The following is a 60948-nucleotide window of genomic DNA, read 5'->3' as shown; positions in this document are numbered from 1 at the left end:
GAATATTAAGCTACAGGCCTCTTAATTTCCCAGGTCTTGGATTAGCACTCCTAAACCCATCCCTTGTTTCTCATGCATGAACAAATCTAATGGCTTTCTTATGTCTGGGAGTCCCAAGGCTGGAACTGTTAACAATCTTCGTTTAATGGTTTGAAAGCCTTTTTGACATTCTCCAGTCTTTTCTAGAGGCTCAGTGTCTATTCCTTTTAAAGCTTCATATAGAGTTTTGGCCGTAAGTCCAAGATTAAGAATCCAGATGTGGCAAAACCCAGCCATACACAAAGAACCTCATAGCTGCCACCATGTGATGGGTCTGGCCTCCCTGGCAAGAGCTTCCCTCTAGTCTGGGAGCAGATTTTTCTGCCCCTGGGAAAGTTCAAACACAAGATATTTGACCATGGGCTGTGAGATCTGTACCTTTTCCTTGGATACCTGGTCTGCCTATTCTGCCAGGAAATTTAAAGTCAGTATAGTGTTCTGTTCAGAGTCTGTCTTAATAGTGCTGGCTATTAACATATCATTTACATATTGTAACAAAGTCCCATCTTTTAATTGGAGATACTGGAGGTCCTTGGCAAGTATTTCCCCAAAGGTTGTTGAAGAGTTTTTGAACTTTTAGAAAGCACTGTCCAACAGTACATGCTGTCAGACTTTAGAATCTGGATCTTCCTATTCAAAGGCAAACAGCTCTTGGGACTATGGATCCAGAAGAATACAGAAAAAGGCATCTTTTAGGTCTAAGTCTGAAAACCAGAAAAATTCATCAGAATTTTGCCTCAACAGAAACTGAATATCCAATCGTGCCTATTCTCTCAGAGAGTACCATTTTAGATTTGGCAGTGTTAATTCTGAACAAACATTGACTCACACTGGGGGTGCAGTTTTCATCTTGCCTGGCCTCCTATCCACCCAGGCTTCCAGACTCACCTTTTGGAGTATCTCCTCAGAGATGGAGGTGTTTTCAGGAACTTCTAGTTGTAACAAAACAGCCTACAGAGTTGTTCCAGAGGCACCTAGATGTTCAGCTGTCCCAGGGAAAAGATAACATTAGCATTTAATTTGGTCAGGTCTTACCCCAACAAAGGGATCAGGCATTCAAGCATATATAGGAAACTGTGTTTTAATTGAGCTTGTCCTAGTTGAAAGTCCAATGGTTGGAGGAATGATCTTGTCAGTATCTTTCCCAAGACCTCAGTCACTTTCATAGTCCGTGAAGAAAGTTTGGACAACCAGGTGTTCAATATTGAATAAGAGGCACCAGAATCTACTAAGAAGTCCAAAAGCTGATTTCCCACCATCATTGCAACCCAGGGCTCCATGTGGGAAATATAGGAGGGTGTGGTCTGGGTTGAGTGGAACCCCTGGGCCCTGTAATTCCTGATCTGCCTCAAGCGCTTCAGCCATCCTGGGCATTAGGTTGACTGAAGGCTGACTTTTCCCAGCATTGGGCTTTTTGAAGCATGGGCAATGGTTGTTTTTTGGTTTCCAGTGAACTTCCTGTTTGCAATAGGCATACTGTTTGGGACCTGCAGTGGGATGTCTCTTTTTATTGACAGTTTGGGGCCTGGGTGCTCCTACCTTGGATGGTAAGCCTGCTGGGGCCCCCCATCATGGCCCAGAGACTCCTTGAGTTAAAGCTGCAGCCAGTAAATCAGCCTGCTTCTTCATTTTCTGCTTTTTTTTCCATTTCTTCATCTTGATCAGTAAATACTTTCTCCACCAATCATGACAAAGACATTCCTAAAGTTTCATCCAGCTTTTGCAGCTTTTTCTGAATATCTGGGGCACTTTGGTTAATAAACATCATGTCTACCATTTTTTAATTGTCTGCGACTTCTGGGTCAGTATGTTTGTACTGTCTGAAGGCCTTGAAAACCCACTCTAAGGCCTCTAGGGGCTCTCAGGTTTCTGTCTAACTTCCTGTACCTTACTGAGGCTTCTTTGCTTGGGCACTCCCTGGCAGAGACCAGCCAAAATGCAATCCTGGTAGTCTATAAGCTTGTGTGTATGTGTTTACATTACATTACATTATGGAATGTGTTTATGTTCCATCTTGGGTCAATGGTGGGCACTTCTTTGGGCAGCTGCTCTTACCAGATTGCCAGGAGAGTCGGTATGCATTCAATCAGCTTCCTCCCAAGCTTTATCTAAAACCATTCTCCCATCCTCTGAGGTTAGTATGTTAAATAAATTTTGGATGTCTGCCCAGGTGGGGTTATGAGTAGCAAATATGGAGGAAAACATCTTCTCCATCTGCTTTGGATCCTCCTGATAAGTGAGCTTGTTGTTTTTCCAATTAAACAAGTCAGTGGTGGAAAATGGATAGTAGACCCAGATAGATCCCATAGGTTGGCCTGTGCCAGCATCAACACCTCCTTTGGGTAGTTGTCATAAGGGAAATTGCCCTCCCAGAGCACAAGTGGTACCCTGACCAAATTGAGTTCCCTTATATTTTATGTGTTATTAGAAAAAAAAACCACGTAAAATTAACACATCAAGGAGGGGTGAAGGTAGCTAAAGCCCAAGCTTGTATGCTGTGGCAGATCACCTGGAGGCACCACCATCTCAGTAATGTGGGCAATCTCAGAGCTCCAGGTCTTATGAACAGAATGGTGCCCTAAAGCCTGCAGATCAGAAGAACCCTACTGTCACGGGACCCTACTGTCAGGAAGATAACCCAAGCTGACACATCCCTCCTGGGCACTGGAGCCTTGTCAGTCCCTAAGGCTGCAGATCACTTGGAAGTTGCCATCATGAGGACAATATGATTAGGAGCCCTACAACTACAGCCCTACTGGTCATGGCAGCACCATGGACTTTTAAACTCTGAGGTCAAGTGATCTTTCTGGTCATGTTGCCAGTATGATCATGTTGTGGCTCCAGCTGTTCTAGTCACTAGAGTCCTGAAACCTGCCGTTCACTTGAATGCTGTCAGGTGGTCATCACTAACTACCAGCATGTGGAAGTCTCAGCCCCCAAAGTCCTATATATGGCCTACTATTTAGGGTCATGTAAATGCTATGGTCAAGTACATCCCTCCCCATAACAAACACAGTGTCAGGCTCAGCTCTCTCACGTGAAGATTGTGAGCAGCTGAACTCTGCAGATCCATGTGTCGGCAGCCATATGGCTCCTACCATCACGCAGCAGGCAAAGCCCTTGCAGTCATGTGAGCACCAGAGCTATACTATGGCTATTGTACATGTGAATCCTATGGTCACGTGCCACACTATCACCATGTGGCTCAACCCTTTTAGTCACATAAAAATTGAAGACTCCTGAACCCTGAGGTCACTTGATTCTTACAATCATGTAGCTCCTGCCAGGCAAGCACCTAGCAGCCAGGTAGGGCCCCACACTTACGCGTTACACGGATCCTGGAGTCATGTGACCTTCCCTGTGGTCATGCACCAGACCCTGCCGATTAAGTATTGTAGCCATGTTTGGCCTTCTGAAGAGTCTGAGCTACAGGTGCAGAAGATCTTTAGAATTATGATCAGAGCTCTCGCTAAGGCTGATAGTTGATCAGACTCTGGCTGCAATCCCAACTTTTCCACCAACTCCTATATTCTGCCACACTAGGTGGTATTTTGGTATTCTGGCTAGTACTAGATGATTACTCATAGAATTGAACTTTAAGGGGTGGCCAAGTGGCCTCCAAATAGCAGAGAGCCTGAGAGGGGGTTAAGTGGAGACAGAGGGCTTTCTGAATCTGGCCAAACTTTTGTATGCCTGGCAGTGTGTGTGTGTGTGTGTGTGTGTGTATCTGTCTTGATCCTGAACTCATAGGAGCTATTGTTGGTAGAAAGTGAAGTGGAGGAGTAGAAAGCACTGGGGCAGAAGGTGCGGCTAAGGGAGTTGGCGGTGAGGTGGGTTAGGGAAGACAGCATGGATTCATGGACTTCTTTTTTTTTTTTTTTTTTTTTATTATACTCTAAGTTTTAGGGTACATGTGCACATTGTGCAGGTTAGTTACATATGTATACATGTGCCATGCTGGTGCGCTGCACCCACTAACGTGTCATCTAGCATTAGGTATATCTCCCAATGCTATCCCTCCCCCCTCCCCCGACCCCACCACAGTCCCCAGAGTGTGATATTCCCCTTCCTGTGTCCATGTGATCTCATTGTTCAATTCCCACCTATGAGTGAGAATATGCGGTGTTTGGTTTTTTGTTCTTGCGATAGTTTACTGAGAGGATGTGGAGAAATAGGAACACTTTTACACTGTTGGTGGGACTGTAAACTAGTTCAACCATTGTGGATTCATGGACTTCTAAGTCATCTCAGCCACAGGGCTGTAGAGCCTAGGTGGGAAACCCCCTCCCGCAACACACACTAAAGGCCTTCCTGATTCAATGCTGGATGAATCAGCATGATGTCCTTTGCTCTTCCTCTGACCATGCTGTTATTAAGGACACTTGAGACTCCCTAGACGCCAGTTTGTATAGATGATTCCCAATACAATATTAATTTCTATGTCTTATTTGATTTTGTAAAGAGGGAGGGAGAAAGACTTTTAAAAAAGAATTTGATATATTGATAAAAATGTGAAAGTAGCCATCAGGTGAAGACTCGAAATTTGTTCTTATGTTTACTTGGAAGTCCGTTTGTTTTCAAAGTACATATGGAATAGGATGCCATAATCTTGTTGTGCTTGGGATCTCTAAATAGCTTAAACTAGTCCAGCCAGACACTATTTTCTTCTGCACCACAACCCCTCGCTCCAATTTTTCTAACAATTGCTTTTTAGACTCCTTCTTGAAAACTCTCACTTTTCCTCCATGTGGAAAAAAATAGTGAATCATTTTAAAAAAAGATTTAAGCAAAATTATAGGCGATATTCTCATTTTTAAAAATTCATGAAGATGGTACTAAATGAATAAAGTTCTTCAAATAAAGGATTGCGTTTACATTTATGGTAGATTTAACTGTTGTTTGAAATAAGGTTAAACTTGAGATATTTTATATTACATGTAGCTTAAATAATCCATTTTATTTTTCTCTCATTTCAGCATTTCCAGGTTTGTTCTGGAAAACACTAGGTCTGAGAGACAGCAACAACAAAAGTATACTCTACCATTAAAGAAATGTAAGACACACAAAACTGAGGGTAAAAGGATTTCCATATAATAGCAATTTTTTAGATAATATGCTGATATGAAACATGAATTTCAAAAGGAGGGGTAGTTTCCCCAACTTATATGGAAATTGAGTATTTTTCCAATGAGTAGTTGAGGTACTAGTGTTAGTCACAAAACACTGTGGGAAATCCTGTTCAAACTAAGTATCTTCTGCCACATTAATATCTTATACCTTTGTTTACAAAGAACAATGGAATGTATGTTTACTAGTAATTATATTATAAAAATAATAATTATAATCTATTCTTCTCAGTAAGGAGTTACTTATTGCTCTTTAGCTCATTTTATTTCATTAGCCAATCTCTCTCTTGCTTGACTCTTTCCAATTTTCATTCTTTATAAGTACCCCTAACTTATAAGCATATTTCTAATATCATGATGGCAAGAAATAAGTGCATAAGTACTTCAAGAAATAAGAGCCTAACATTTCATTAGGAAGTGTTGTCTATACCAATAAATAAAGTACCTCACCCTTGAAAGCAGGTTACAACTTACCTGTCAGGATGAACAGATGCAAATTTGTTCATTTTATACAAATTTTCTACATTTTCTAAAAATAATGTTATTATTTAATAATCATAGCTGCCATTTTTGAGTCCCTGTTGTGTGTCAAGCACTATGATAACCTCATCATGAAAGTTATTGCATTTAACTCACAGAAAAATCCAAAGAGGGTGTCATTTAAATTTACAGATGAGATATATAAGTCAGGAGAGGCTAGGTAATGCTGTGCTTATCAGCAACCCCTAAACCTCAGTGGCTGATATTCCAGTAATGGAATTAAATAGACATGATGGAATTGGTTAAAAATCTCAAGGATTGGTAAGCCACAAGTCTTTTCCAAGTAAATAAATGTATTGAATATTGGTATGTCTATTCACAGATAATCATTATAAGGTAAAACCTAATGGTAGATGAAAAGACTGTTCATTTATGATATGTCTAATAAAACTATCTCATCTTTCCATTATTGTCAAGGAACAAATAATGTAAATAACAACAAATTTAATGAAAATAATAAGATATATGAAAGAGTTAAATAAAAATGGTAGATGTCAATGCTTTCAAAAGATAAGGTAATAAAAAATCTTCTGGCAATATGAATCAAGAAAATTAGAGCTATGGCACAAATAAACCACTTTTGGAATGAAAAGCTGTCACACTTGCAGCTACAGCAGAGAGTTAATTCAACATAGTGTTGGAAGTTCTGGCCAGGGCAATCAGGCAGGAGAAGGAAATAAAGGGTATTCAATTAGGAAAAGAGAAGGTCAAATTGTCCCTGTTTGCAGATGACATGATTGTATATCTAGAAAACCCCATCATCTCAGCCCAAAATCTCCTTAAGCTGATAAGCAACTTCAGCAAAGTCTCAGGATACAAAATCAATGTGCAAAAATCACAAGCATTCTTATGCACCAATAACAGACAAACAGAGAGCCAAATCATGAGTGAACTCCCATTCACAATTGCTTCAAAGAGAATAAAATACCTAGGAATCCAACTTACAAGGGACGTGAAGGACCTCTTCAAGGAGAACTACAAACCACTGCTCAATGAAATAAAAGAGGATACAAACAAATGGAAGAACATTCCATGTTCATGGGTAGGAAGAATCAATATCATGAAAATGGCCATACTGCCCAAGGTAATTTATAGATTCAATGCCATCCCCATCAAGCTACCAATGACTTTCTTCACAGAATTGGAAAAAACTACTTTAAAGTTCATATGGAACCAAAAAAGAGCCCTCATTGCCAAGACAATCCTAAGCCAAAAGAACAAAGCTGGAGGCATCACACTACCTGACTTCAAGCTATACTACAAGGCTACAGTAACCAAAACAGCATGGTACTGGTACCAAAAAAGGGATATAGACGAATGGAACCGAACAGAGCCCTCAGAAATAATGCCACATATCTACAACCATCTGATGTTTGACAAACCTGACAAAAACAAGAAATGGGGAAAGGATTCCCTATTTAATAAATGGTGCTGGGAAAACTGGCTAGCCATATGTAGAAAGCTGAAACTGGATCTCTTCCTTACACCTTATACAAAAATTAATTCAAGATGGATTAAAGACTTAAATGTTAGACCTAAAACCATAAAAACCCTAGAAGAAAACCTAGGCAATACCATTCAGGACATAGGCATGGGCATGGACTTCATGTCTAAAACACCAAAAGCAATGGCAACAAAAGCCAACATTGACAAATGGGATCTAATTAAACTAAAGAGCTTCTGCACAGCAAAAGAAACTACCATCAGAGTGAACAGGCAACCTACAGAATGGGAGAACATTTTTGCAATCTACTCATCTGACAAAGGGCTAATATCCAGAATCTACAATGAACTCAAACAAATTTACAAGAAAAATACAAACAACCCCATCAACACGTGGGTGAAGGATATGAACACACTTCTCAAAAGAAGACATTTATGCAGCCAAAAGACACATGAAAAAATGCTCATCATCACTGGCCATCAGAGAAATGAACATCAAAACCACAATGAGATACCATCGCACACCAGTTAGAATGGTGATCATTTAAAAGTCAGGAAACAACAGGTGCTGGAGAGGATGTGGAGAAATAGGAACACTTTTACACTGTTGGTGGGACTGTAAACTAGTTCAACCATTGTGGAAGTCAGTGTGGCGATTCCTCAGGGATCTAGAACTAGAAATACCATTTTACCCAGCCATCCCATTACTGGGTATATACCCAAAGGATTATAAATCGTGCTGTTATAAAGACACATGCACATGTATGTTTATTGCAGCACTATTCACAATAGCAAAGACTTGGGACCAAGCCAAATGTCCAACAATAATAGATTGGATTAAGAAAATGTGGCACATATAAACCATGGAATACTATGCAGCCATAAAAAAGGATGAGTTCATGTCCTTTGCAGGGACATGGATGAAGCTGGAAACCATCATTCTGAGCAAACTATCGCAAGGACAAAAAACCAAACACCGCATGTTCTCACTCATAGGTGGGAATTGAACAATGAGAACACACGGACACAGGAAGGGGAATATCACACACCAGGGCCTGTTGTGGGGTGGGGGTAGGGGGGAGGGATAGCATTAGGAGATATACCTAATGTTAAATGACGAGTTAATGGGTGCAGCACACCAACATGGCGCATGTATACATATGTAACAAACCTGCACGTTGTGCACATGTACCCTAAAACTTAAAGTATAATAAAAAATAAAAATAAAAGTAAAGGTGGCTAGAGAAAAAAAAGATAATGTTATTAAAAAGATATGCTGATAATTTGAAAATTTAGATTAATTTCCAGAAAAAAATATATAATTTTTATGTTAAAGAAATAGAAAATATTAAATGTTTTCTTGACATGGAATTCAAAATTACTACTCCATCTCAATTAATTATGTAAATGTAAATATAGAAATAAGATGACAGCAAACTAAATTCTGTAGTGGCTAAAAGAGATAATACAGCATGAGAAAATTGTGTTTAACCTAAGCTTGGAATATTGGCCTAACATAAGGAGATCCATAATATAATTCAACACTTCAATAGAATAAAGGAGGGAGAAAAGGACAATTATCACAAAAGATCCAGAAAAAAAGTATACAATGCAATTCAACAACCAATCAAGACTAAACAGCAACAATAGCAATCACTCCCAGCTAACCAGGAATAGAAATACATTTCTTTAAATTGATAATGGGTATTTTTTAAAAAGCAGCAAATACCATACATAATAGTGAAACATTAATGGCTTTCCATTTTTAAATCAGAAAAGAGACAAGTATGACTCATATAACCACTTCTGTTCAGATTCTTACTGTTTTCCAGGCAGTAAAGTAAGCCAATATAAATACATGCACACACACACACACACACACACACACACACACACACACACATATATAAATGTATAAAAGGGATAAAAAAGAAAACAAGTCTTAATATAATCATCTTTATATAAAACTATGGAATCTATAGAAAATTATAATTAATAATAGAAATTAAACTTACTGGGTATAAGAATAATATAAAATACTTGCAAAATAGAGAAAACACCATTTTCATTGGGAATATACCAATTACAATAGAAAAAAAGATTTTGTAAAATATACTATGAATTGGCTCACTTGGCAACTATTCCAGCACTCACACTCTTATGTGCTATGCTTTCCTTTACTATAGAGACTAAAAAGGTAAAAACAAAAAAGGATGGCCATGTGAGTGTGTCTGTGTGTATACGTATGTGTGTGTGCATGTGTGTGTGTCTTTCAATCTTTCACAATTGAGTATAATGTTAGCTGTGGGCTTTTCATAAATAGCCTTTATTATGTTGAGGTAGTTTCTTTTTAGTCTTAGTTTGGTGAGTATTTTTCTCATGAAATGATATTGAATCTTATTCAATGCTTTTTCTGCATCAGTTGTGATGATCATGTGGTTTCTATACTTCATCTTGTTAATGTTTTATGTTACATTGATTTTCATATGTTGAACCATCCTTGCATCCCAGGAATAAATCCCACTTGGTCATGGTGAATAAACCTTTTTTTTTTTTGAGACAGGGTCTCACTCTGTCACTCCAGCTGGAGTGCAGTGGCACAATCACGGCTCTCCATAACCTCAAACTCCTGGACTCGAGCAATCCTCCTGCTTCAGCTTTCTGAGTAGCTGGGCTGGTTTTGAACACCTGGCCTAAAGTGATCCTCCTGCTTAGCCTCCCAAAGTGCTGGGATTACAGGTGTGAGCCACCACACCTGGCCTATAATCTTTTCAATGTGTTGCTGAATTCAGTTTGCAAGTATTTTGTTGAGGACCTTTGTATCAATATTCATTAGGGATATTGTGTAGTTTTCTTTTCTTTTAGTGTCTTTGTCTGGCTTTGGTATCAGGGCAATACTTTCCTCATAGAAAGAGCTTGGAAGTATTCCCTCTTCTTCAATTTTTTGGAAGTGTTTAAGGAGAATTGGTGTTAATTCTTAAGTTTTGGTATAATTCTCCAGTGAAGCCATCTGGCCCCAGCTTTTCTTTATTGGGAAGTTTTTGATTACTGAATCAACCTCTTCATTTGTTATTGGTCTGTTCAAATTTTCTGTTTCTTTATGATTCAGTCTTGGTAGGTTGCGTGTTTTTAGGAATTTATCCCTTTCTTTCAGGTTTTCCAAATTTGTTCCTGCAAAATTGTTCATAGTATTCTATCATAATCCTTTTTATTTCTGTATCATTGGTTGCAGTGTGCCCTCTTTTAATTTTATTTGAGTCTTCCATCTTTTTTATTAGATTATCAAGCTGAGGTTTTGTCAATTTTGTTTATCTTCTCAACAGACCAACTCTTCATTTTGTTGATTTTTTTCTGAGATTTTTTAATTCTCTAATTAATGGATTTTTGCTCTTATCTTCATTATTTTCTTCCTTCTGCTATCTGTGGGTTTGGTTTGTTTGTTCCTTGAACTAAAAATTTCCTTGAGGTATAAAGATAGATTGTTGATTGAGATCTTTCTTCTTTTTTTTTTTTTTTTGAGATGGAGTCTCGCTCTTTCACCCAGGCCAGAGTGCAGTGGCGCTATTTCGGCCCACTGCAAGCTCCGCCTCCTGAGTTCACGCCATTCTCCTGCCTCAGCCTCCCGAGTAGCTGGGACTACAGGCGCCTACCACCGCGCGTGGCTAATTTTTTGTATTTTTAGTAGAGACGGGGTTTCACCGTGTTAGCCAGGATGGTCTCGATCTCCTGACCTCGTGATCCGCCCGCCTTGGCCTCCCAAAGTGCTGGAATTACAGGCGTGAGCCACCGCGCCCGGCCTCTTCTTTTTAATATACACATTTACACCCATGCATTTACCTCTTAGCATTGCTTTTGCTCTATCCCATAATTTTTCGTATGTTGTGTTTTCATTTTCATTCGTCTCAAAGTATTTTCTAGTTTCCTCTGTGACTTCTTCTTTGGCCAATTTATTGGAGTATGTAGTTTAATTTCCACATATTTGTAGACTTTTAGTTTTCCTTATACTATTGATTTCTAGTTTTATTCCATTGTGATAGGAAAAGATACTTTGTTTGACTGCAATCTTCTTGAATTTGTTAAGACTTGTTTTGTGGCCTAATATCATCTATCCTATAGAATGTTCCATGTGCACTTGATAAGTGTGTATATTCTGCTGTTGTTGGGTGCAGTGTTTTGTATACATATGTTAGGTGCAGTTAAACTAGTGTTGTTCAATCCTCTGATTTCTTATTGATCTTCTATCTGGTTGTTTTGTCTATTGTTGAAAGTTAGGTATCTAAGTATCCTGCTATTATGTGGCTATCTTTTTCTCACTTTAATTCTTTCAAAATTTGATTCATGTACTTAATAGCTCTGAGGTTTGGTGCCTAAATACTTATACTTATTATATCTTCTTGGTGAATCAACCGTTTATCATTATATAATGTCCTTTTTGTCTCTTGTAACAGTCTTTTCTTAATTTAAAATTTGTCTGTTTCACATGGAGCCAACCCAAATGCCCATCAATGATAGACTGGACAAAGAAAATATGGTACATATACACCATGGAATACTATGCAGCCATAAAAAGGAGTGAGATCATGTCCTATGCAGGGACATGAATGAAGCTGGAAGCCATCATCCTCAGCAAACTAACACAGAAACAGAAAACCAAACACAACATGTTCTCACTCATAAGTGGGAGTTGAACAATGAGAACACATGGACACGGAGAGGGAAACAACACACACTGGGGCCTGTTGGGGAGTGGGGTGCGAGGGGAGGGAACCTAGATGAAGGGTCAATCAATAGGTGCAGCAAGCCAAGGTGGCACACATATACCTATGTAACAAACCTGCATGTTCTGCCCATGTATCCCGGAACTTAAAATAAAATTTTTTTTTAATTAATTGTCTTTTTTTTTAACCCACTCAGCATATCTAGGTATTTTGATTGGGGAGTTTAATCCAATTCCATTTAAAGTACTTACTGATAGTAATTATCATTTTGTTAATTGTTTTCTATATGTCTTGCAGCTTTTTTGTGCCTCTTTTCCTCTCTTACTGACTTCCTTTGTGTTTCATCAATTTTTTTTTGTAATGGTATGCTTTGATTCCCTTCTTGTTTGCTCTTATGTGTATCCTGTAGATATTTTCTCTGTGGTTTACCACTGCAATTACATAAAACATATTAAATTAAAGGTATAGCATTATATTTTAAATTGATAACAACTTAACTGCAAATTGCATACAAAATTCTCCTTTACAACTCCACACTTCCCATTTTATGTTATTGATGTGGCAAATTACATCTTCATATATTATGTACTCATTAAAATAGGTTTATATTTTTAAAAAATGTTTTTGTCATTTAAATTCTGTGCATAAAATTACAATAGTGCCAGTTATTTTATTCATCCATTTGTGTACCTTTACTGATGAACCTTATATTTTTGTACAGCTTTGTGTCTACTGTCCTACTTCAATTTGAAGGACTCTTTTTAGCATGTCTTTAGAGCAGGTCTGGCAGTAATGAACTTCCTCAGCTTTTGTTTATCTGGGAAAGTCTTGTTTCCCCTTCAATTTTGAAGTATAGCTTTTCTTAATACATTATTCTTGATTGACAGTTATTTTTCTTAAAGCAGTTTGAATGTGTCATCCCACTGTCTTCTTGCCTGCAAATTTTCTGCTGAGAAATACACTGATAATCTTATGGAAGCTCCATTGCAACAAATCACTTTTCTCTTGCTGCTTTTAAGATTCTATTTTTGACTTCAGACAGTTTCATTATAATGTGTCTCATTTTATTTTTATTTTCCGAGTTGAAGATATTTGAGCTTTTAAAATCTATATATCCATTTCCTTTTCCAGATTTGGAAAGTTTTTGGCCATTATTTCTTCAAATAAGCTATTTGCTTCTTTCTATCTCTCTTTTCCTTCTGGAATTTCCATAATGCATGTCTTGCCTGCTTGATCATGTCCCAAGTGTTCTCTTTACTTTTCTTCATTGCTTTTTCTTTTTCCTTCTCTAACTTGGTTTTTCAAATGACCTATATTTACGTTTGCTGATTATTTCTTCTGCCAGATCAGTTGTGCTGTTAAATCCCTTTAATAAATATTAGTTTCATTATTGTATTTTTTAGCTCTAAAATTTCTTTTTTAATAGTTTCTGTTTTTCATTGATATTCTCATTTTGTTAATCCATTCTTTTATTCATGTTACTTATCTGTATATCTATGTTCTCTTTTAGTTCACTGAGTATCTTTATGGCAGTTATTTTAAATTCTTTGTCAGGCAGCTCATAGATCTGTGTTTCTTTAGGTTGGTTTCTAGAGTTTAATTTCTTCTTTTGATTGGGCCATGTTCCTCTGTATGCCTTCCTATTTTTTGTTAGAATTTGAGTATTTGAAAAACAAGCCACCTCACGCAGTCTTTGTATACTAGCATCGTGCAAGAGAAGACTATCAATAATCAGTCCAGGCCGGGTGTGGTGGCTCACGCCTGTAATCTCAGCACTTTGGGAAGCCGAGGCGGGCGGATCACGAAGTCAGGAGATCAAGACCATCTTGGCTAACATGGTGAAACCCCATCTCTACTAAAAATACAAAAACTTAGCCAGGCGCAGTGGCGGACGCCTGTAGTCCCAGCTACTCGGGAGGCTGAGGCAGGAGAATGGCGTGAACCCGGGAGGCAGAGCTTGCAGTGAGCAGAGATAGCACCACTGCAGTCCGCCCTGGGTGAAAGAGTGAGACTCCATCTCAAAAAAATAAAAAATAAAAAACCAGTCCAGCTGGAGATTCTAGGATCTCTCAAGCATTTTCTAATCTATTGTTCCCCCTGACATCTGCCTGTGGAATGGAAACTCTAACATGCTTCTTACTTCTGTTTTCAGCAGTGTCCAAAATATTGCATGGGTCCCATCAGCTCTTGAGTCAGGCAAGACAGAAACTAGCCCCTTGGGAAGCTTTCAGATGAACCAGAACGTTGGACATATAGCCCACTATTTTTTCCATTATGAGGAAGGAGCCTGTGTACAGAAGTTTCTCATGGTCATTCCGTGCTATGCCACATAGGAGAAACATTAATGGATGCCCTAAATACCACAAATTTTCCTACCCCGTTTGCAGTATTCCTCTGGGTTTTACAATAGCCTAAGTGCTATAGCTTCCCAACTTGTCTCTAGAATTGTCAGAGGTATTCTGATCCATGTATTGTTAACTCAAGATGTATATGGAAGGACAACTTGTAGCTTTCTAGCTTGAGATCATGCTGATGTCAGTCTAGAATATTCAATTTTATATCCTGGACTTTTTTCCACATTGTGTCATGTAGTATGAGGAATACTCTAGCTTTATTTTCCAAGTCTACCACTTAAACCAGAACAATTTCTTGAATAATGAAGTTGGAAATTAGAAACTTAAATCCCCCCCACCACCATTGAAGCTTTCCATATACATATTTCAGTCTCTGAGCTTCTTATTTTGATTTCCTTAATCAGTATGTCAGATTATTTTCCAACATGGTTTTCTTGTTTTAATATTGCCACTTAATAAAACACATTAGTAGCCAACACAGCAATTTGTCCCTATACACTCATCTGTATTCCTCCTCATTTCCAGGAGGATTAATAACAACAAATGCAACTAAGACATATTTCTTCCTCAATAAATGCCAGATGTTGTACTAAGTTCTTGACATAGCAATAGAAAACTTATTTATAGTGCTTGTTAGGTCACAGGCATTTCTTCAGGTGCTTTTTATGTATTTCCATGTGTTAACTCATTTAATTTTTACACTAACCCAGGAGGTAGAAACTGTTACTATCTTTGAGTTAGGGGGAAAACAAACAAGAACTTGAGTCACAATGAGGTCAATTATTTGCCTTGGATCACAGAATTTAGCACCAGGATTGAAATCCTGGTGGATCTGACCTCAAATCCTAGGCCCATAACCAATAATGTGCGACTCTGTGTCAAGGCTGAAATGAGCGGTGCGACAGAGCCCACTCAAAGTCTGGTGGCCAACGATGGGTGTTGTGTCTGAAACCAATGACCCCTGACTCCAGCCTTCTGTGCAAGAGACTTATCAATGCACACTGTTGCCCGGTACCATCTCTCCTTTTTGAGACTGTGTGGGAACTGTTTCTCTGGTGTTCAACTGGAAGTGAAGTAACAGGGACAGATAAGACATACATGGAAAGGAAGGAAGGAAGGTTTCCAGAGGGGGATGTATCACCAGGATGAATTCATTTCCCTGGAGGCTTTTTCAATGTGTGTTTTGTTGTCTTCTCTGTACTCACCCTCTTCTTTCTGACCCACACATCCATTCCTTGGCCTTTTTAGTCTGTATGTCAGGTACTCATGCCCTTTCCTTGCCATGCCTACTTGATTCCAAGGACAATCATTTCTACTTCTCCCTTAACAATATTAGCCACTCTCTGGTCCCGTCATCCTTCTGTCCCAAACAACCTGTAAAGCACAGCCATATAAACATATGTATATATTTAGGCAGAGAGTGATTTATGTAATAAATTCAAAAAGTGAAATATCCAGATCATTGTAAGAATGACTTCTGAATGGTTAGGCATATTGCAGAAAATTAGACTCACACATGGTTAGTGCAAGTGTATATTGGTGTAAATATCACTGAAAATCCTTAGGAAAATATCACTTTATGCTTAAAAGTATTCATGTGCTTTTCCTGGGAAAGTGTAGAGCAGGGACTCAAAATCTTAGCCCCACTTCAAAGCCCAAGCTGTGTTCCACTGGGTTTTTTGGCCTCCCCCACTGGGGGTGCTCTGTAACCCTGGTCAACTCATGGATATTGTTCCATTACATTATTGTACAGAGAACTGTACTACTTTCTTATTTTAAAACAATCAACTCAAATATTAAAACACCAAGAGGTAAAGAAAAAAAAACCACTAAAAAGCATATTCTGAACAAGAAACAAAATTTGGCCATATATAATACATAACACAGTAAACGAAATGTGTAGTGGGATCCAGTGTTGTCTGGCAATGTGTTTACCAACATGATTTGGAGTACATGTATCAGTAACCTAATTCTAAAAGTATGTAATACAAAACACTAATCTTGCTTGCATGGGCAACGCGGACACACAGACACACACTCTTTCCTTTCTCTGAGACAGGGATGGTACTTCCTGTCTGTCACAAGGCTGAGTGAACACAGCATGCCTGTAGGTCCAAAACATTCTTCCTACGGAGACCAGATGTCCAGAAAGCTCTATCTACTGGATTCAGGGAATGCCTCTCCTCATTTTTGTCACCACTATTTGCAAAAGTCCCCTTCTCTGAGATCCTCAAAGCTGCAGTTCTAGCCTTAGTCTACAGGGAGGTACTTAGTCTACAGGGAGGTACTTATTTCTAATGATACATCAATGAAAAAAATATTAATTTTGCAGAAGAAAAATGTAATTCATTTTAGTTTTGCAAGCAGGTTATGAAATAGTTCTGCAGCATGAATAGGTCTGGAATAAATAAATAGAGGTTGGTAGAAATGGTTCAGATGGATGTATTCTCAAAAGTGCTTTTGTCGATGATCCCAAAACTACATCACGTGCATTCTTTTCACAAATATTAATTAGGCCCTTATTCTATGCCAGACCACTACCAGCCTAAAGTGACTCCAAATCTGAAAACCCGTGGCCCAAAGAGATTTCACCCATCTGGTCCAAGACAGAGATCTCCACTTTATCCAAGAAACCTGGTTCCCACCCCAACAGGAGTGACTAGCATAAAACATCATCCCTGGCCTGCTCGGAAAAATCTGTCCATGAGACCGGAAAGCTTTCCATTTAAGGGAGAACCAGTGCAGTCTCTGGAGGAGCACTCAGGGTGTAGAGGCAGACCAATATACGTGAGGACATAATTCCTGTTCTGCCACTTACTTGACTGGGAAATGTACATGACATCTGTGAGCCTAATATTCACGATCTGAAAAGGGACTGTGGATAGAATTCTCATGGGATTTCTGTGAGGAGGTCAAGAGAAACCTAGTGAGTCTGCCCAACACTGAGCAGATGTTGGTTGCCACTGGGCAAGGGTTGGTTTTCTTCTTATCCCATTCTTTCCCTGCCGTAGCAGGGATGCTGATGCCATGCACTCAGTGGCATGGCAGTGATGTAGGCAGAATTCCAAAATGACACAGGAAGTTCCAGTAGGAACGCACATGATGTCATAAACGATACTCACTACTATGTCTGTGTGGGAGGACCAACCAACATATGGTGGGGCCTGATGGGAAACCCAGGTGGTCTGGGTGAGAAGCACAAGCTGCTTTATGTTGAGAACACCTGTAATTCTGGCAGCACAACTGCAAGACAGGGATTGTGCAGAGATGCCAGAGTTCAGTAAGTAGATGTGCACCTGTGTGTGTCTTATCTTCAGCATCTCTCTCTGTCGGGTCCCTCTGTGGCTTTTTATTACATGTGCTCTCTTCAAACACAAGGCCTTGCCTGAGGATGTAGCTGTACCTGTTGGCTAGCTAACTTTTACACCTTCTGCCCCTCAGTGACATTATTTCTGAAGTAATGCTGGTTCTCAAAAATAACATTGACTCTTCCTATGCTCCATATATTGACCATGTGCCCTTAACCCTCACTTTAATCTTTGATTTTTGTCCCTTTCATTTATGGACTTTCATGAAAATGAGTTGGTTCCTGGACATCCTCCAAATGTCACCAATATGGACCTTTGTTGTTGTTGTTGAGTATTGTTATGGACTCATAGCTTTTTAACATACCAGTTAAAGGATTTTGAGTAGAGGAATGACAAGATTTGACTTATGCTTTAAAAAATCACTCTGCCTGCTGTGTTGAAAATAGATGGTAAGGGAGCCAAGGGCAAAAGCAGAAGGACAAGTTGGAAAGCAGCATAATCCAGGAGATAGATGTTGGTGACCTGGCCAGGGTAGGTAGCAATGGAGGGGGTGAGAAGTTGCCAGACTCTGGATATATTTTAAAGGTAGAGACAAGAGAAGATACATCCATTCTGATCGGTTGGATGTAGAGTGTGAGAGAAAGAGAGCATTCCAGGCCCACTTCCAAGTTGTGGGGACCAAGCATCAGGAATGTCTAGGTCAGATGCTCTGCCCACATTTAATTTCACTTCTAATGGCACACAGGGAAAGTCCCAACACTCGAGAGTAGCAGGACTGTCCTGACAGTGGGTCACACACAGTGAAAGCAACGACCCCCCCCCCCCGCAACAGAAGTTAATCTGAGGCCTGGCCATAATCAGTACATTGCAGAGAGGTCAGCAGTGACTGAAATTTTATTCATAAGGGTGCCCTGAGACAAGGTGTACATTTTGAAATTGGTTGAGGTCTGTTTGATGGCCCAGGAGATGGTCTACCTTCGTGAATGCTGCAAGACAGTAGGGGGGGAGTGGAAAAAGCATGCCCTGCTTTCGTTGTTGGGTACAGTGTTTTATTCATGTCATTTAGATCCTGTTACTGTAGTGGTTTTTAATATCCTTGCCGATTTTCTTTCTTTCTAGTAATTCTGTCACTTGCTTAGGAAGAGTTGTCTCTTGGGCTGAAAGCATTTCGGGCTGGGCAAAAAGAAAGCTTGCTCTGGATATTTCAAACTGAGTATTGTTGAGGGCAAGGCTGTAGACAGGAGGGCAGCTTGGGAAGCTGTTACATCAGTCCCACCTGTCATTAAAGCTTGTACTACACCGGCAAAGAAGTACAGCTTGCTGATTGTTCACAGAATGCATTTGGGGACTGGAGGTGCGATTTCGGAGGTGCGAGAGAGGTTGTCTCCCAAGTGTTGGTGCTGTTGTTTGATTAGAGAAGCCTGAGAGAAGGCAAGATTAGGACCCTTTCCAGGTGTGTAGCTGGTGTCTAGTCTAACCCATGGACACATGCACCTCTGTTCTTTATAATTCCTGCTCCATTTTTTAAGAGGTTCAACACAGTTGCTTCCTCTTCCAGGATTTCTCCCCTGATTGTGCCACCTGTGAGATAAGGCTCTTGTATCTGGACAGGCAGAGGAGTTTGTTTTCTGGGGCTTGTGTGATCGGTCCCTTGGGGCAGGTTGACACTTTGCTTGTCCTACCATGGAGTTAGCCCACAACATGAGACATGGTAAGTGGACCATTGATGTGTCTTCAAACTTGTGTTTTGTTCCCAATTGCAGAATGCCGTATATGTAGTAGCACTTTTCAAAGAAGGAAGAAAGGTGGGAGTCATTTCCAGGGTAATTTTGACAAGAGGAACTGTCATTATGAACATGGTGGGTATGAACTTCTGCCTTCACGCTGCCAGGAGAATGATGGAAGCATGGAGATGAGGGATGTCCACAAGGACCGCCAACTAAGACAGTAAGTGACCAGGCAGCCTGGTTTGCACGTAGCAGCCTCCGGGACTGTGCAACCCTTTCATTCTCTGTGGTCTTCCTTTTCTTCTCTCATTAGAGAACTGAAGAATGCTGGAAGTGGAATAATGGCTGAGCAATCCCAATTGAAGCCTTGGTGTCAGTGAGGGGAGTGTGTATAGAAGACTTTCTTAGCTTTAATGAATATCCACCTTCTCTCCCTTTCCCCACAGCACTCCTTATAGAATCCAATGCAACAGGAAGCTAGTGAAATGACATAGTGAAGATCAAATCCATATTACCATTTGGAGAAATAGAAAACCTCCAGAGAGAAAAATGAGGCGGAACACACAAGATGAAAACATGAGGAAATGGTTCAAGGTCACAGTGAGTATCTCGTTGAGGTCTGCATTAGGTAGAATATTCTGGGCCAGGCACGGTGGCTCACACCTGTAATCCCAACACTTTGGGAGGCCGAGGCAAGCAGATCACTTGAGGTTAGAAATTTGAGACGAGCCTGAGCAACATGGTGAAACCCCACGTCTACTAAAAATACACTAACTAGCCGGGCATGGTGGCAGTCACCTGTAAATCCAGCTACTCGGAAGGCTGAGGCAGGAGAATCGCTTGAACCTGGGAGGCGGAGGTTGCTGTGAGCTGGGATCATGCCACTGCACTCCAGCTTGGGCAACAGAGCAAGACTCTGTCTCCAAAAAGAAAGAAAGAGAGAGAGAAAGAAGGAAGGAAGGAAGGAGGGAGGGAGGGAGGGAGGGAGGGAAGGAAGGAAGAAAGGGAGGGAGGGAGGAAGGAAGGAAGGAAGGAAGGAAAGAGAGAGACAGAAGGAAGGAAGGAGAAGAAAGAAATGGAAGAAAGAAAGAAAGAAAGAGAGAGAGAGAATATTCTGGAACCTGATAGAAAGAAGACCACATAAAACACCCTAAGTTGATTATTTGAAAGAGAGCTTCAGAATGGAGAGAAAGGTAGCTTAGGGAATCCATATTTGGCACAAAAATAAGAAATCATGTCAGTGGTCCCTTCTTTAGAAGTCCAAGCTAAGTAGAAAGCTGGAAAAATAAACAGCTGGTTGTTTCTGTTCTCCAAACTTAGTTCCATGTTGTCTCTCCCTTCTCTGCTATTTCTTCTTTTTATGCTTAGATTCCTTATGGGATAAAGTATGACAAGGCATGGCTAATGAATTCAATCCAGAGCAATTGCAGTGTCCCCTTCACTCCGGTTGATGTAAGAGAGGATGGTGAAGCCAGATGAGTGGACACAGGGGATGGAGAGAGACCTGGCTCAGCAGGGGCCATTGGCCTCTGACGCTGTTGCTCTTGCCTTCACTCCCTGTAGTTCCACTACATCCGAAATCGGGCATGCTTCTTTGTCCAGGTTGCTAGTGCTGCCTCTGCATTGAAGGATGTCAGTTATAAGATTTATGATGATGAGAACCAAAAGGTGTGTGCTGAGGGCATTCCCTGTACTTAGTCTTTGGGCAGGAGGACAGGCCAGGGGACTGGTCATTGTCTTTGGGATTGGAGGTCCTGGTACTTACCACCCTGCCTTCCTGCAGATATGTATATTTGTCAGTCATTTTACTGCGCCCTACTCTGTGAAGAATAAGTTGAAGCCAGGCCAAATGGAGATGCTAAAGGTAATACAGACTCAAGGATCATTGTATGTCCACTTCCTGGACCCACCTCTTCTTCCCCTGGCCCCCTCTTTCCCTGTCACCACCACCACCACCACCACCACCATCACCAGAGCCCCAGAGCCTCTGTCTTCATCTCTATCTCTGCAGCTGACCATGAACAAACGGTACAATGTCTCCCAGCAAGCTCTTGATCTCCAGAATCTCCGCTTTGACCCAGGTAAGGCTGACAGCAGCAATTCTAAGACAAGCGGGGGCAGAGAGGTCTGCCTGGGAGGGAGACTTAGGAATGGCAATTTACAGAGGGGTTGGGGCTGGCTCTGGTCCAGCCAGGGCCCTCCCAGCCTTCCGATTCCCTTCTCTTGGCTTCTTCAAGACTTGATGGGCCGTGACATTGATATAATCCTGAATCGAAGAAACTGCATGGCTGCCACCCTGAAGATCACTGAAAGAAATTTCCCTGAGGTGAAGCCTTAGGCTCAGTGCTGGTATTTAGTTAGAGGGGTGGAAGGGATAAGGTGGAGGGCAGATTTGTCTCTGAGGCCCAAGATAGTAGCCGCCACTCTAACTCTTCTTGACCCAAAGCTGTTGTCTTTGAACTTGTGCAACAACAAACTGTACCAGCTGGATGGCCTTTCTGACATTACAGAGAAGGCTCCCAAAGTCAAGACCCTGAATCTCTCCAAAAATAAGGTGAGAAGGGGGAGCCAGATCAACTTTGGGTGGAGGGCAGGACACATCAGGATAATGGCAACAGCCAGGCAGTGGCACCTGTGGGTGACTATGAGGGCCGGGGGAATTCAGGGCCCAGGGTCCTGGGTGTCTCTCTTTCCCTGGCCCTCCTTCTCCAGTTTCCTCCCCATCTTTCTTAGCTGGAGTCGGCGTGGGAGTTGGGCAAGGTGAAAGGGCTGAAGCTCGAAGAGCTATGGCTAGAAGGGAACCCGTTGTGCAGCACCTTCTCGGACCAGTCTGCCTATGTAAGGTCAGTGGCAACCCCTGTCACCCTTCCTGGGCACCTTTGCTCCCTGGGTGACTGAGCTGTGTCTGAAGGTGCCCTTCTGCAGGAAGAAGCAGCCTTGGTCCTCTGGGAGGACCACAGACCTCCCTTCCTACTCTCTCTCTCTCTCTCTCCTCTCTCTCTGTCACTCACTCATCTGTGCTTAGAGGTCTCCTTTCCTTCCTCTGACATGGTCCCCTTTTCACCTGCTCTGGGGTGTGTTTCCCGCCTGTCTCCACCAAGCCTCCTCCAGTGTGCCCTCTGTGAGTGTGCTCCAGGAAGTGGGGCTCCCCCACCTCCCCAGGACCAGCAGTATTCAGATGCTGGTGCCCTGGACCGAGAAGAGTCCTTTAGTCCGGGGCTTCATGCTGAGACAGGCCTTCCTGCCTCCATGCTGAGATGGGGCTTCCCTCCCCTGTCCCGAGAGGGGTTCTCCTTCTCTTGCTCCAAAAAGGTCCCCCCACCTGTCCTGGGCTGGCATGGGGGCTTCCCTGCCCCATACTGAGGGCTGGGGCCCCGGGTGGCTGCTGTCATGCCATCTCTTCCTCTGGCCCAATGCCAGGAGCTGGGCCCTCCTTGGGGAGAAACCTGGGTTTCCTACGTCAAGGGTCCAGAAGCGGGCCACGTTCCTGAGGCAGGAGTGGAAGGCAGAGGGCAGAGGAGGTTGAGAAGACAGAAGGACAGGCCTCTCAGGGCACTGCCCCACCTTCCCTCCTTCTCCACCTCACATCGTCCTGCCTGGGCCCTCAGAGGAGCCCTGGGTAGCCCGAGATGGGTAGCATTCCTCGGTCAAGGCGTCAGCACAGAGGGGCACAGGAGTCAGGGACCATCAGAAGAGAATGCAGTGGTCTGGAGAGGGGGTCCCCAGACTCTGAACCCCATGCTGAGCTGGGGCCTGACTCTTCACTCCTCCCGGGAGAAGGTCTCCTGTCCCCGTGGCTGCTCTGTTTCCCATGCCCAGCTCAGACTGAGCTCACACAGGTGAGGAAGGCTCCAGCTGCAACCAGTGGGCCCCAGCCCAACAGGCGCATGTTTTCCTTTCCTGCCTCGGTCCCCGGGGCCAGCCAGGGAGCAGTGAGGGAAAGGGCTGCAGCAGGGGAGCCCTTTTCTCCTCTTCTCCTCCCTGAACTCCACCTCCGCAGTAGAGAGTCTTTCCCTTCCCTTTGCATTGCATCCTGTTTCTCCCTTGTCTCTCCTCTCCTATGTCTCACCCATCCGTCCCTCCCCTACCTTCACCCCGTTTCTGTTGTTGTCCCCCCTGCCTTCCGCTTCCTGCCTCCTGAGTCCGGCCTCACTCACCTCCGTGTCCCAGCATCCTGGGCCATCCCTAAGGGCTGACCTGGTCTTGGCCAGGGCCTGGTCAGGCAGGTTGATGGACAGCCAGTGAGGTGGCAGAGCCCTGGGCTCCCACCCCATTTCCTGCTCCCTGCAGAGCCTTCCATGGTGACTTGGGCAAAGGGGAGGGAGGGAGAGGAAGAAAGCCCTGGAGCCTGGGCTCCCAGTGCTGCTTCTTGTGGCACTGGAGAAAAGGGAGTCAGGACAGTCTAGATGGAAGCTAACCAGGAGGAAGGAGAGGGAGGAGTGTGAGAGGGAGTGGGAGAGAGACTGTGCAACCCTGAACTGTCAGTCACTTCATTCAATTTTTGGTTTTGGACAGTGCCATCCGGGATTGTTTCCCCAAGTTGTTACGCCTGGTAAGTATGTATAATACCGTCATCATTGTCTCCTCTTACTCAAGAAAAGGACCTCCACGCCTGCCCTCAAGTCCTTTGGGTCTTGCCTAGATTACATGCTTGTATCAGACCCTCATCCATTTTACAGGCATGGATTCCTGAAAAAGACAAGAATATTCTCCCTGGAAAATGTGTCCCCCCACCGCCACCCCCCCCCACACACACATTTGCATGTGATAGTAGAGATGTCCAGCACCCCATGAGAAAGCCACCCACTGGAATTTCCAGGGCCATTTCCCACCTAGCCTCTGATGCTTGTCTCCCTGGGCATGTTCATCTTATCGATCATCCAGCTCCACCTCCTTGGTCTCCACTGCTGACTTCCTCTTTCCTTCTCCAGGACGGCCGAGAGTTATCCGCACCAGTGATTGTTGACATTGACAGCTCTGAGACAATGAAACCCTGCAAGGTGAGGAAGAAGGACCAAGCAAGATTTGGGTTGCTGTAAGGGAGGCTTTGTCCACCGCATAGATCCAAATTGTCTTTTGATTTCAGGAAAACTTTACTGGATCTGAGACCCTAAAGCATTTAGTCCTGCAATTCCTGCAGCAGTGAGTATCCCTGGGACCATGAGGAAGGGGAGGGCTGAGACAGGCTGGGCACCCGTGCAGCCTGGGAGTTTTCAAGTCTCATCTGGGGCCCAGGCCACAGAGATAGCCTATCCTCACTGCTTTCCCCACAGGTATTACTCGATCTATGACTCTGGAGATCGACAGGGTCTCCTCGGTGCTTACCACGATGAGGCCTGCTTCTCCTTGGCTATTCCCTTCGACCCCAAGGACTCAGCCCCATGAGTATCACGGCTCAGACCCTGCTCTGGGGCTGTGTGTCTCCCCAGCAGACACAGGCCAACTCCTGGAAATGCCCACACTGGCCGGACCACCCACTCCTGCTCCTCTTTTTCTCCTAGGAGCAACTTGTGCAAGTACTTCAAGGATAGCAGGAATATAAAAATTCTCAAAGACCCCTGTAAGTGTGTGATGGAGAAGATTGGGCAGGGTAAAGGAGTGTGACAGGAACAATCACAGGGGCCAAGGACCAGGGTATGGCAGCTCCCCCAACCCCACACCTTCCTTGCTTCTCTTCTTCTCTATAGACCTGCAGAGGAAGCTGCTAAAGCACACAAAATGTCCACGAAACGTGGACTCCCTCAGTGCATTGCCTGAAACTCAGCATGACTTCACCTCCATCCTGGTGGACATGTGGTACCAGACCGTGAACACCTGCTTCCTCCCTCGGGCAGGCCCAGAGAGCCAGAGGTGGGTAGGAGGTTAAGGAGGATCCTGAGCACCTGAGCGCTTCCTTTTCAGGAAAGGATGCTCTGCTTTTCTGTCAACGGAGTGTTCAAGGAAGGTGAATGACTGCAGAGTCCCCTCCCCAGATCCCCCACTGCTCCCTCCCACTGGCTGGGCTCCTTCCCAGAATTCTCCCAGCTTCTCTGATTTCATTCCATCCCTTCCTCTTCTTCCCTCTGTGTTTTCCCACCCCCACTTTGCCCACAAACCACCCTGATCTGACCTAGGTCCATGCCTGTCTGCCCTGCACAGCTCAGGCGTGCATTAAGGACACAGACTGTGGAGTTTGACAGCTCTCATCCCAGGTCCTTACTCTGTGAACTTGTGCTGGTTACTTAACCTTTCTGTTTCCTCATTTGCAAAATGGGGCTAATAATAACCCATTTCTTGGGCTACTGTGAAATAGGAATCAAGTGAACCTGTGGTTTTCACAGGGCCCCATGCATGATAGGGGCCCTATCACTGGGAGCTGATTGTTCCTGTTGTTGCCTTCCCCATCCCTGCCACATCTGCCTGACTCCAAGTGAACAATTGTCCTGGTCTGTCCCCTCTTCTGTGTGAGTGTCAAGCAAGATTCTGACTGGGGATCACTGTGTGAGCATGTAAAGCCTGTGTAACTCTCAGGTGGTGGTGTTTGTTGTCTCTGAAGTGGAAGGATGGTCTCAGGGTTCTGATCTTGCCTTCATGTGGACCTTCATCACTACCTCTGGCCGCAATTCCAGGTTAGTGCTATGTTGTGGGTGGGAGCACCCATCCCAGCTTGGGGTCAGTGTTGTGGGAATGTGTTGGGTGCAGTCCTCAGGGTGTTCTCAATATTGTGGAAGGCCAACAGGTAGATCCAAGGAACAGTCCAGCCTAATATTTAAGAGTGTGGGCCCTGGAGTTGGAATACAGTTTTTATTCCTCACCCCAACACTCACAAACTATGTGACCTTGATCAACTTATTCGACCTCTCTGAGATTCAGTGCCTTTCTCTGAAAATTAGAATAAGAGTATCCACTTCCTTGCACTGTTGTACAGGGTAAACATGCTGGGGTTCTAAAAATCTAGTGAAGCTGGTAGACAATCTCTCCAAAGGCAGACTCTGTAGGAGGGTTAGAAGGTACCAGCCAAAATATCTGGGAGGCAGGCACAGTAGGGATATGGAAGCAATTTGGTTGTTGAGCGGCAGTAGTGGTTAAGAAGGATCCTGTTGTTGAGAGTGTGGAATTGTCTACCTGTCCAGTTTGAGGGTGCATTGTTCTTTCCTCCAGTCTGTGCATCATGAATGATAAGCTGTTTCTGAGGGATGCCAGCCCCCAAGAGACTCAGAGTGCCTTCTCCATCCCAGTGTCCACACTCTCCTCCAGCTCTGAGCCCTCCCTCTCCTAGGAGCACAGGAAATGGTGCAGGCTTTCTCTGCCCAGTCTGGGATGAAACTAGAGTGGTCTCAGAAGTGAGTACTAGGAGTACATGGGGATGGGGGAAGTTGGGACCTCAGAAGAGTGAGTAATGGAAACTCACATGCAATTTGGAAAAATAACTATCTGATATTGCAGGAAGTCAGGGACCCCAAATGGAGGGACCAGCTGGAGCCACGGCAGAGGAACATAAATTGTGAAGATTTCATGGACATTTATCAGTTCCCAAATAATACTTTTATAATTTCTTATGCCTGTCTTTACTTTAATCTCTTAATCCTGTTATCTTCGTAAGCTGAGGATGTATGTCACTTCAGGACCACTGTGATAATTGTGTTAACTGTACAAATTGATTGTAAAACATGTGTATTTGAACAATATGAAATCAGTGCACCTTGAAAAAGAACAGAATAACAGCGATTTTTAGGGAACAAGGGAAGACAACCATAAGGTCTGACTGCCTGCAGGGTTGGGCAGAATAGAGCCATATTTTTTTTCTTGCAGAGAGCCTATAAATGGACGTGCAAGTAGGGAAGATATTAATACCCTGGGGAAGGAATGCATTCCAAGGGGGAGGTCTATAAATGGCCGCTCTGGGAATGTCTGTCTTATGCAGTTGAGATAAGGACTGAAATACGCCCTGGTCTCCTGCAGTACCTTCAGGCTCACTAGGGTGGGGAAAAACTCTGCCCTGGTAAATTTGTGGTCAGACCAGTTCTCTGCTCTCGAACTCTGTTTTCTGTTGTTTAAGATGTTTATCAAGACAATATGTGCACTGCTGAGCATAGACCCTTATCAGTAGTTCTGCTTTTTCCCTTTGTCTTTTTCCCTCAGAAGAATGTGATCTTTGTTAGACCCTTATTAGTAGTTCTGCTTTTTGCCCTTTGAAGCATGTGATCTTTGTACCTACTCCCTGTTCTTACACCCCGTCCCCTTTTGAAACCCTTAATAAAAACTTGCTGGTCTGAGACTCAGGCGGGCATCATGGTCCTACTGATATGTGATGTCACCCCCGGTGGCCCAGCTGTAAAATTCCTCTCTTTATACTGTCTCTCTTTATTTCTCAGCTGGCCAACGCTTATGGAAAATAGAAAGAACCTACATTGAAATATTGGGGGTGGGTTCCCCCAGTAATCTGGATGTTTTGCTTCCAAAAAAAGTGGGCCCATCAAAAAGGTATCATACTTTTATACTGATATATTGTAGATAATTTTTATATGGTCATGTAAATGGCTCAAATGACATTGCCTTCCATATGTAAAATCTGAAAGAATCCACCACAAGAAACTACTAATAAACCAATTGAGCGTGGTTGCAAGATATAATGCACAAAAATCACTTGTACTTCTATGTAGTTGCAATGGACAATACAAAAAAATGAAATTAAGAAAACAAGTCCATTTACAGTAGCATCAAAACAAGTAAAATATGTAGAAACAAATTTAAGGGAATAAATGCAAATATTATACTCTGAAATCTTCAAAACATTGCTGAAAAAAATTAAAGAAGACCTAAATAAATGGAAAGACATCCCTTGTTCATAGATTGGAAGACTTAGTATCAATAAGATGGCAATATCACCCAGAACAATCTACAGATTCATTGCAGTCCCTGACAGAATCCCAACTGGCTTCTTTGCAGAAATTGACAAGATAATTTCAAAATTCATGTGGAAATACAGTGGACCCCAAACAACCAAAACCATCTTGAAAGAGAAGAACAATGTTAGAAGACTAACACTTCCTGATTTCAAAACTTGCTACAAAACTACATTAATCAAGACTGCGTGGTACCGATATAGGAAGAGACGTGGGCATCAGTGGAACAGAGTTCAGAATTCACAGATAATCTCACACATTTATATCCAGTTGACTATCATTCTGGGTGCTGAAAAAAAATCCAATAGAAAAAAATAGTCTTTTTAACAAATGATGCTGTAACAATTGGATATCAACTTGTAAAACAATGAATGTTGACACCTGCCTCACATGATGTGCAAACACTGACTGAAAAATGGGTCAAGGATCTAAAAGTAAGAGCTAGAACTGTAAAACTCTATAGGTGTACATCTTCATGACCTTGAATTAGGCAACCATTTCTTACATATGAAATGAAAAGCACAAGCAACCAAAGGAAAAATAGGTAAATCAGACTTCGTCTAAATTAAAAGCTTTTGTGCATCAACAGATACTATCAAGAAAGTTGAAAACTGACTGATGAAACAAGAGAAAATGTTTGCAAATTACATTGCTGACAAGAAGAACCCTTACAACTCAACAATAAACAGACAAACCACCCAATTAGAAAATGGGGAAAGGATTTGAATAGACTTTTCTCCAAAGAAGATATACAAATAACCAACAAGCACATGAAAAATTTCTCAACATCATTAGTCATTATGGAAATGCAAATCGAAACCGAAATGAGTCGCCACTTCACACCCACTAGGATGGCTTTAGTCAATAAAAAGAAACATTACAAATGTCAGTGAGAATACAAAGAAATTGGAAATCTTATGGATTGCAACTGGGAACATAAAATGGAGCAGTCGCTGAGGAAAAGATTTTGGCAATTCCTCAAAATCTTAAACATGCAGTTACCACATGACCCAGTAATCCCACTCCTAAGTGTACATCAATGGAAATGAAAATATATGCCTATTCAACAACTTGCACATGAATTTCCATAATGGTGTTATTCGAAATAGCCAAAAAATGGAAACACATCAAGTGACCTTTAACTGATGAATGGATAGATTAATGTGGTACATCCATATGGTGGAATATTATTGGAATATTATTCATAAAAAAGAATGTAGTTGTGATATATGCTATGACATGGATGAAACTTGAAAACATTATATGCTAAGTGAGAGCAGCCAGTCACAAAAAGCCACATAATTATATGATTCCATTCATATGAATTGTTCAGAATAGCCAGATCCATAGAGACCGAAAGCAGAGTAGTTGTTGCCAAGATCTGGGGAAGAGGGAGAAGAGGGAGTGATCTCTAACAGCTAAGGAGTTTCTTTTTGAGGTGATAAAAATAGTTTGGAATTAGATAGTTGTGGTGGTTGCACAATCTTGTGAATAGACTTAAAAAGCACTGAATTGTACACCTTAAAATGGTGACTGCTACAGTATGTACATTATATCTCAATAAAAAAGAAACGTATTATTGAATTTCCACTTGTTATTTCTTGAACATCTTTTTTACCCATATGGATTAAGCTCCCTTCTTCATTTGAATAACCCTATGTTTCTGATTTGAATTCTAGTGGGAATGAATGTCAGGGATAGGTGTTTTCATTTTCCCTAGGCCTTTTTTCATCCTTACAATAGTGCTCATATTGGTACATGTGTCCCAGCAAACAGGTAGCATAGACTAAGTGTGGCATTGCATAGTCAGCATGTCTGTCCTGGGGTAGTAATGGAGAGCACCTATTCTCCCACCCCAGGTGCCTTCAGGACAATAAGTGGAACTACATTAGAGCTGGTCAGGTCTTCACTATGCTCCAGGTGAGGTCTGGATATCAAGGGGGTAAAAGACAGCTGTCTCTGGGCCTTCAGGAGGGCCAAGAAGATGGAGGCGGGGTAGTGTGGGGATGGAACCCAGGGCACCTGGCTCTACTAACATCCCAACTCCTTTTCTTCACTTCATCTAGACTGAGGGCAAGATCCCAGTGGAGGCCTTCAAGCAAATCCCCTAAAAGGAGCCCTTTGATGTCATCTTTGTCTTCCTTCTCATCCTCTTTGTTTCCTCTTTTCACCAGCCTAAGACCACTCTAAGGACTGGGGTTGGAGGCCTGGCTGACCAAGAAGCCAAAGTTAACTTGCAGGCCACAGGACATAGCCACCTGAAGAGCCAGTTGTTCTGTGTATTTGCCCCACTCATGATCACCGTTTATTTTCATAATAAACAGTGACGTTACATGTTGTATGTTGTGTGCCCTGGATTGCTCTTCCCCTGCCCCAACCATGAGCCAGTGGGGCCAGGACAGAAAAGCCCTGCATCCCTGTTTATCGCTGGCTGGCCTTAGCAGATACAATGATCTGGCTTCCCTTCATAGGTAATTTTGTCAATAAATCCTGATGAGAAAGGACACACGCCCCTTCCAGATATTGGCCTTGAGAGACAATGGAACTCTGTCATATGCTCGACCTGGAGGCCCACAGAAGCAGGCATGTTACCTGGCACACCAGGGGCTTCCATCCACTATCCCAACCCCTCCCTTTCCCGAAGGTGCACTTTTCGAGGAGTCTCAGGTTAGCACCTGCAGTGGGAGGGAGACTCAGCCTGTCTGCCCAGGGAACTCTTCAGAGAGCTGACACCAGGTACTCCACATCCATGTTCTTGAAGGGGTTCAGCCATTTATTTTCATTTCTAAACAAACAGCAGTAGCACAGAATCTCACATTATGATCAGTTCTCAATGACCAGCATTTAGCAATTCCAAATTGCAGGCAAGAGTTGAACAGGACATTTGCACAATTTATTGTCCACATTTCTGTGATGCTTGCATGTTAGACAACCAGCAGGCATCCTTTTTGAAATTAAAATAATAGCAGTATGACATTTTCAAGTCATAATCCTATAAATGATGACATAGAAGAGGTACCACCAGTTTACAAATTATGCCTCCACTTTCGTTTGGCATACGTTATTTCCTACCACTTGCCACCTTCCTACCACTTGCCACTTTTCAGTTTTTTATGTACATGTACATTAGGGAGCCATATGTTGGAGTGTGAATTTCTTAAAACTAGGAACTAAGGGGATAGTTGCAATTACATAAAGAATAATGCCAACCTTGTTCTTCCCTGTAGTGCCTCAATAGTCAAAGACAAGCTCCTGTACCTCTCTAAGCCTTGGTCCTCTCACCCAGGGAGCAGAGACCACACTGTGTGCTTCTCAGCCTCATCGTGTAGCCTACAGATGGCCTCACATGTTACTTATCAACCACAGTGCCTGTTCAGCTCAGGCTCTCGGAGCTGCCAGGACTCCTTTGTGGGTAGGAACCATGGAACCCATCACATGGCCCCTCTACTTCCTCTCTGTACATCATCAGGCTTCCACAGCCTGGACCTTCTTCCCTAGCCAGCTCGGATGCCATGGTCTTCCAGTCACTCATCCTCTTGCCAATTCCCACGATTTCCTGTGGTCCTATGTTCCCAGCACATGCTAATTCTAAACACCTGAACTCGCTCTTTCTTTCATCTCTCGAGCTCTCTAGCTCTACACACACATACACACACACACACACGCACACACACGTCTCTCTGAAAATGGTCCATTAGGACACAATCTTGGAAGTCTAAATGGTGAGGCAAAGTGTATGCTTCCCAAGATTATTTCTGAAGTTGGAGGGAGGAGATATGAGTACTCACATACATTGTTTCCAAGCATGTAAATTGACATAGCCATTTTTTAGAATCATTGAGAACAATTCAGTCATAAATGATTGAATAAATATATATGTGCACATAAATATATATATGCACACATATTTATATAAAAGAAATAATGCAGATACAGTTTTATATCCATTTCATTTTAGTTAACAACGTCATTAACATAAAGCTCTTCATGGCATCATGCTATAATTTTATGTAGATCTGCAGTGATGACTTTCTTTTATTCTTGACATTGTTCATTTATGTGTTAATAGCGTGGAGCATGGAGTGGAAAGTTTGATTAGGACAGAAAGCAGCAAATGGCAGTCACAGCCAGGAGAGTCCAGCCACAGCTGCTCTGTTCATTTCCTTGGGCCTTGGCACACTCTCCTTAGGGACAGGGTGGCAGGGAGCCTGGGGCTATGGAATCCAAAGGGCTCATCCCTGAGAATCGGCATTATTTCCCATATGTCACTTGCTTTCCTGCCCATTGCATATGATGGCATCAAGTTTATGGACACCTCCAACAGGGTGTACTTTTTTTAGAGTTGGGGTCTCATTATGTTGCCCAGGCTGAACTCAAACTCCTGGGTGCAAACTCCTAGGCTCAAGCAGTCCTTCAGCATCAGCTTCCCAAGTAGCTGAGATTACAGTCACCCAGCAAAGTTGCACTTCTTACAAGGGTTGCTGGTGTGGGTGGGTGGTGGATCCCTCCCTGTCCTCATTGGAGCCTAGGAACCTCAGTGTGGAAGGAGTCCAGAAGCAACTGCAGGAACTCCAGGGTGAGTGGCCTCAAAGAGGCCCTTTTCTATCCCTCATCTCCAACTAACTTTTATGCCTTCCTTCAGAATATCTCTGGCACCTGTGTGTTACTCTGCCCTCCTAATAGTTCGTCCCGGAACTTGCCTCCAACTGATCCCCTTACCCCTGGGGTTCCTGCCTATATCTCCTGCCCTCAGCCTTAGTGCATAGCTGCTGCTGATCTTTGCAAATATGGATTCCATTCATCCTAGTTATCTGCTCATGAGTCTTTAATGGCATCATTCCATTAATGATCTCAGAATTCCCCTCTATGCGGGACTCCTTATGATCCCACCCTCCTGTCACCCCTGTGCTGGAGAAAGCCACTGGTTGGATGTGAACCCTTCTCCCCTTCAATGGCCACATCCAAGAGCAGAAACCTCAAACCTAGGTCATGCAAGGTTAGATACTGTCCCTCACCCCCACCAAAATAAAATAAAGTGGGGAGAAATGGCGTCTGGGTGTTCTTAGCACTCTAACCTGCATCAAAGAAAGGTGGTGATGTAATGACGGGAGGGCACAGTTTGTGGGGGCTTGGGGATGTGATTTTCTGTAGCATGGCCTCAAAATCTGCATTTGTAACAGGATCCCAGGTATGATGGTTAATTTTATATGCCAACTTAGGCCTACTTAGGTAGTTCACATACTTATCCATGTACCCAGATATTTGGTCCAACATTATTCCAAATGTTTCTGTGAAGGTATTTTTAGATTAGATTACCATTTAGATCTGTAGACTTTGAATAAAGCAGATTACCCTATAGAACGTCAGTTGACCTTATCCAATCAGTTGAAGGCCTTCAGGAATAAAAAGATTTACCTCCCTTGAGGAAGAGGGAATTCCGCCAGCAAACTGCCTTCAGATGTGAACTGCAGCTCTTCATTGGGTCTCCAGCCTGCCAGCCTTCTCTGCAGGCTTTCCAGGCTCCACATTCATGGCAGCTAATTTCTTTAAAAGTACACACACACACACACACACACACACACACACACACACACCCATTTCTTGGTAGATCCCTAATATACCAGGTAATGCTGAAGCTACTATTTCATGGATCACACTTTGAGTAGCAAGAAACTAGAGATTGTCTGGCATGTCCGTACATGGCCTCATCTGTAATCGTGGTAACTTCAGTATTGTTTGTGAGAGCAAAACTATAGGAAAAACAAAAATGTCCAGTACCATTAGTCCAAAAAATACACTGTTGTTCATTCTTACAGTAGAATATTCTATAGTCATGAAAATAAATGCCCTAGACCTATAAGAATCAGACCATATATTCATATATATGTGGAAATATACATCATGATCATATGGAAAATAAAGACACCTACAGTATGAAAATATATGCATATAACATATATATAATACTTTAAGAATGCTTTTATTCATGATAAAATTATGAAGCAATTTATGGAGAATATAAACACCACACTCTGGTTATGAGTTACATCTGAGGAATAGAGGAAGGACAAGTGAAATGAGGGGATGGGCTCAAACATTTGTCAAGTTTATTGCTTAACCTGGGTGGTGGATACACAAGTGTTCACTTCATAGCTCTCTATAACATTTTGTATATTTGATATGTTGGATAAGTAACACAAATTTTAGAAGCTGAAGGTTTATTATATCGTAAACATATACTCATTTTACCAATGACTCAAATGATTAAAATACAGTTAACTGTAGAGACGAAAATATCAATAACCAGGAAAAAACTGTTAACATATTCCTGCATTTCTTTCCCTTATTTTTTTTTGCTTGCAAACATGCAAATACATTGCATGTATATTGCATTGGCATTTCATAGAGCTTTGATAGATACACAGTTTTGTGCTTTATTGTTTTGTTGATGTTTTAATTAATATTAAATGATTTGCCATGGGAAAAGTATTGAACTTTGATTTTTATTGAACCATCTATAGATGCACCTGTCTCATTTCTTTTTATCATTATGTATTTATTCATTTATTTATTATTATATTTTAAGTTCTAGGGTACATGTGCACAACATGCATGTTTGTTACATATGTATGCATGTGCCATGTTGGTCATTAACTCGTCATTTACATTAGGTATATCTCCTAATGCTATCCCTCCCCTCTGTCCCCACGACAGGTCCCAGTGTGTGATGTTCCCCACCCTATGTCCAAGTGTTCTCATTGTTCAATTCCCACCTATGAGTGAGAACATGCGGTGTTTGGTTTTCTGTCCTTGCAATAGTTTGCTCAGAATGATGGTTTCCAGCTTCATCCATGTCCCTACAAAGGACATAAACTCATCCTTTTTTATGGCTGCATAATATTTCATGGTGTATATGTGCCACATTTTCTTAATCCAGTCTACCATTGATGGACATTTGGGTTGGTTCCAAGTCTTTGCTATTGTGAATAGTGTCACAATAAACATATGTGTGCATGTGTCTTTATAGCAGCATGATTTATAATCCTTTGGGTATATACCCAGTAATGGGATGGCTGGGTCAAGAGGCATTTTTAGTTCTAGATCCCCGAGGAATCGCCACACTGTCTTCCACAATGGTTGAACTAGTTTACAAGTCCCACCAACAGTGTAAAAGTGTTCCTATTTCTCCACATCCTCTCCAGCACCTGTTTCCTGACTTTTTAATGATCACCATTCTAACTGGTGTGAGATGGTATCTCATTGTGGTTTTGATTTGCATTTCTCTGATGGCCAGTGATTATGAGCATCTTTTCATGTGTCTGTTGGCTGCATATATGTCTTCTTTTGAGAAGTGCCTGTTCATATCCTTCACTCACTTTTTGATGGGGTGGTTTGATTTTTTCTTGTAAATTTGTTTAAGTTCTTTGTAGATTCTGGATATTAGCCCTTTGTCAGATGAGTAGATTGTAAAAATTTTCTCCCATTCTGTAGGTTGCCTGTTCACTCTGATGGTAGTTTCTTTTGCTGTGCAGAAGCTCTTTAGTTTGATTAGATCCCATTTGTCAATTTTGGCTTTTGTTGCCATTGCTTTTGGTGTTTTAGACATGAAGTCCTTGCCCATGCCTATGTCCTGAATGGTATTGCCTAGATTTTCTTCTAGGGTTTTTATGGTTTTAGGTCTAACATTTAAGTCTTCAATCCATCTTGAATTAATTTTTGTATAAGGTGTAAGGAAGGGATCCAGTTTCAGCTTTCTACATATGGCTAGCCAGTTTTCCCAGCACCATTTATTAAATAGGGAATCCTTTCCCCATTTCTTGTTTTTGTCAGGTTTGTCAAACATCAGATGGTTGTAGATGTGTAGTATTATTTCTGAGGGCTCTGTTCTGTTCCATTGGTCTATATCTCTGTTTTGGTACCAGTACCATGCTGTTTTGGTTACTGTAGCCTTGTAGTATAGTTTGAAGTCAGGTAGCATGATGCCTCCAGCTTTGTTCTTTTGGCTTAGGATTGTCTTGGCAATGCGGGCTCTTTTTTGGTTCCATATGAACTAAAAAGTAGTTTTTTTTTTCAATTCTGTGAAGAAAGTCATTGGTAGCTTGATGGGGATGGCATTGAATTTATAAATTACCTTGGGCAGTATGGCCATTTTCAGGATATTGATTCTTCCTATCGATGAGCATGGAATGTTCTTCCATTTGTTTGTGTCCTCTCATATATATATATATACTTTAAGTTCCAGGGTACATGTGCACAACGTTTTTTATTTCATTGAGCAGTGGTTTGTAGTTCTCCTTGAAGAAGTCCTTCACATCCCTCGTAAGTTGGATTCCTAGGTATTTTATTCTCTTTGAAGCAATTGTGAATGGGAGTTCACTCATGATTTGACTCTGTTTGTCTGTTATTGGTGTATAGGAATGCTTGTGAATTTTGCACATTGATATTGTGTCCTAACACTTTGCTGAAGTTGCTTATCAGCTTAAGGAGATTTTGGGCTGAGACGATGGGGTTTTCTAAATATACAATCATGTCATCTGCAAACAGCGCCTGTCTCATTTCTTGAACCATGCATCTGAATGCACGGATTGGAAATGCCAAATCTGTTTTATACTAAATAATGTTATATATCTGAGACTGCTCCTGAGCTTTTTATAGTCTTCCTTTAAACTATATGTCAACCAGTTTGTTCCCAACAAAGATGAAGGTGCAGCACTACAGAACAATTACATTGCCTGGCAATGCAAACCCCATTCACACGACTCTCTTTTAGATTGTTGGGAGGAGTAACAATAAATATAATGAATGATGCAAATGTGTATTCAGCACTAGAAGATGCTGTGCATTTGATATGGTTTGTCTCCGTGTCCCCAACCAAATCTCATGTTAAATTATAATCCCCACGTTTCAGGGGAGAGGACTCATGGGAGGTTATTGGATTAAGGTAGCAGATTTCCCCCTTGCTCTTCTCGTGATAGTGAGTAAGTTCTCATAATATCTGATGGTTTGAAAGTGTGGCACTTTCCCCTTCTTTCTCTCCCTCCTTCTCTCTGTCTCTCTCTCCCTCTCTCCCTCCTGCCATCATGTAAGATGTGCCTTGCTTCCCCTTTGCCTTCTGCCATGATTGTAAGTTTCCTGAGGCCTCCCTAGCCATGCGTCCTGTACAGCCTACAGAACTGTGAGTCAATTAAACTTCTTTTCTTCATAAATTGCCCAGTCTCAGGTAGTTCTTTACAGCAGTGTGAAAACGGACTAATATAGCATTGCCCTGAGTGCTTTCAATGCAATGATTCATTTAATCTTCATCTCAAATTTAAGGGGCAAGTATCATCCCAATTCCCATATAGCACACGAATAAAGGTGAAATTCAGATAAAAGAAATTGCTTATTCAGATTAACCGTCTCTCAACTAAAGAGCAAATCCACATGTATCTCACTCCACAAACCCCATGCCCACAACCACTGTTTCTGTATTGACTCTTCTCTGTTAGAGCTGAGGCCAGCACAGGAGGAGGGACTCACCCAAGGTCCTCTGGTTCAGCATAGGTGCCAATATTACTTTATTCTCATTTATGCTCTATTTTAAAGACTTGGTGGGAAATGCACCGCTGGTATCAAACTAGAAGGGAAATAAGATGATTGGAAATCACTTGAAATAAAAGCAAATTATTTTCTTGTCTTTCTTAAAATTTCTTGCTCTTCCCAAGACACAGAAATGACACCAAAAATTCATACATTAGGTGAATATCTGTATATTTCTCTTTTCTGCCCATATTTCCAGATGTTCTCTAAGATAAATATTATATGCCGTTTATTTAAAAGACATCTCTCTTATGGGAGGAAGTGAGCTGGGCAGTAGTAGTGTTTTTCCAAGTCTTACAATGTGCCAGACATTGCTGTACTTTTTCTTTTTTCCCACCAGAGCTTTCTGAGGAAGGTAACATTATTCCCATTTTACAGAGATCAAGGATAGACCCACAGAACACTATACTTTTTCAGGGTCACACATCAAGTCAGGAGCAGGAATGGGCTTCTCTTTCTTTCCCTCCCAATACACCCATTAGCCTCCGTTTTAGATGATAAGCTTCCAAAGCTTAAGGAGTGATTGTTTTAAGCTGTCCTAGAATTCTGTCCCCATGGATACTCCCTCAGCATGATATTCAGTATAGGAATAAAAACCTTGTTCCAGGAAACCTGGGTGTAGAAGTCACATGGTTGAGCTGGTCCCTGAGGTGTTAAGCAAGGCTTTTGTGAAAACAGAGTTGTTGCTCTCTCTGGAAAGTGGCCTGCAAAAAGGTTATTGACATTTACATAAAGACTTTAATCAATAGATACTTTATCTAATTTAATTCTTACAGCTATTCAAGTTGATATTATTACAGATATTCTTGTTGTGTTGCTTAGGATTTCTCTTTAACAATGAGCATTACTGCTCCTCTCTCTCTTTCTGTGTGTGTGTGTGTGTGTGTGTGTGTGTGTGTGTGTGTGTCTGTCTGTCTGTCTGTCTGTCTCTCCACACAATGTTTCAGTTAACGATGGACCACATATATGATGGTGGTTCTATCAGATTATAATAGAGCTGCCCTATACAGGTGACTACTTTTTATCTTTTATATGATAATTTTATTGTACCTGTTTTATGTTTAGATACACAAATACTTACCATTGTGTTACCATTGCTTAAAGTATTCAGTACAGCAGCATGCTGTACAGGTTTGTAGCCTAAGAGGAATAGGCTATAGCATATAGCCTAGGTGTTTAGTAGGCTATACCATCTAGTTTTGTGTAAGTACACTCTGTGATGTTCATACTGTTACAGGATCTTTGGGGTGTTGCTTTTCTGGCCGGAAACCTCTGTGACTGGTGGCACCCTTGCCTAAGTTTTGCTTGGGCCTGCTGCACTCATTCTGCTCACTTGATCTGGCAGGCTGTGCTCAGCTCACACTACTGGCCTGCATCCCATATCTGACAAGGGAGACTGCTCAGAGCAACAAGGGGTATGTGAGCAAGTGTGGGGTCTGGCCACTGTGCAGTCAGACATGCTGGCTGCTGCAGTGGAGTGGGCAACTCTGGGTGCCAGCACTGGTGCTGGCTCTCCACGAGGCTGCAGCTGGACCAGGCACACCACAGGCAGCTTCCACAACTGGCACCAGGGAACACAGTGGCACCCAGAAGCTTGGAGACACCAGGAACTACAGGGCCCTGAAGAGGGAGTCACAGCCCTGGCTTGGGGAGCATCCAGGTCTGGGCTCCCCGAAGGGTCACAGTTCTTCTTTCCTTCTTTTGGCCCACAACATGGTGAACAAGGGGCATAATATGGTTTGGCTGTGTTCCCACCCAAATCTCATTTTCAATACCCATGTGTTGTGGGAGGGATGCAGTGGGGTGTAATTGAATCATGGGGGCAAGTCTTTTCCCAGCTGTTCTCATGATAGTGAATAAGTTTCATGAGATCTGATGGTTTTAAAAATGAGAGTTTTGATGGGGAGGGGCCAAGATGTCCGAATAGGAACAGCTCCACTCTGGAGCTCCCAGCGAGACCAACACAGAAGGTGGGTAATTTCTGCATTTCCAACTGAGGCACCCAGTTCATCTCATTGGGACTTGTTAGGCAGTGGGTCCAACCCATGGAGGGCGAGCGGAAGCAGGGTGGGGTGTCGCTTCATCTGGGAAGTGCAAGGAGCAGGGGACCTCCCTCCCCCAGCCAAGGGAAGCAGTGAGGGACTGTGCTACCTGACCGGGTTATCACGCTTTTCCCACAGTTTTTGCAATCTGCAGATCAAGAGATTCCCTGGTGTGCCTACACCACCAGGGCCCTGGGTTTCAAACACAAAACTGGGAGGCTATTTGGGCAGACACTGAGCTAGCTGCAGGAGTATTTTTTCGTACCCCAGTGGCACCTGGAACCCCAGTGAGACAGAACCTTTCACTCCCCTGGAAAGGGGGCTGAAGCCAGGAGCCAAGTGGTCTCACTCAGCGGGTCCCACTCCCACAGAGCACAGCAAACTAAGAACCACTGGCTAGAAGCTCTTACTGCCAGCACATCAGTCTCAAGTCGACCTGGAATGACTGAGCTTGGTGGGGGAAGGGGCGTCCACCATTACCGAGGCTTCAGTAGGCAGTTTTCCCCTGACAGTTCTAAGGAGGCTAGGAGGTCTGGGCCAGGAGCAGCAAAGCGGCTGTGGCCAGACCGCTTCTCTAGATTCCTCCTCATTGGGCAGGGCATCTCTGAAGGAAAGGTAACAGCCCCAGTCAGGGGCTTACAGACAAAACTCCCATCTCTCTGGGACAGAGCACCTGGGGGAAGGGGCAGCTGTGGGCGCAGCTTCAGTGGATTTAATTGTTCCTGCCTGCCGGCTCTGAAGAGAGCAGCTGATCCTGACAAGAGGATTCTCCCAGCACAGTGCAACATCTCTGCTAAGGACAGAGTACCTCCTCAAGTGGGTCCCTGAACCTCGCGCCTCCTGACTGGGAGAAACCTCCCAACAGTGGTCGACAGACACCTCATACAGGAAAGCTCCAGCTGGCATCAGGCCAGTGTCACTCTTGGATGAAGTTTCCAGAGAAAGGAGCAGGCAGCAATCTTCGCTGTTCTGCAGCCTCCACTGGTGACACCAAGGCCAACAGGGTCTGGAGTGAACCTCCAGCAAACTGCAGCAGGCCTGCAGAAGAGGGGCCTGACTGTTAGAAGAAAAACTAACAGAAAGCAACAACATCAACATAAAGGACCCGCCCACAAAAACCCCACCCAAAGATCATCAATCTTAAAGATCAGAGGCAGACAAATCCATGAAGATAAGGAAAAACCAAGGCAAAAATGCTGAAAATTCAAAAAACCAGAATCCCTCTTCTCCTCCAAATGATTACAACTCCTCTCCAGCAAGGGCACAAAACTGGATGGAGAATGAGATTGACGAATTGACAGAAGTAGGCTTCAGAAGGTGGGTAATAACAAACTCTTCTGAGCTAAAGGAGTATGTTCTAACCCAATGAAAGGAAGCTAAAAACCTTGAGAAAATGTTATAGGAACTGCTACTAGAATAACAAGTTTGAAGAGGAACATAAATGACCTGATGGAGCTGAAAAACACATCACAAGAACTTCATAAAGCATACACTGAGTATCAATAGCTGGATCAATCAAGCAGAAGAAGGATATCACAGATTGAAGAATGAACAAAGCATCCAAGAAATATGGGACTATGTGAAAAGACCAAACATGATTGATTGGGGTCCCTGAAAGTGATGGGGAGAATGGAACCACCTTGGAAAACACACTTCAGGATATTATCCAGGAGAACTTCCCCAACCTAGCAAGATAGACCAACATTCAAATTCAGGAAAAACAGAGAACACCACAAAGATACTCCTTGAGAAGAGCAACCCCAAGACACACAATTGTCAGATTCTCCAAGGTTGAAACGAGGGAAAAAATGTTAAGGGCAGCCAGAGAGAAAGGTCAGGTTACCTACAAAGGAAAGCCCATCAGACTAACAGTGTATATCTCTGCAGAAACGCTAGAACTCAGAAGAGAGTGGGGGCCAATATTCAACATTCTTAAAGAAAAGAGTTTTCAACCCAGAATTTCATACCCAGTCAAACTAAGCCTCATAAACAAAGGAGAACTAAAATCCTTTTCAGACAAGCAAATGCTGAGGGATTTTGTCACTACCAGGCCTGCCTTACAAGAGCTCCTGAAGGAAGCACTAAATATGGAAAGGAAAAACTGGTACCAGCCACTGCAAAAACACATCAAAATATAAAGACCAATGACACTATGAAGAAACTGCATCAATTAATCTGCAAAATAACCAGCTAGCATCATGATGACAGGATCAAATTCACACATAATAATATTAACCTTAAATGTAAATGGGCTAAATGCCCCAATTAAAAGACACAGGCTGGCAAATTGGATAGAGTCAAGACCCATCAGTGTGCTCTATTCAGGAGACCCATGTCACGTGCAAAGACACACATAGGCTCAAAATAAAGATGTTGAAGAATATTTACCAAGCAAATAGAAAGCAAAAAAAGCAGGGGTTGCAATCCTAGTCTCTGATAAAACAGGCTTTAAACCAACAAAGATAAAAAAAAAAATGAAGAAGAGAATTGCATAATGGTAAAGGGATCAACATAAAAAGAAGAGTTAACTACCCAAAATATACATGCACCCAATACAGGAGCACCCAGATTCATAAAACAAGTTCTTGGAGACCTACAAAAAGACCTAAACTCCCACACACTAATAGTGAGAGACTTTAACACCCCACTATCAATATTAGACAGATCAATGAGACAGAAAATTAATAAGGATATTCAAGACTTGAACTCAGCTCTGGACCAAGTGGACCTAATAGACAGCTACAGAACTCTCCACCCTTAATCAACAGAATATACATTCTTCTCAGTGTCACATAGCATATATTCTAAAATCGACCATATAATTGGAAGTAAAACACTCCTCAGCAAATGGAAAAGAATGGAAACCATAACAGTCTCTCAGACCACAGCGCAATCAAATTAGAACTCAGGATTAACAAACTCACTCAAAGCCACACAATTACATGGAAATTGAACAACCTGCTCCTGAATGACTACTGGGTAAATAACTAAATTAAGGCAGAAATAAATAAGTTCTTTGAAACTAATGAGAACAAAAAGACAATGTACCAGAATCTCTGGGACACAGCTAAAGCTGTGTTAAGAGGGAAATTTACAGCATTAATGCCCACAACAGAAAGCAGGAAAGATCTAAAATCGACACCCTAACATCACAATTAAAAGAACTGGAGAAGCAAAAGCAAAAAATTCAAAAGCTAGCAAAAGACAAGAAATAAATAATATCAGAGCAGAATTGAAGGAGACAGAGACACGAAAAACCCTTCAAAAACTGAACAAATTCAGGAGCTGGTTTTTTGAAAAGACTAACAAAATAGATGGACCACTAGGTAGACTAATAAAGAAGAAAAGAGAGAAGAATCAAATAGACACAATAAAAAATGATATAGGGGATATCACAACTGATCCCATAGAAATACAAACTACCATCAGAGAATACTATAAACACCTCTGTGCAAATAAACTAGAAAATCTAGGAGAAGTGGATAAATTCCTGGACACATACACCCTCCCAAGACTAAACCAGGAAGAAATTGATTCCCTGAATAGGCCAATAACAAGTTCTGAAATTGAGGCAGTAATTAATAGCCTACCAACCAAAAAAAGCCTGGGACCAGATGAATTCACAGCTGAATTCTACCAGAGGTATAAAGAGGAGCTGGTACCATTCCTTCTGAAACTATTCCAAACAATAGAAAAAGGGGGACTCCTCCTTAACTCATTTTATGAGGCCAGCATCATCCTGACACCAAAACCTGGGAGGGACACAACAAAAAAAAGAAAATTTCAGGCCAGTATCCTTGATGAACATCAATACAAAAATCCTCAATAAAATACTGGCAAACCGAATCCAGCAGCACATCAAAAGCTTATCCACCACAATCAAGACGGCTTTATCCCTGAGATGCAAGCCTGGATCAACATATGCAAATCAATAAAAGTAATCCATCACATAAACAAAATCAATGACAAAAACCACATAATTATCTCAATAGATGCAGAAAAGGCTTTCAATAGAATTCAACATCCCTTCATGCTAAAAACTCTCAGTAAACTAGGTATTGATGGAACATATCTCAAAATAATAAGAGCTATTTATGACAAACCCATAGCCAATATCATACTGAAAGGGAAAAAGCTGGAAACATTCCCTTTGAAAGCCGGCACAAGACAAGAATGCCCTCTCACCACTCCTATTCAACATAGTATTGGAAGTTCTGGCCAGAGCAATCAGGCAAGAGAAAGAAATAAAGGTTATTCAAATAGGAAGACAGAAAATAAAATTGTCTCTGTTTGCAGATGACATGATTGTATATTTAGAAAACCCCATCATCTCAGCCCAAAAATTCCTTAAGCTGATAAGCAACTTTAGCAAAGTCTCCGGATATAAATCAATGTGCAAAAATCATAAGCATTCCTACACACCAACAATTGACAAGCGGAGAGCCAAATCATGAGTGAACTCCCATTCACAATTGCTACAAAGAGAATAAAATACCTAGGAATACAACTTTCAAGGGACGTGAAGGACCTTTTCAAGGAGAACTAAAAAACACTGCTCAAGGAAATAAGAGAGGACACAAACAAATGGAAAAAAAATCCATGCTTATGGATAGGAAGAATCAATATTGTGAAAATGGCCATACGGCCAAAAGTAATTTATAGATTCTATGCTATTCCTATCAAGCTACCAGTGACTTTCTTTGTAGAATTAGAAAAAAACTACATTAAACTTCATATGGAACCAAAAAAGAGCCTGTATAGCCAAGACAATCCTAAGCAAAAAATAAAAAATAAAAAAAATAAAAATAAAAGAGCTGAAGGTATCATGCTACCTGACTTCAAACTATACTACAAAGCTACAGTAACCAAAACAGCATGGTACAGGTAGCAAAACAGATATACAGACCAACACAACAGAACAGAGACTTCAGAAATAACACCACACATCTACAACCATCTGATCTTCAACAAATCTGACAAAAACAAGCAATAGGGAAAGAATTCCCTATTTAATAAATGGTGCTGGGAAACCTGGCTAGCCGTATACAGAAAACAGAAACTGGACCCCTTCCTTACACCTTATACAAAAATTAACTCAAGATGGATTAAATACTTAAATGTAAAACCCAAAAACCATAAAAATCTTAGAAGAAAACCTAGGCAGTACCATTCAGGACGTAGGCCTGAGCAAAGAATTCATGACTACAACACCAAAAGCAATTGCAACAAAAGCCAAAATTGACAAACGGGATCTAATCAAACTAAAGAGCTTCCGCACAAAAAATGAAACTATCATCAGAGTGAACAGGCAACCAAAAGAATGGGAGAAAATTTTTGCAATCTACCCATCTGACAGGTCTAATATCCAAAATCTGCAAGGAACTTAAACAAATTTACAAGAAAAAAACAACCCCTTCAAAAAGTGGGTGAGGGATATGAACAGACACTTCTCAAAAGAAGACATTTATGTGGCCAACAAACATGAAAAAAGCTCATCATCACTGGTCATTAGAGAAATGCAAATCAAAACCACAATGAGATACCATCTCATGCCAGTTAGAATGGTGATTATTAAAAAGTCAGGGAACAGTAGATGCTGGTGGGTCTGTGGAGAAACACAAATGCTTTTACACTGTTGGGAGTGTAAATTAGTTCAACCATTGTGTGAAGACAGTGTGGCAATTCCTCAAGGATCTAGAACCAGAAATGCCATTTGACCCAGCAATCCCATTACTGGGTATATACCCAAAGGATTATAAATCATTCTACTATAAAGACTCATGCACACGTATGTTTATTGTAGCACTGTTCACAATAGCAAAGACTTGGAACCAACCCAAATGCCCATCAATGATAGACTGGATAAAGAAAATGTGGCAGATGTACACCACGGAATACTATGCAGCCATTTAAAAAATGAGTTCATGTCCTTTGCAGGGACATGGATGAATCTGGAAGCCATCATTCTCAGCAAACTAACACAGGAACAGAAAAAACAAACACTGCATGTTCTCACTCATAAGTGGGAGTTGGAAAATGAGAATACATGGACACAGGGAGGGGAACATCATGCACCTGGGCCTGTCGGGGGATTAGGGACAAGCAGAAGGAGAGCATTAGGACAAATAGCTAATGCATGTGGGGCTTTGAACCTAGAAGATGAGTTGATAGATGCAGCAAACCACCATGGCACATGTACTCCTGTGTACCTATGTAACAAACCTGCAGGTTCTGCACACGTATCCCAGAACTTAAAGTAAAATTTTTTTAAAAATGAGAGTTTCCCTGAACAAACTCTCTCTTTGCTTGCTGCCATCCATGTAAGAAGTGACTTGCTTCTCCTTGCCTTCTGCCATGATTGTGAGGCCTCCCCAGCCATGTGGAACTGTAAGTCCATTAAACTCCTTTTTCTTCCCAGTCTTGGGTATGTCTTTATCAGCAGCATGAAAATGGACTAATACAGTAAATTGGTACCAGTAGAGTGGGGCATTGCTGAAAAGATACCCAGAAATGTGGAAGCAACTTTAGAACTGGGTAACAAGCAGAGATTGGAACTGTTTGGAGAGCTCAGAAGAAGACAGAAACATGTGGGAAAATTTGGAACTTCCTAGGGACTTGTTGAATGGCTTTGACAAAAATACTGATAATCATATGAACAATAAGGTCCAGGCTGAGGTGGTCTCAGACGGAGATGAGAAACTTGTTGGGAAATGGAATAAAGGTGACTCTTGTTATGTTTTAGCAAAGAAACTGGTGGCATTTTGCCTGTGCCCTAGAGATTTGTGGAACTTTGAACTTGAGAGAGATGATTTAGGGTATCTGGTGGAAGAAATTTCTAAGCAGCAAAGCGTTTAATAGGGGGCTTGGGTGCTGTTAAAAGCATTCAGTTTTAAAAGGGAAACAGAGCATAAAAATTCAGAAAATCTGCAGCCTGATGATGCAGTAGAAAAGAAAGTCCCATTTTCTGAGGAGAAATTCAAGCCAGCTGCAGAAATTTGCATAAGTAACAAGGAGCTGAATGATCATCCCCAGGACAATGGGGAAAATGTCTCCAGGGCATGTCAGAGATCTTCATGACAGCTCCTCCCATCACAGGCCTGGAAGTCTAGGAGGAGAAGATGGTTTCATGGGGCAGGCCCACAGCTCCCCTGCTCTGTGCAACCTAGGGACTTGGTACATTGCATTCCAGCCACTCCAGTCGTTGCTAAAGGGGCCAAGTTACAGCTTGGGCCACTGCTTTAGAGGGTGGAATCCCCAAGCCTTGGCACCTTCCATGTGGTGTTGAGCCTGCAGGTGCACAGAAGTCAAGAATTGAGGTTTGGGGACCTCTGCCTAGATTTCAGAAGATGTATGAAAATGCTTGGATGCCCAGGCAGAAATTTGCTGCAGGGGCAAGGCCTCATGGAGAATGTCTGCTAAGGCAGTGTGGAAGGGAAATGTAGGGGTGGAGCACAACCACAGAGTCCCTACTGGGGCAGCGCTACTGGAACTATGAGAAGAAGGCCATTGTCCTCCAGAACTCAGAATGGTAGATCCACCAACAGCTTGCACCATGTGCCTGGAAAAGCCATAGACACTCAATGCCAGCCCATGAAAGCAGCCAGGAGAGGGGCTATACCCTGCAAAGCCACAGTGGTGGAGCTGCCCAAGGCTGTGGGAGCCCACCTCTTGCATCAGTCTGGCCTGGATGTGAGACATGGAGTCAAAGAAAATCATTTTGGAGCTTTAAGATTTTACTGCCCTGCTGGATTTTGGACTTGCTTTGGGCCTGTAGTCCCTTTGTTTTGGCCAATTTCTCCCATTTGGAATGGCTGTATTTACCCAATGCCTATACCCCCATTGTATCTAGGAAGTAACTAACTTGCTTTTGATTTTACAAGCTCATAGGCAGAAGGGACTTGCCTTGTCTTGGATGAGACTTTGGACTATGGACTTTTGAGTTAATGCTGAAATGAGTTAAGACTTTGGGGGACTGTTGGGAAGGCACGATTCATTTTGTAATATGCGGACATGAAATTTGGGAGGGGCCAGGGGAGGAATGATATGGTTTGGCTGTGTCCCCACCCAAATCTCATCTTCAATTCCCATGTGTTGTCGGAGGGACCTGGTGTGAGGTAATTAAATAATGGGGGCAAGTCTATTCCATGTTGTTCTCATGATACTGAATAAGTATCACAAGATCTGATGGTTTTACAGAATGAGAGTTTCCCTACACAAGCTCTCTGTGTGCCACCACCCATGTAAGACATGACTTGCTCCTCCTTGCCTTCTGCCATGATTTTGAGGCCTCCCCAGCCATGTGGAACTGTAAAACCTCTTTTTCTTCCCAGTCTCTGGCATGTCTTTATCAGCAGCATGAAAACGGACTAATACAGAGCATGTCTGAGCCACGTTTGTGTTACAGCTCTTTTAGCCTCATTCAGCAGGTCCTGACTTCTTGTCCTGAGCCCAGGAAGAATGAGGTATGCAGACAAATGGAGGGCGAACAAGACAAAGGGGAGCTTTATTGAGCAATAGAACATCTCAGGTGAAATCTACAGGGGACAGCTCCTTTCCACAACCAGGGTGTTCCAATGAGTGTTCATCTCCTAGCATAGAGGTTAGCTCCTCTCTGCTAGGCAAGTTGTCTGGACAAGTGTTCAGCTATCAACAGAGAGTGTAGCTCCTCTCTGCAGCTGGTTGTCCCATTGTCTGTGCAGCTCTCAGCAGACAGGAGGCCCTAGAGTAGGTGGCTCATCTCTACAGGCAGGTCATCCCGTCATCTCTGCAGCTCTCAACAGACAGGAGGCCTTAGAATGGGGTGCTCCTCTCTGCAGCTCGTCATCCTGATGACTGCTCAGCTCTGGCTGAGCCCGAGGCTTTTACGGGACTCAGAGGGGAGAAAGTGTGAGCTGTTTGGTCCATGGGCAGCCATGGGCAGCCCCAGAAAAGGCACCACAAGTTCCCACTCTGGTCCACAGGGCTGGCAGCTCAACCCCCAGCCTTCAGGCCCTCCCTGGCCTGAAGGTGGAGCCTCACCAGGGACCTACACACTTCTGGCTTGGAACCTGTCTGTCTCCTGCTGCCATTCATAGTGCCCAGGCTGTAGGTGCCAAGGGGAGCCTGCAGGCCAGCCTCAGCTGCCCTCAGCCTCCCCTCAGCTTCCTGTCAGTGCTCAAAGAATGGAAAGGGCTGGGGTGGCAGGGGGCTTTCATGTCAGCACTGCACCAAGCACATGCACGCCTGGCTGGGATGCAACAGTGCCTGGGCTCAGCACCAACTATGCTCCGAAATTGGAGTGGGTGCCAACAGCAGGGAGAAGCCAGTCAGCAGGAGCAGGCACTTCCAAACCTGCAATGGCATGGAGGACCTTCCTGGGCCCCAAGAGTGCAGAGATGCCTGCGTCCACAGGTGCGTGGGGGGTGGTTGGGGCTCTTGCCTGCTCCCTGGAGTGGGAGGCCCAGGTCTGCAGCTGTTGTTTGTTTGGTTGCAGCTGTGCCCTGGAGGGCGGGGCTCCCGCCTGCTTCCATGCCCAAGAGCTCAGAGATGTCTAGGTCCACAGCCATGGCTTGGGTGGCTGCAGGGACACATAGGAAGTTCCCACGTCAACTTTGAAGGGGCCAGGCTTCCACTTGTCCCTGCTCCCACTGGCTCCATGGAGAGCACAACCAGCATGATGGCAGTGGCCACTCCAGACAACATGTCGCTGCCATCAATACAACAACAAAAATCACCTAACCATGCCTTTCTCAGAAGGTATCACCATCATTAAGTGACACATGATTGTATATATATAAACACCATCTGTTGGTGGTTCCAAGATGGCTGAAGAGGAACAGCTCCAGTCTACAGCTCCCAGTGTGAGCAACGCAGAAGATGGGTGATTTCTGCATTTCCAACTGAGGTACTGGATTCATCTCACTGGGGCTTGTCAGACAGTGGGTGCAGGACAGTGGGGGCAGCGCACCACGCATGAGCTGAAGCAGGGTGAAGCATTGCCTCACCCAGGAAGCACAAGGGGTCAGGGAATTCCCTTTCATAGCCAAGCAAATCTGTGAGAGACGGCACCTGGGAAATCGGGTCACCCCCACCCTAATACTGTGCTTTTCCAATGGTCTTAGCAAAAGGCACACCAGGAGATTATATCCCGTGCCTGGCTCAGAGGGTCCCACACCCGCAGAGCCTCGCTCATTTCTAGCACAGCAGTCTGAGATCCAACTGCAAGGCAGCAGCGAGGCTGGGGGAGGGGTGCCCGCCATTGCTGAGGGTTGAGTAGGTAAAAAAGGAGCCAGGAAGCTCAAAATGGGTGGAGCCCACCGCAACTCAAGGAGGCCTGCCTGCCTCTGTAGACTCCACCCCTGGGGACAGGGCATAGCTGAACAAAAGGTAGCAGAAACTTCTGCGTACTTAAATGTCCCTGTCTGACAGCTTCGAAGAGAGTAGCGGTTCTCCCAGCACGGAGTTTGAGATCTAAGAACGGACAGACTGCCTCCTCAATTGGGTCCCTGACCCCCGAGTAACCTATCTGGGAGGCACCCCCTAGTAGGGGCAGTAGGGGCAGACTGACACCTCACATAGCCAGGTACCCCTCTGAGACGAAACCTCCAGAGGAACGATCAGAGAGCAACTTTTGCTGTTCAGCAATATTCACTGTTCTGCAGCCTCTGCTGCTGATACTCAGGCAAACAGGGTCTGGAGTGGACCTCCAGCAAACTCCAACAGACCTGCAGCTGAGGGTCCTGACTGTTAAAAGGAAAATTAACAGAAAGGACATCCACACCAAAATCCCATCTGTACATCACCATCATCAAAGACGGGGAAAAAACAGAAGAGAAAAACTGAAACTTCTAAAAATCAGAGCACCTCTCCTCCTCCAAAGGAATGCAGCTCCTCACTAGCAATGGAACAAAGCTGGACGGAGAATGACAAGTTGAGAGAAGACTTCAGATGATCAAACTTCTACGAGCTAAAGAAGGAAGTTCAAACCCATAGCAAAGAAGTTAAAACCCTTGAAAAACGGAGGTGGAGCCAAGATGGCCGAATAGGAAGAGCTCCGGTCTACAGCTCCCAGTGTGAGTGACGCAGAAGACGGGTGATTTCTGCATTTCCATCTGAGGTACCAGGTTCATCTCACTAGGGAGTGCCAGACAGTGGGCGCAGGACAGTGGGTGCAGTGCACTATGCACGAGCTGAAGCAGGGCAAGGCATTGCCTCACTCTGGAAGTGCAAGGGGTCAGGGAGTTCCCTTTCCTAGCAAAGAAAGGGGTGACAGACAGCACCTGGAAAATCGGGTCACTCCCACCCCAATACTGCGCTTTTCCGAAGGGCTTAAAAAATGGCGCACCAGGAGAATATATATCGCATCTGGCTCGGAGGGTCCTACGCCCATGGAGTCTCACTGATTGCTAGCACAGCAGTCTGAGATCAAACTGCAAGGTGGCAGCGAGGATGGGGGAGGGTCGCCCACCATTGCCCAGGCTTGCTTAGGTAAACAAAGCAGCCGGGAAGCTCGAACTGGGTGGAGCCCACCACAGCTCAAGGAGGCCTGCCTGCCTCTGTAGGCTCCACCTCTGGGGGCAGGGCACACACAAACAAAAAGACAGCAGTACCCTCTGCAGACTTAAATGTCCCTGTCTGACAGCTTTGAAGAGAGCAGTGGTTCTCCCAGCATGCAGCTGGAGATCTGAGAACGGGCAGACTGCCTCCTCAAGTGGGTCCCTGACCCCTGACCCCCCGAGCAGACTAACTGGGAGGCCCCCCAAGTAGGGCCAGACTGATACCTCACACGGCCGGGTACTCCTCTGAGACAAAACTTGCAGAGGAATGATCAGACAGCAGCATTCGTGGTTCAAGAAAATCCACTGTTCTGCAGCCACCGCTGCTGGTACCCAGGCAAACAGCGTCTGGAGTGGACCTCTAGCAAACTCCAACAGACCTGCAGCTGAGGGTCCTGTCTGTTAGAAGGAAAACTAACAAACAGAAAGGACATCCACACCAAAAACCCATCTGTACATCACCATCATCAAAGATCAAAAGTAGATAAAACCGCAAAGATGGGGAAAAAACAGAGCAGAAAAACTGGAAACTCTAAAAAGCAGAGCGCCTCTCCTCTTCCAAAGGAATGCAGCTCCTCACCAGCAACAGAACAAAGCTGGACGGAGAATGACTTTGACGAGTTGAGAGAAGACTTCAGATGATAAAACTACTCTGAGCTACAGGAGGAAATTCAAACCAAAGGCAAAGAAGTCGAAAACTGAAAAAAAATTTAGACGAATGTATAACTAGAATAACCAATACAGAGAAGTGCTTAAAGGAGCTGATGGAGTTGAAAGCCAAGGCTCGAGAACTACGTGAAGAATGCAGCAGCCTCAGGAGCCGATGCGACCAACTGGAAGAAAGGGTATCAGTGACGGAAGATGAAATGAATGAAATGAAGCGAAAAGGGAAGTTTAGAGAAAAAAGAATGAAAAGAAACGAACAAAGCCTCCAAGAAATATGGGACTATGTGAAAAGACCAAATCTACATCTGATTGGTGTACCTGAAAGTGACAGGGAGAATGGAACCAAGCTGGAAAACATTCTGCAGGACATTATCCAGGAGAACTTCCCCAATCTAGCAAGGCAGGCCAACATTCAGATTCAGGAAATACAGAGAATGCCACAAAGATACTCCTCAAGAAGAGCAACTCCAAGACACATAATTGTCACATTCACCAACGTTGAAATGAAGGAAAAAATGTTAAGGCAGCCAGAGAGAAAGGTCAGGTTACCCACAAAGGGAAGCCCATCAGACTAACAGCAGATCTCTTGGCAGAAACTCTACAAGCCAGAAGACAGTGGGGGCCAATATTCAACATTCTTAAAGAAAAGAATTTTCAACCCAGAATTTCATATCCAGCCAAACTAAGCTTCAAAAGTGAAGGAGAAATAAAATACTTTACAGACAAGCAAATGCTGAGAGATTTTGTCACCACCAGGCCTGCCCTAACAGAGCTCCTGAAGGAAGCACTAAACATGGAAAGGAACAACCGGTACCAGCCACTATAAAATCATGCCAAATTGTAAAGACCATCGAGGCTAGGAAGAAACTGCATCAACTAACCATCAAAATAACCAGCTAACATCATAATGACAGGATCGAATTCACACATAACAATATTAACTTTAAATGTAAATGGACTAAATGGTCCAATTATATGCACCCAATACAGCAGCACCCAGATTCATAAAGCAAGTCCTGGGTGACCTACAAAGAGACTTAGACTCCCACACAATAATAATGGGAGACTTTAACACCCGACTGTCAACATTAGACAGATCAACGAGACAGAAAGTTCACAAGGATACCCAGGAATTGAACTCAGCTCTGCACCAAGTGGACCTAATAGACATCTACAGAACTCTCCACCCCAAATCAACAGAATATACATTTTTTTCAGCACCACACCATACCTATTCCTAAATTGACCACATACTTGGAAGTAAAGCTCTCCTCAGCAAATGTAAAAGATCAGAAATTATAACAAACTGTCTCTCAGACCACAGTGCAATCAAACTAGAACTCAGGATTAAGAAACTCACTCAAAACCGCTCAACTACATGGAAACTGAACAACCTGCTCCTGAATGACTACTGGGTACATAACGAAATGAAGGCAGAAATAAAGATGTTCTTTGAAACCAGTGAGAACAAAGACACAACACACCAGAATCTCTGGGACACATTTAAAGCAGTGCGTAGGGAGAAATTTAGAGCACTAAATGCCCACAAGATTAAGCAGGAAAGATCTAAAATTGACACCCTAACATCACAATTAAAAGAACCAGAGAAGCAAGAGCAAACACATTCAAAAGCTAGCAGAAGGCAAGAAATAAGTAAGATCAGACCAGAACTGAAAGAGATAGAGGCATAAAAACCCCCTCAAAAAATTAATGAATCCAGGAGCTGGTGTTTTTTGAAAAGTTCAACAAAATTGATAGACTGCTAGCAAGACTAATAAAGAAGAAAAGAGAGAAGAATCAAATAGATGCAATAAAAAATGATAAAGGGGATATCACCACCGAGCCCACAGAAATACAAACTACCATCAGAGAATACTACAAATACCTCTACGCAAATAAACTAGAAAATCTAGAAGAAATGGATAAATTCCTGGACACACACACCCTCCCAAGACTAAACCAGGAAGAAGCTGAATCTCTTAGTAGACCAATAACAGGCTCTGACATTGAGGCAATAATTAATAGCTTACCAACCAAAAAAACTCCAGGACCAGACGGATTCACAGCCGAATTCTACCAGAGGTACAAGGAGGAGCTGATACCATTCCTTCTGAAACTATTCCAATCAACAGAAAAAAAGGGAATCCTCCCTAACTCATTCTATGAGCCAGCATCCTCCTGATACCAAAGCCTGACAGAGACACAACAAAAAAAGAGAATTTTAGAACAATATCCCTGATGAACATTGATGCAAAAATCCTCAATAAAATACTGGCAAACCAAACCCAGCAGCACATCAAAAAGCTTATCCACCATGATCAAGTGGGCTTCATCCCTGGGATGCAAGGCTGGTTCAACATACGAAAATCAATAAACGTAATCCATCACATAAACAGAAGCAAAGACAAAAACCACATGATTATCTCAATAGATGCAGAAAAGGCCTTTGACAAAATTCAACAGCCCTTCATGCTAAAAACTCTCAATAAATTAGGTATTGATGGGACATATCTCAAAATAATAAGAGCTATTTATGACAAACCCGCAGCCAATATCATACTGAATGGGCAAAAACTGGAAGCATTCCCTTTGAAAACTGGCACAAGACAGGGATGCCCTCTCTCACCACTCCTATTCAACATAGTGTTGGAAGTTCTGGCCAGGGCAATTAGGCAGGAGAAGGAAATAAAGGGTATTCAATTAGGAAAAGAGGAAGTCAAATTGTCCCTGTTTGCAGATGACATGATTGTATATCTAGAAAACCCCATCGTCTCAGCCCAAAATCTCCTTAAGCTGCTAAGCAACTTCAGCAAAGTCTCAGGATACAAAATCAATGTGCAAATATCACAAGCATTCTTATACACCAATAAAAGACAAACAGAGAGCCAAATCATGAGTGAACTCCCATTCACAATTGCTTCAAAGAGAATAAAATACCTAGGAAACCAACTTACAAGGGATGTGAAGGACCTCGTAAAGGAGAACTACAAACCACTGCTCAACTAAATAAAATAGGACACAAACAAATGAAAGAACATTCCATGCTCATGGATAGGAAGAATCAATATCACGAAAATGGCCATACTGCCCAAGGTAATTCATAGATTCAGTGTCATCCCCATCAAGCTACCAATGACTTTCTTCACAGAATTGAAAAAAAAAACTACTTTTAAGTTCATATGGAACCAAAAAAGAGCCCGCATTGCCATGTCAATCCTAAGCCAAAAGAACAAAGCTGGAGGCATCACGCTACCTGACTTCAAACTATATTACAAGGCTACAGGAACCAAAACAGCATGGTACTGGTACCAAAACAGATATAGATCAATGGAACAGAACAGAGCCCTCAGAAATAATACCACACATCTACAACTCTCTGATCTTTGACAAATCTGACAAAAATAAGAAACGGGGAAAGGATTCCCTATTCAACAAATGGTGCTGGGAAAACTGGCTAGCCATATGTAGAGGGCTGAAACTGGATCCCTTCCTTACACCTTATACAAAAATTAATTCAAGATGGATTAAAGACTTAAATGTTAGACTTAAAACCATAAAAACCCTAGAAGAAAACCTAGGCAATACCATCAATACCATTCAGGACATAGGCATGGGCAAGGACTTCATGTCTAAAACACCAAAAGCAATGGCAACAAAAGCCAAAATTGACAAATGGGATCTAATTAAACTAAAGAGCTTCTGCACAGCAAAAGAAACTACCATGAGAGTGAACAGGCAACCTAGAGAATGGGAGAAAATTTTTGCAATCTACTCATCTGACAAAGGGCTAATATCCAGAATCTATAAAGAACTCAAACAAATTTACAAGAAAAAAACAAACAACCCATCAAAAAGTGGGTGAAGGATATGAACAGACACTTCTCAAAAGAAGACATTTATGCAGCCAAAAGACACATGAAAAAATGCTCATCATCACTGGCCATCAGAGAAATGAAAATCAAAACCACAATGAGATATCATCTCACACCAGTTAGAATGGCAATCATTAAAAAGTCAGGAAACAACAGGTGCTGGAGAGGATGTGGAGAAATAGGAACACTTTTACACTGTTGGTGGGACTGTAAACTAGTTCAACCATTGTGGAAGTCAGTGTGGCGATTCCTCAGGGATCTAGAACTAGAAATACCATTTGACCCAGCCATTCCATTATTGGGTATATACCCAAAGGAATATAAATCATGCTGCTATAAAGACACATGCACACGTATGTTTATTGCGGCACTATTCACAATAGGAAAGACTCGGAACCAACCCAAATGTCCAACAATGATAGACTGGATTAAGAAAATGTGGCACATATACACCATGGAATACTATGCAGCCATAAAGAAGGATGAGTTCATGTCCTTTGTAGGGACATGGATGAAGCTGGAAACCATCATTCTCAGCAAACTATCGCAAGGACAAAAAACCAAACACCGCATGTTCTCACTCATAGGTGGGAATTGAAGAATGAGAACACTTGGACACAGGAAGGGGAACATCACACACCGGGGCCTGTTGTGGGGTGGGGGGCTGGCGGATAGATAGCATTAGGAGATATACCTAATGTAAATGACGAATTAATGGGTGCAGCACACCAACATGGCACATGAATACATATGTAACAAACCTGCACGTTGTGCACAGGTACCCTAGAGCTTAAAGTATAATAAAAAATACATATATATTTAAAAAATAAAAATAAAAAAACAAAAACAAAATGGGATCACTTGGATAAGCAAGTAACAGCCTACAATATATTATTTTCATGTTTATAAAAATCATTATGCAAGCTTCCTCTTTGAAGTTAACTGGCACAAACTGGTTGAAACTGGTAAGGCCTTCTGGATTTGCTTTGAGCCATCAAAGACAACTAGAGTTCAGGTCAGTCTGTTCCATTTTATAAATAATATAATATCCTTGAGTTAAAAAAATAAAATAAAATGAACACCATCTGTATTGCAAAATTTAAGAGTACAAAGTATATAAAAAGCTGGAAGAAAATAGTTGCAATCTGTATTGCAGCTATGTGGTTAATATCCTTGATACTTTAACCAACAGAGAAACGGGCCGAAGATTACAATAGAGAATGTACATGAAAGTAACATCAATACCCAGTGAACATTTGAAAATATGCCCAATGATATAAATGATGAAATGTGAAACAAGCTCTCATACTACATGAAACAGATAAATATCAACACAGTATGCAGAGGACAATCACAGTTTGTAAAAGAGTACACTTTTACATTTGGAAAAATATCTGTGCATTTTATTAAGACACATAGAAAAGTCAACAGAATATATATCAAATTATTAATAATGAATATCTTCTGGTTGGGGTGGGAGTGCAGACTGGACAGTTAATATACTGATGTATTAATTTGGCAAAATGAATAAACCTCAAAAATGCTACTTTCAATGCTGGTTATGAAACCTTCTTTTCAATAAATAATAATTACCCTTATCTTGAAATAGCCATTTACTTCTTTCTTATTTTAAAATATATAATTCATATTAAGAGTTACTCTATTTAACTGGCTAAACTTTGTGCTGAGAGAGCTGATGGACAAAACTGCCTAGGGTCAGAGAAAAGAGGTCACAATATGCACAGATGTAATGCTCCTAGGGCAGTGACCAGGACTTCACAAATAAACCGTGGGTGCCAGTACTGTCACCTCCCTGAAGGCAGAAGAGACCATTCAGTTCGGCAGTGGTAAGTCCAGCATGGATGCCAGACCTCCCCTTCCCAGGAGAGCATCCATAAAGTGTCTGCTCATTATTAGGACACTGGAGGAAGGGCTCTGCATTGGACACATTTGCACTATAATTTACAGACATAATTAATATACCTGACATATAAGGAAAACTACTATCTAAAAGAGTTGTGTACATGTCTACCAACAGGTAATTTAAAGAAAAAAATGAAGGCAATGGCAATCAACATATGTAAAATTGCTTAAACACATCAAAAATTAAAGAAATCTAATAAAAAGCACTGAGATGCAGAAATATATAAGCAAGTTACAGAACATAACATACAACATGGCATGATTTTTGAATGACATATATTTCCATAAGGATATACATAGGTCATTTTTTTTTTTTGAGATGGAGTTTTGCTCTTTTTGCCCAGGCTGGAGCGCAATAGCGCAATCTTGGCTCACTGCAACTTCTGTCTCACAGGTTCAAGCAATTCTTCTGCCTCAGCCTCCCGAGTAGCTGGGATTACAGGCACACGCCACCACACCCGGCTAATTTTGTATTTTTAGTAGAGACAGGGCTTCTCCTTGTTGGTCAAGCTGGTCTTGAACTCCTGACCTCAGTTGTTCTGCCTGCCTTGGCCTCCCAAAGTGCTGGGATTTCAGGCGTGAGCCACTGCGCCCAGCCACATATGTCATATTTTAAAATATAAATGAACCCACAGAAACAAATCTAGAGAATATTTACAAATCAATTGAATTATTATCTTGAGAAAGGTCATAGTAATAGGGGAAACATAAGACAATGCCTCTTATAATTGTATATTTCTCCAGTGTTTTCAAGAGCTGGGGGAATACATACAGCTCACTGATTTTTAATTCGCAAAATAACCGAGATACAATTATGACAGCATAGAATAAACCTAGTTGTAGTTTGATTTACAAAACTAATGCTGAAAAAATATATAGTTCTGGACATTAAAAGATATTAAATGTCAGATAACATAAAAAGGAGGTTATACACCACATTATATTTATAACGACACATACACATTCACTCAACTGTGTTTAATTTGAGAGGGGGGTCAAAGGAAACATCCTGTCACATGAATTAATACCCATGGGCTCTGTCGCCATCTCTGCTTAGTGCTTTGTCTGCCGTATAACTTCCAGAAAGTTTATTCTGGTGGGCTTACACAGCCCTCCTTTCCCTCCTTCCCTCCTTCCTAGATCTCTTGCTAAAGTGATATCCAAGCTGCAGTTCTAGATTGGGTCAACAGATGGCATTGATTGACTTTCAATTTCAATTTTATTTTTCAATGAAAAAAATACTCATTTCACAAAATGAACAAATTGTACTTTGAATGGAGATTATGAAGAAGTATGGAAATAAAATAAAGATTCATTCCTTAACTCAGCAATTAACACATTTCATTTACTACATTAAATTTTGTAGAATATGGTTCTCAAACTTCAGCTTGCATCAGAATCACTTTGGACCTTGTGGCAAACTGGGGAGTACAGGTACCCCATAAATTTGTACAAACAACAAAGAAAGAAAAGACTGCTAGTACCAACCACAAGAGTTTCTGATTCAGTAGGTCTAGGATGGAGCCTAAGAATTAGCACTTTCTAGCAAGTTCCCAGGTGATACTGACACTGCTGGTCTGGGGACCAAACATTGAGATCCACCAATGCAGATCATAAAAACAAACACAAACAAAGCAAAATAGCACCTTATCCTTTACATAATACCTGGAGAATCACACTGTGCTGAGAATGCTGGGATCAAGGAAATGGGGTCATAGTGTGCAGTGGGACCACAGACTCAAGCAGTGGATACCACAATGTCACTCTCTGTAAAGCATGAAGGGACCAGTCACTAATCAATACAACGGCATAGAGCCCGTATGTGGACAATGTGGTGATTTCATCACATCTCCCACCCCAGGGGAGCCCTGTGGGTGAAGAATTAAGCTCCAGGCTCCCTGAGGCTCAGGGATCTAAAGTAACTGCCCAGATCTCACCTGGCCAAGCCCTGTTTCTTCCACTGCATCTCCAGACCGGGTGCTCTTTATTAGTTAAAGTACATTTTTTTAGGCTCTGCTTATTATTATTAAGGTAATCCACACTCATTTTGGACCATGTGGAAAATAGTGTCAAATACAGACAAGAAAATATATCCAGCACTCCTGCCCCTTCATGGTAAACACAATTAACATCTTGGTGTATTCTGTTATAGTATTTTTTCTCTACTTTAATATATGCCCACAAAGATAGATAGTAGCATTTCTGGAGAAGAGACATCTGTTTGGGGGGAAGTGACAGGACTGCTATCAGGACACAGTTCCTTTGACTGCAGCCTTCTGTACAGCAGATCTGTTATTAGGATTGGTTCCTCTGCACTGTTTCTTCATTCCAAGACTCAAAGGAAATCTCTTTATCTTGCACCTCTTAGAGTCTTTCTTCCCTTACAACATAAAAGACAAAGTACTAAGGACAGGAAAGCACATATGATGGTAGGAAATGGCATGAGGATTTTTCTGTTCCCTTCCAAAGCCCCTCAGGTAACTCATCCTACAATACTGGACAGTCACCATGGCTAATACATCACATTTCCCTCTGTACACTTAGGGTCCCAACTGTTCTCTCTTAGAGTTATGCATTTAGTTTCTATCACAGACATCTCTTCTGCAGAGAAGGCAAGGTGAGGCTAAGATAGTAAGCACTAAAGCCTCCCATGGGTTTCTCATTTCCCTAAAACAACTCTGAAAAGAAAGCATCATTATTTTCATTTTACTGATGATCAGCTCCAGGCTTGCCAAAGATAAACCACATATCCAGATAAGTGGCAACAATGAAATTCAGCCACCGAACATGCCCAGAGTATACCCAGCAGCTTCTATTGTAGATGTGGGCTTCTACAATGCAATGTGGGTAAGAAATGATAGTTGTAAACTTTTCTGGTATTGTGCTGAACTTTGGCATGCCCACATGGGAAAATACTTAGACAACTCCCCTTAGTGATGATGTTTGTGGAGAAGAAATCCTGTCCTAGGCTAGGAGGCATGTTGATTGGCAGTTCCTGAAGTAGCGAATAAATCAGATGAAAGTACAAGTTTTAGACATTGGGAAAGTGACATGGAGGAAGGAAATTCTTGTTTATCAAAGCTTGAGTTACATCTAAGGAATTTTATATTGTATCTCTTCTAAATATGATAATAAATTCAAGGTAGGTAATAAGGATCGCTTACGAGAAATGAGGAAAGCCAAGACTTAAGA

General features: G+C 42.4%; 1 pseudogene across 5 annotated transcripts; it reads left to right on the top strand.

Annotated features, from left to right (window-relative positions):
* Positions 1-5019: 5019 nt before the first annotated feature.
* On the top strand, positions 5020-30485 carry NXF5 (nuclear RNA export factor 5; annotated as a pseudogene). 5 transcript variants are annotated; one of them, NR_159738.1, is made up of 19 exons: positions 5020-5092; positions 19292-19475; positions 19702-19855; positions 20624-20707; positions 20819-20923; positions 21039-21119; positions 21267-21336; positions 21493-21581; positions 21766-21809; positions 21989-22098; positions 23771-23807; positions 24187-24255; positions 24342-24397; positions 24757-24815; positions 24943-25105; positions 25791-25863; positions 26396-26577; positions 30000-30060; positions 30207-30485. The product of NR_159738.1 is annotated as a nuclear RNA export factor 5, transcript variant 3 (transcript). The 5 variants fall into 5 exon arrangements; NR_159739.1 differs by having other exon boundaries at positions 21702-21809; NR_028089.1 differs by having other exon boundaries at positions 21702-21809; positions 25766-25863.
* Positions 30486-60948: the final 30463 nt, after the last annotated feature.

Source organism: Homo sapiens, chromosome X (genome assembly GCF_000001405.40).
Source record: "Homo sapiens chromosome X, GRCh38.p14 Primary Assembly".
NCBI classification, from domain to species: Eukaryota; Metazoa; Chordata; class Mammalia; order Primates; family Hominidae; genus Homo; species Homo sapiens.
Note: the sequence above shows the minus strand (reverse complement) of the source record. Positions and strands in the feature narration are given on the sequence as shown.